Here is a 69,654-nt window from a genome sequence, read left to right as displayed (position 1 = left end):
GCGTGGAGACGCTGACCGGCGCCTCGGCGGTTCAGAAAGCTGTCTCCTCCACCTTCGAACTGGAGACGCCGCCCACGCCCACCATCGTTCACTTCAAAGTGACCAAGCAAGGAATAACCCTGACCGACGTCCAGAGAAAGTAAGGATGGTCCTTTGGGACAGGCCTGCTGAGATGCTGGCATTAGACTTCCTGGGGTGGCGCTTACAACAGCGCTGCTGTGGATTGATCAGGGCTGGCAGAGTGACTAGATTCCAGCGTGAATGGGCACAGGGCTCCATAAAACCTCTTTGTTAGTCCTGAGCTTCCTCTCCTAAAGGGGGGCAAAGTCTCCTCCCTTCTGTCATTGGAGGCGTAACCCCCAGGCTGCATTTGACTATTACATTTAATAGTATAGGACACGATTCCACTTTGAGCACAGCCACTGCAGTGCCCCGGCCCTTTGGTGAGGGGAGTTCGAATTGGGCGCTAAATTCCCACTACTGCTCAGCCGACATGGATTGGAACCCAACTCTTGGGCCCCAAAGGGCTCGCCGGCTCATCAAGAGTGGTTGGATCCAGACGCCGCCTCTTAAAAAGCCTTCTCTTCTTCTTCTTCCCTGCTGCAGGGTGTTTTTCCGACGGCACTATCCCCTCGCTGCCCTCAGCTTCTGTTGCATGGACCCTGAGAACAGAAAGTAAGTGAGACCTGCTGCTCTGCAAGTCGGGGCAGTTAAGTTATCCAGGGAGCAGGCTGGGTGCTGTAGTTTTCATTTGACCCTCGATGGAAAGTAACCGCCGTGTAGGCGCAGGATGGGATCAAGGACTGGCCCTGAGTAGAATGTCAGAATTGAAAGAACTGATCAAAATTCCAGATCTTCAGAAAAGACTAATCTGAAGTTCAGCGTTTTCCCCCAGTAAAAGTAACAGTTTTCTAGCTACACAGTAATTATACGCAGCTAATAAAATTAAATATCTGGGTTTCTCTTGAGAGTTTATTCACCTCTTTTCTTTCAGGTGGCAAAAGTTCTGCAAGTCTTCAAGGTAAGCCTTGGCCAGAGAAACCTCCTGAAAACGCAGGGGCAAAGTGGCTTTAGTTACAGGGCTCTGGGTGTGTTTACAGACACATTTCAAACAGCGGCTTATAATTAAAAATTAAAACCCCAGTGCTCAGAGGAGAAACGAGATTTACAGATTTAGGAGAATTCACCAGTGCTTTGTAACAAACCCTTGTTCTGGAATGGAAGGGGGATACAAGTGCTACCCATAGAGACCTGAGCTTTGTAAGATCTCGGCTGTAGCTGTCACTCTCACAGGGGTGAATTTCCCCCTAAGTGGAAAGAACCCAGCAAATCCTTCAACTCCCTAATCCTCCCGCCAGGTTTTCTCAGCACTCAGGAAGTGAGCTCCTCTATGACTCTACTTTGTGTCCCAGAAATGTTCCGTAGGCAGGAAGGTGACAGCGAGAAGCGCTCCCCCCAGGATGGTTTTTCCTTGGGAATGGGCCAGGTGGGGTTGCTAGTTCGCTCTGTGGCTAGTTTCAGCTGGTTCTCTTCCATTTCTGAGCGCAGGCTAACTGGGCCTCTTTTTGGTTTCTCTCTTTCTCAAAGGATTTTTGGCTTTGTAGCCAAAAGCCAAACGGATGCCGAGAATCTCTGTCATCTCTTTGCCGAGTACGACACCGTGCAGCCGGCTTCTCTTGTCATTGACTTCATCAGCAAACTCCTCCCAGAGCAGTAGCTGATGCAGACCTGCGGAGAAGCTGTTGCTGCCAGTACCTGGATGCCGCTGAGCCGCTTCCTGCCGTTCCGTTGCTGCCTTGTTGCATTTTGGCAACTGCTCCTATTTATAACTTTTGTTACGTACTTTGATGGCTGGTGTTTCAGAGGAAGGTTTTACACTCCCTGCTCAGTCCTGGGAGCCTCTGATGAGGAACCAAATGGAAATGCCGAATGCCTTACCTGTATATATCGCAGCCTGCAGGAAGCCACAGCAGGTCAGATGGTGGATGAGTGTGCGAGAGGTTGGATTTGCCTTGCCAAGTTATTTGCTCACTCATGGGGGGTGAGTAATTTTGTTCTTTAACAGGCAGGGAAAATATTGGGGCCAAGATTTTTGATAGTGATGCCTTGATTTCTGGGTGCCCAATTTGAGACCCTTACAGGGGTCTGACCTCCCACCCTCCAAAAGTCCGGGTTAGCACCACCTGACCTCACAGATGTCTTGTGAGGATAAATGGTGCCCTGCTACAATGGTACCAGGGGCCAGGTGAGGACCTTCTGTAGACCGATGGGCCCTTCTCAGTAGCCTCTGGGTGGATTCTGCAAATCAAGGCACCTACAATCACAAGCTGCTTCTGAAAAATCTTGGCTCCCTACATTTTCGTGACCAAAATGTAGGGCAAAGCAGATTTTTTTGGCCAGGGCTGGTAAATTTTTGTGCCATTTTTGCTGGACTAGCCTGGATCAAAATATCCAGACTGTGACGAGCAGAGAAATAAACATTGACATTTTCATGACAGTAAACGTATTGGCTTTTTGGAGGAGACTGGGCCAGATCCTCAGCTGATGTAAATTGGCGGCGTCTCCTTCCGGGGCATTCCCCGTGCTGAAGGAAGCAGGTGACTCCAGTAGGTAAGAGGCCCAATTGCATAGCTAGGGCATTGGCCTGGGAGCCAGGAGATCTGAGATCTATTCCCCCTCCCCTCCTTCACTCAATGGCCATAATCTGAAGGTCTCGTCTCTTCGGCGCATGAGGAGATGAGGCAGGGAACTGAGCTAAGGAGTCGGGGCCTGGGAAATCAGCTTGACATGAGTGCACAGTAACGCAGTCTGCTTTACCCACTCGATACGCCAAAATCCGGGGCACTCAGCTTGTTCGTGTCTCTTCATCGGCTGACTGCTGTATTTTCCCAACACTTCCTGTGCTAGTTACGTAGGAGTAACATAGTACAAAAGCACCAGATTGGGTAACGTTTCAGCCAGGGCTCAGGTGGGCAGCCAGGTCTAATTAGGGGCAAGGTTGGGGCAGCATGGTCTAGTGATTAAAGCCCTGGACTGGGACTCTGGAGGCTTGGGGTCTACTCCTGGCAGTCAATGATCTGCTGTGTGAATGTAGGCAAGTTCCTCCACCGCTCTGTGCCTCAGTTTCCCCTGCTGCTCTTTGTCTGTCTTTGATAGACTGGCGGTGCCCATTGGGCCTTGGGGCCCTATTGTGCTGTAGTCTCTGTGGGACAGGGCGACCTCTCTCTCTGTACTGCACTCAGCACACGCAGGCCCCAGACGCAGGGCATTAAATTCGTGTCTAGCCAAGTCAGATGCAAACGAGTATAAAACGAGGCAGGAGCCTTACAACTCCAGGGGAAGCCATTCTTGAACCAGCACACTCATTTCTGTGTAACAGCCGGGGCGGGCTGTTCTGAGCTTAGACTTCCAGTGAAGCTATTTAAGAGATGGAATCCGCTAGATCTGTTGTTTTGCAAGAAGAGATTTCAAAGGGCTCCGTTCTGGCCGGGTGAGCCACTGCTCAGGACTTTCCAGTGGCTGAGTGGAGAGGCTATGGGATGGATTCCCTCTAGTTCCGATTCATTGGGAGCTGCAAAACAGGGCATCAAATGCTGGTCTTTGGAGCTCACGCTGAGCACCAGGGCCAATGAGGCAGGGGGGAAGTCAGTACAAATTACCAGGGCCCAGCGGTCTGGGAGGGAGCCCGGGGCCTGACTGCCCCAGCTTCATCAGCTCTGTTTAGCCGGTCCGCCCTTGCTGGGGGGCCCAAAATTTTTTTTTCACTGGGGCCCAAACCCGCTCTCGGTGGCCCTGCTGAGCACCCCTAGCCACTGGCCCCACAGACCTCCAGCCTCACCCGGAACTGGGGCTGCCCTGGTGCCTGGCCCGTCTGTTATTTCTCTGCACAGGCTTGAATTTCACCCTAGGGGAATAACGAGTCAAGGGGCTAATTCCCTACAAAAGCTCCATTGTTGTCTGCTCCCCAAATGAGTCTCTTCTGAGGCCAGGCCACGTGGCCATCCCAACCTGGCCTTTTGGTACAGAGGCATGTTCTGCGGAGTCTATAACACGTACGAGCAATGCCTGCTGGGTCTCCGGCCTCTCCGCTGAGGGATTTACAAGGGAGCCAATTAGCACCAGCTGAAAATTCCTCCAGTTTCTTTTTTGTTGTTGTTGCAAACAAATAAAGAGCCACATGCAGGCCGAGTTTTGCAGCTGGAGTTGAGCGCGGAGGGATGAGCCAGTTTAGAACACCAGGGGGCTCCAGCGAGTCGGCCTTTATCTCCAGCCCCTTTTGCACATCTTCTGGGAGTTATAAGCCGGAGGAACGTCTGTCTGGCAGCTTTGCTGGTTATTGTAATGCTGTTTTGATTAAACAAAATTTAATCACTTCTGCGACTTTCAGTCCTCTGCGCCTGGCCTCCGAGAGCCTGGCCTCCGGGCCTGTGATTTCTGGTATGCAACCTGTGAACAAGCAGTGCTTTAGTTCGCTGCATTTATTACAGTGCGTTCCATGAAAACCTATGTATGATGCGAAGGGACGAGGAGGATTCAGGAGCTCTGGCTTGCCAAATGAGAGCACTAGGAGCACTTGCTGCTTTCCTTTTTCTGTTTAGAAAATCAAATATGCAAAAATTCCCCAAGAAAATCTGATTCCCGCCCCTACCCTCCACTTTTCCTTCCAAGCTGCTGAAAACTAGGCCAGTTTTGCAAAACCCCTCCAAACCCGTCCATGGTGGAGGTGTTTGCTTCTACTTTTCAAACCCAAACCGTTTTGGAGCAGGGAAAAGGGCCAGTTGTCAAGCCAAACCCCTGACATTTTTGCATTTGGAATGTTTGTGTCCGGGAAGAGCCCTTTGCTCAGGAAATCCAGCTGAAGTTTCAGGTCTGACCAATCCAAACGCTCCAAGGGAAGCTCAGCCCAAACCACCTGGATTGAGGAAGAAAGCAGCCAGCAAGTCTCCAAGCGCCTCCTGCTTTCCATAACTTGGCCCAGGCTTCTTGGAAGCTCAGCTCTTGGTTGAGGTTCTTTGCTTTTGTTCCAGCCATTTTGTAACAAGGCCCGATCCTTTATTTTCCTGGTTGTGGTTTTATGACCACAGCTCTCTGCAGCAGCCCTAGCAAATGTCTCATGTCATCACTAGTGCTCGGCTTTGGCGTCCAGCTAGTGACTGATCTTTTAAAGGGCAAACAGTCCGTGCCCCTCAGTGCTGCGAAAAGTCACAGCCCCAGGCTGGGTTACAAACGTATGACGGGATAATGGTGTCGCTCAGGGGTGTGGAAGATCCAAACCCTGAGTGATGTGGTTGTAGTGACCGAATTCCTGCTGTCGCTGGTGCTGTGTCAAGGGGAGAGCTGTAGAGGGGCGGTCGCTGTCTGGGTCAGCACAATGGCGTCTCTGGGGGGTTGGATTTTCCACACGTAGTTACACCGACACATGGGGGTAGCGTAGCCCAGCGCACGGGGAGGCGGAGTCCCTGCGCCCATGGGAGTCGCTCGCCTGTTGGCGTAGGCTGCACCTTCGCTAAGTGCTAGACGGGTGCGGCTACACTGGGGCAGCGCTGCCCGTGCAGACAGAGACCTCTCCACTGAGTGACATTAACCTGGCTGGACAAGAAGGAGCCTGGAGCAACCGGCCCCTAGGAGCTGCAGTGGAAGGTTCTCGTTGGGTGCCTGGACACGACGGGCTGGAGACCCCCCCTGTGCGTTACCCCCGCAGGGGCTCTCAGTGGGAAGCCGCTTAACACGTGAGTCACGAGGGAGTGTTCCTAAGTTGGCAGGTGCTGCACTGAACTAGTGTCACTGGGGGGCACCTCTGGTAGGCACTGAAAAGCCGCCCCCCTGCCCCCGGGCTGAGCGGGTGAGAGCCATGCTGGGAATCTCCTCCCCAGGGTGAGCCGGCCTCAGCTGGACACCTCTCTGCAGATGGTGCTGAAGGCCCAACAGCTGCAAATCTCCCTTCCCTTGTGTGTGAACCAGCTGCCCCTCACCCACACTCAGCACCCCTTCCCCAAAGCCAACAAACAGCCGCCTGGCACGGGCTGAGCTTACAGCTCCGGGGCACAGCTCCTTCCTTCCCCTAGCAGATGCCTCTGCTCCTTCGGCCGTTACACCCCTGCCGATGCTCGCACCCAGGTCGTGGCCTCCCACTGGCCTCGGGCAGAGGCCGTTGGTCTCATGCAGATGTTTCTGGGGCTGATGCTCAAGGGCTGATGCTCAAGGGCTGCTCTAGCTTCACCCTCGTTGCCTCAGGAGGGGGCCAAGGAAAGGAAGTGAGGCAAGTCCCAGCACCACGGATGTAAATTCACTGTCCTCTGCTAGCTGGGAACCAGACCAGCTGCTCTCCTATGCCACGGTGCCCACCGATAACCTGACAGCAGGGAGGCAAGAGATGCGCTTTGACCATTATCCATCTCACGCGCTCCCGTCTGTCTGCAGCCACCTGCTGTCTCTGGGGCAGCAACTATCTGTACGGCACCTCGTGCCATGGGGGCCTGGTCCAGGACTGTCGCCACAATGCCTTTAATAACAGCCCAAGGCCTTGCAGATCTGCAGGAACCATGGGCTCACGATATGCAGCAGGAGCCACGTCTGGGAGTGTCCAGGGTGTGTCTGGCTCATGCCCGTCTCTGCAGAGCAGGTGGGTCTCTCTGCCAGGGGGAGCTAGGAGGGTCAATGCCCGAAATGTTACCTCAGGGGTGCCACCTCTCTGGAGACATCTGAAGGAGGCCTGTGCTGAGAAGCCAAGCTCCAGGCAAGTTGGTAGGTGACCAAAAAAACGACCCATCAACTCAGCTCATTCCCTCCAGGGGAAGGATCCCTTCTGAAATCCCCGCACAAGGCTCCAATGGAAATGCCCATGGTACTTCCTGTTACGTCTTGGGGCCAGAGAGTGGGGAAAGAGCCCCGTCTGAAACAGGGGAGACCGGTGGACATTATTAGGGGCCAGCCTCACTGCGCCACAGCTAAGGGTCAGCTGAAATCCCATACTCACTGCTGTGATGTTACATAGGGACCTCACAAACCTGGGGGCCTGGGCCACAAAATGGCAGGTGAAATCCAGTGTTGATAAGTGAGAAGCAATACACGTTGGAAGACATCGTCACAATTCTGCATCCCAAATGACAGGGTCTCAATTAGCTGCTCCTACTCAAGAACGAGATCTTGGAATCACTGTGGATAGTTCGCTGAAAACAGCCGCTCAATGTGCAGCGTCAGTCAAAACAGTGAACAGCATGTCAGGAATCGTTAGGAAAGGGATAGATAATGAGACAGAAAAGATCATATCGCCTCTGTAGAAATCCATGGTACACCCACAGCTCAAATACTATGTGCAGACGTGGTCATCCTGTCTCAAAAAAGAGAGATTAGAATTGGAAAAAGTACAGAGAAGGGAACAAAAATGATGAAGGTTCTGGAACAGCTTCCTTAGGGGGAGAGATTAAAAAGACTAGGGCTGTTCAGCTTGGAAAAGAGACAATTGAAAGGGGGGGATATCAGAGAGGTCTATAAAGCCATGACTCGTGTGGAGAAAGTGAACAGGGAAGTGCTATTTACCCCTCCACATAACAGAAGAACCAGGGTCACCCAATAAAATTCATAGGCAGCAGGTTTAAATCAAACATAAGGGAGGACTTCTTCACATGATGCACAGTCAACCTGTGGAACTCACTGCCAGGAGATGTTGTGGAGGCCAAAAGTGTAACTGGGTTCCATGAAGAATGGGCTAAGTTCAGGGCGCAGAGGTCAACAGGCGCAGGGAGAGGAGCCACTCAGTGAGTTGCTAAGCTAAGCTAGCAAGGCCAGGCCTTCTGGGGACGTGACCGAGCAGGACCCCAAAGCAGGAGGTGGCTTCTCTCACCCTAACCGATAACGATGGACGCAACAGCAAACCAGGCTGAGATGCCCTTAACAGTTCTGCTTTGAAATGTGGGTGCACACGCATGCACAGACATGGACACATACATGCACCAAATACACAAGCACGGCTGCCCTTCAGCACACACACATGCACACAGAGACACACGGACACACATGCACCTCACTAGTTGCACTGGCTGCGGATGTTTCTACAAAAGCCGAGGGGAAGGGAGTGGAGCAGCAGTGCCAAGAGAGATTTATTTCACAGCAACATCCTCATCCGATGGAAATGGAGACGGGGGGCTCTGTGCCAAGGCTCACTCAAGCGGGGGCTCCTTCATGCTTGGAGTTTAATTTAAAAATGATGACAAAGCCTCGTCAGCTTTTGATTCTTACCAAAAGTCCAAGGGTTCTCGGGCTGGAATGTTTTCTTTCCCCCCTTTAATTGTTTGAAACAAGTTTTTCAGTGCAAGGAAAACAGCTTCAAATGGATTTCGAGCTAGGACTGCTGGCAAAGGGCAGGAGCAGGGAGGTCCCAATCCATTATCGCTCGGCGCAAAAGCTTGCTCTGCAAACAGTCATGAAATGCCCTGAGAGGGGAGATTGCGGCGCTAGCGTATCTGGTTACCCGGCGCTGCTTGCGAGGGCTGTGTTTCCAGTTCAGACGCTCGCTTTTATTGCCCTTTGGGGGGGGTGTTTATTGTTTATTAAAACCTTTTAGAAGCTTACAGAAATATCCCTCATGTCCCCCCCCCCACACACACACACTGGTTTTATCCTTTTCCATTTGGCTAAGCGTCTGGGAAGCCAGATTCGTCCCTGGTGCAATTCTGCGGCTGGGGTTGGATTCTGCTCCCGGCGCAGCTTAGAAGAGAGCCCCGTATTTGCACTTAGCTAGGCAGCCATTTGGGGGAAGGCCTGGCCGTCTGTTGGTGTCTCTGCAGTGCCTGGCCCAGGGTCCATGGCTCAGGCGTGTAGGCACCGCAGTACCGATCGATGATGGATAATAATCCCACTGGAGCCAGCGACATTTCAAAGTGGATCGGAACTGTGGCCAGATACATTTTGCACCAGGGGCTGAGGTGGCTCCAGCCTTTCCCTGGGTGAAATCTACCCTCCAGCGCCGGCCCAGCTCCAGCGTGGGGAGTTGGGGCGGGAGGTAGCGCTCTGCACAGACATCAGCTCCACCCGTGGCTACGTGTCATGGGGGCTGATGAGGGTGGCTGTTTTGGGGCTCACGTCCCTCACCAAATGCTGATGACCCCCCACCCAGCCACGCTGCGTATCCGAGGTCCCAGCAGGGGAAGCCCAGGAGTGCAATGCACTGGGAGTGGGTGGGTGCATGGGTTTTCTGTGGCCAAACGTGTCTTTGGTGAGGTGGGGGGTTGGAAACACTCCCTGGGGGATCCTCTGGAATTCAGGTCAAGCCAGGTCACCCCCTAGCTCTGCCCCCACCACTCTCCCCTGGCAAGAATCCCGGCTAGTCCTGTTACGTGTGCACCCTGCCAGCCTCTGCCCTGCTGCCCCAGTCCCATGCTCCCGCCACCCCCATTCTGCTGGTGCCCCTCAGGCTCCCCACACAGCTCCCCCTGTGCCCAGCTGCTGTTCCCATCCCCCGCATCTCGCAGACAGCTCACTCCTGACCCACTCTCACCCCCCCTCGCTCCAGTCCCGGTAGCTTACGTGATATTATTGTGAAATAACTGCCTGGGCTCAGACTCACTTCAATTTACAAGCTCGGCCTGATTTAATTGCAGGTCTCTTGGAGTGACCGCCCAGGGCAATGAGCCACGGAACAAACTTCCCGGAGCTTTTCCCCCATCCCTGCGCTCCAGTGTGTTCGACTCTAGTGGGGGCCAGACTGGAGGGGTGGGAAACAGGGCAGGGGGCTGGGTTCGGAGCTGCACAGAACTTCCCCTGCTGCCTGCCTTGGGGCGTCTTCTCACACCCTTGTGAACATAGCAATGAAGCGTTTGGGGGGGGGAGGGTGGTGACGATTAACACACTAGAGTCCCTGTGGACGGGGCAGTGAGTGGGGAATGGACACGAGGAGCAAGCCATCTTCAGCGCCGCAGCATTCCTGTGCTGGGCTAGGACTCAGCACACCCCTCCCCAAGGGCTGTTCTTTGGGCAGAGAACCAAAGCCCCTAAAGATGGGGTCACTAGCCATGGGTGGTGCATGCCCGGGGGCCACATGCAGGAGGCAAAAGCTATTGCTCAGTCCCCTGCCTGGTCTCCCCACCTGTGCGTCCCTCTCCCTAGTTCCTGGGCTGCCCAAATCCAGCTGGGCTGTTTTGTTCTCAGTGCTGAGAATCTAGGGCGGGGGAGGAAGGGGGCAGAGGCATGGTCTATGGGGAGCACTCGCTGTCTGTGCTGATGGGGGGCGTAGTGACCGGCCTGGAACTTGGAGGCAGGCGCACAAGTTTCCGGAGGGAAGGGTCTGGAGGGGGCGCCCAGCAGCCAGTCTGTGTGCACATGGCTGGAATGGTGGCTGCAGCAGCCGCGCCTTGGTAACTAGTTCTGTCAATAAAGAGCCAGCAGCCTCCCATGAAACAGAGGAGATTCTGTGGGCATTTCCTCTGCCCATTGTCCACAGAGCAGTGCCCGGCCCATTACCCTGAGAGGAGGCTGCAATCTGATTAACCTCGTAAGGCACCTCCACGTCTCCCTGCCCAGCACCAGGCATTTGGGTACTCACCCAAAGCTCATGGAGATTGGGGCTAAAGCATGTTCGCCACCACAGCATGGTCCAGATCAGCACCAAACAAACCCCAGATTTTAGTTGGGCTGGGGCCAAACTTTGCAGCTGGCCCCTACTGCCCCTTATAATGGGCTGGACCAGAATCCCAGGTCCAACCAGCCGGGTGCTTGGCCCAAAGTGAGCTCGTGACGCTGCTCCAGTGGCTGTGGGAGAGTTTCGTGGTGGGTGAGAGGTGAACAGACCCACTGACCTAGCAGGGTAGCTGGGAGACAAACGCCCACAAGCAACAGGCTCAGGCTGAGGGGCCTCATGTGGCATCAGCCCTCCGCCCCCAGGACGTCACCTACATTTGGAAGCTCCGGTGGTTTCAGCTGCATCCGGAACCTGCAGGGGAGCAGCGGTGGCTCTTGCGGTTCTTGGCTGTGAATCACAAACTGGCTCCTAGGACTGGGCCTCGAGGAGCCGGGGAGGGACGTGTCTGGTTTGTTCTGTGGGTGGGTGTGTTTCTGCTTGGGCTGGCCCAGCTGTCCTGCTCTCCCCACGCCGCTGGCTTGGGGCTGCGTTGGGTTCTTGGCTGCCGAAGGACCAGAAGAGTGAACGCTGCAGCCCAGGACACCTCAAATGTCCGGGGGAGGGGGGGCAGATCTGTGCTTATCTCCCCCTTTCTCTTGCCTTGATAGAGCCCCAGCGGTGGGATTGAGGTAGGATCTGGTCACTGTTAGTGCTGACCACTGAGCAGCTTCCCACCTGCCTCGCTCCCTTCTCGCCTGCCAGGGCTCCGCGTTCCCCCAGCTGATAGGAGCCCCACGGGGTTAACTGACCAAGCTGGTACTGGGGAGATCCTGCCAGGCAGGAAGCCGCACTTCCCTCACCTGGTCTTTTCACCCACTCAGCAGCAAGCGCCTTGTCTGGCTGCCATTGCTATGGGAACTAAGCTGCTGTGGTGTCAGACCCCCAGTCTTTTGTTCCTTCGCTGGGGGATTCGGATCTGGGCCAGATTCCCACCCCCCACCCCCAGCGATGGAAGCTGTGGGGTAGCACGGGAATTGCATACGAGGCAATGCATGCATTCCTCGGCAGGCCTGTGCCAAGCAAGGGCACTCAGGCACCATGGTGCCAAAGGAGATTCCCTGCAGTACAGAGGCTATGGAATACGTTGACGGGTAGTTACGATCTTACCAGTCTCCATGCTCTGTGGTTTTTAAAGCAGCCTCAGGCAATTCCCCAGGCTAGGCACACACGGGTGACGCAGCCTTTGCCAGCAGCTGAGCCCTCCAGGCCAGCTGGGCTGAGCTGTTTGTACAACACCCTCGCCAAAGGGGCCACACGTGGGTGCCTAAAGTCCATTTTTAGGCCCCACGGTGATGCTAGCAATGGGAACACTCCCGGGCTGGCTGACCATGGAGACCCCTTCCCGAAATACCCAGCAGGTGACACAGATACCAAGGGACCCAGCACGTCTCAGGTACTGCGGGTCCCGTGGGCCCAGCCTCCCAGAGGTGCTGCTCATTGCTAGAGTGACTTCCTCAGGTCCTGGAGAGAGTCCGTCCACCGACAACAGTGACCGTCAAGCATCTTGCAATACGAGCCCTCCTGCCACCAAGCAGGTGGGCTGCACACGTTGAGCGGGGGCTGCCTCCCTTCCAGTGCACATGGCACAAGGCGTGTGACTGGCGACCATTTGGGAGACCCCCCCCATTCATTGTCCCTCCCCAGGGACGTCTCTGGGGCATTCGGAGATGAAAACACCATCCCACTAGACTAGATAGTTGTCTTTGCACAGTGGTGCCCAGCAGAGTCCAGCTCAGCGCTGTGCCAGGCCAAGGGTTATGCCAGCTGGCTTGGCACATGGCTTCTCCACAGATCGCCTGCTCAGGGCCCTGGCTGCTGCATGCCTCGAGTAACAGGCTGAGGGAGCTCCAGATGGAAATCAGAGACGTGTGTGTCATTCTGTAACAACAGGGGGGAAAGCGGGCAGTGCAGGGTGGGGAAAATTTCAGAACAAGCCTAACAGCCAGTCCTATGGGCTGAAGGTTACAGTGGGGGTTGGGCTCGGAATTAGGACTCCTGGGTTTTGTCCCTGACTGTGGGAGGAGAGTGAGGTCTAGTGGTTAGAGCAGGGAGGCTGGACGCCAGGACGCCTGGGTTCTATGACTGGTTCAGCAGAGGGCTCACTGTGTGGCCTGAGGCAAGTCTCTTTTTTCCCCTCTGTACCTTAGTTTTCCCCTCTGGGGTCAGTTAATTAATCTCTTTAAAGCACTTGGGGACCTGTCCCTCCGTTGCCTTCTCTGGAATTATTCACCACATTAATCCGTCCCCTGCTGGGCTGTGAAGATTGGCAGGAATCAGCACCGAACCTGTGTAAAACTATTGGCAGCTGCTTTGATTGGAGCTTGGGTTATGGTATTGGAACGTACCAGGCTGCTGCTGATTAGCAGCGTGGCAGTAAAGTCTTTCTTGCATTCCCGTGTGCCGGCCAGGCCAGACAGCACACAGGACACATTCCAGACCAGCATCGCTTTTGGGAGCCCACACTGGTGTCAGCTCACTAGCCCTGCAGCAAAGCACACGGTCCACAACTGCCAGCCCAGCTGGACGACCTTCGCTCGGGCAATTCGTCCCATTCCCGCCTATGGCACGACTCACTTGCCCAAGGGCTGCTCGGGGTGCAGCACACAGGGCCTTGATTTTCCTCACCCGGCTCTGCAAAAACGTGGGTTATTCCTGGCACCCAAACGACACCCCTGAAGCCGATGGATCGTCCAGGGACTAATAGGAAACACCTGGAGGTTCTCTGGGGTTGCCCAAGGAGCGAAGTGAGCTGACTGGTCAGCGAGAGGGATGGGAGGAGCGTTCCAGCAGGGCGGGTTTCTGTCTTTTAACCAAACCAAGTGGAGTGACGTATTGTGGATCAGGGCCAAACGAGCCAACAAGCCCCCAAAACAATGGCACCTGGAACGCCGCAGCGCTGGGCCTGGTCCATTGGCAAGCCCAGCGAAAAGGGAAGCCTGCGACACAAAGGGTCGAGCGGTTTGTTAACAGAGACCGGGATGCCGGCTGGCGGGCCAGACATCACCCCTCCCCGCCCCGTGGCCAGCTGCTCCCAAGACCTTAGCGCGTCGGGGACATGCTGGGTGTGGGGTTGGACGTGATACCACGGAAGCACTGCAGCTGCAGGGGGCTCCACGCAGGAACAGGCCAGAGGCTGGGGTGATGGCCGCTAGCTTGGGGTCAAGCTCCAGGCCTGGGCTGGGCCAAGGGACGCTGTGCTCAGAGTAGCCAATAGCCATGGGGGGAGAAGACCGGGCCGTGCCGTTCCAATCCCCTGGCAGCCTCTCCACCCCGAGCGCTCGGCCTTGTGTAAATAAATTCGCTCTGTTTCTTTTAATAACAACGCCAGAGCAGAGGAATCTAAACCAACGCAGGGGGCTTGATCCGCAGCGTCCACCCGTGGAGTGGAGGCAGAAGTGAAATTTTCCTCAGGCTCAGAGCCAAGGCCTTTCACCCAGTGGCGTCCATGAACCCGGCCCTATCCACAAGATGCCATTGCATTGCCAGCCAGTTAGGCCCCAGCCTTGGGCCATCTCGCAGGGGAAAGTGCCATGCTGGCAAGCCAACACTTCGGACAGCCCTGCCCCACCCCGGTGCATTCTGGGACAGCTGCGCAGCGGCCTCCATATCTGGAGATTGGAGGAGTAACCCCAGGTTGGCCAGTACCCTGTTGGCAAAGCATTCTGGGGGAAGAGGGTTGGACTAGCTACCTCCTGAGGTCCCTGCCAACCCTGCTAGTCTATGATTCTATGATTTAAAAGTGCCATTGTGGGAAGCATCCATTGAGGACCAATTAGCATAAGAGAGCTTGATTTCTCAACCCACAGCAGCAGGGTGAGCAGCGCCTCTGGAAATGAGGCTCAAGCTGCCCCAAATCAGTGATCACTTTAGGAAAAAAGTTGGTGTCCCGCCTCTCCGTGCCTCAGTCTTCCATTCTGTAAAATGGGGGTAATACTGCCGGATTCCTGGAGACATTTGCAGGCCTCCTTCCTGAACATTTGCACAGTATGTTGAGACCCTGTAGCGGGAGGAGGCCTATCTGAGGATTGGTTTTGACCAAGTTGTGTTGCAAGATCTTTGGGGCAAGGGACCTGGCCTATTGGATGTTTTGCAGACCCATGTGTACACGCGCAGCCCACGAGAGATGATGTGGCAAACTGCTCTTCCGATGACCTCCAGGGTCTCCTGAAATGGGAGCAGCGAAGCTGCCCGTGCCTAGAGCTTAAGGGAGCCCATGCCATTCAATCTGGGAGCTGGCCACTCGCATCTGAAGGTGCAGATTCTTCCCTGGACAGCCATGTCCATGAATGCACCAACAGGCTGCAAATTCCCATCAGCTCCCAAGCAGCATTTCCCTTCCCAGGCCTCCCCAGCAGAGCCGCTGGCGTGTGCAGCATGTGGCCCATCGGTGGCTACAGCTTCACAGTGGCACAGTTCGCTGTTGTGCACGTCTGGGCCACAGGTGCTCTGACTTTGGCCATCCAGCTGGTGAGATGTGTGGGGTACAGACAAGGGAAGTCGCCTGCAACTGTTGCACTCCGGGAGCCGCTTGACTCACTCGGCAAGGATCTGGACTCATCAAAGGGGGAGAGACCTCCTGGCTTGGCAGATTGTTGTCTAGGCGGTTCTGGAGGTTAGCGCTGACTCCGTGGCTCCCCAGCCATAAGCTATCCATTGGCAAAACTATCCTGAGAGTTGCCAGTTTCCCCGACTGAGAGAAATGCCTGACTGTCTAAGCACAAGATGCTGCTATGTCCCTATAGGGCCATTTCCAGAACTCCGCATTGAGTAATGGTTGCTAGTTAGACAGGAAGGATGGCATGGTGCCATGGTTTGGGGGCTAATCTAGGACTGGGGAGACCTGGGTAACATTTCTTGCTCTGTCACAGGCTTCCTGAGTCCCCGTGGGCAAATCTATGAGCCCCTCTGGGCCTCAGACGCCGATCTGTAAAATGGGACCAATAGCATGGCCCTAGTGCCAGATGGGTCAGGAGGAGACATTCAGCAAAGACAGTGAGGTGCTCAGATACTCTGGTAACGGAGCCATCTAAGACGGAGAGAGAATTGGGGAGTCATTGTATTTCTTTGGCATTGGTGATTTGCGGACGCCTGGATAAAGACAGTTTCCTTTTGCAAAGAAGTTACAGTCTACGAAGCAGCAACAGGGGAGGAAGGACCTCCCTAGAACCTAGCAGCGGAGGAACGTCAGGGCCTGTCTTCTTTAATCAAATGCTAATTCATCTCCACACATGTTAATTGCCCAGAGCGATGAGAATGAGAAACGGAAGGCGGAAGCCAGAATGGTCCCCCAGTGATAATAACTGACCTTTGTTTGACCCCTTTAATCAATGTGTCATCTATAGTCTGAGATGCAGCTTTCACCGGGATCTCTGTAGCCCCCAGGGAAATGCAGCCATCTCTGAGGTGAAGCACAGCAGCTGTTGACAGCCTCATAGCAATGCTACACAGCTGGGCAGGCCAGGACGGGAACACCCCAACTCTCTCGCTCGTGAGGTCAGGACCATCTCTCACCCAAAAAGTGGCACCAGTAGCAGAATGATGCCCCCTAGTGTCACTGTGGGGTATTATTTCTCCAGTGGCTCATGGGAAGATCCTGTCACCTGGGCTAGCTCCATGCAGAATGCGGGTCCCCAGTTTACCCATAGCAAAGAAGTGGGCTGCATGAAAAGCCATGAACAGACAATTCATTGAAATGGCCCATGCAGAAACCTGTGCCTGATCGTACCATATAGGGAGGCACAACCCCTGCCCGCAGGACTTTACATTCAAAAAAAGACAAAGCCGTAAGGAATGAAACCTAGAAGCCAAGTCAGACAGAACGACTCTGGCCTCCTCTGCTCAAGGATCTCAAAGCACATCCAAGCCATTAGCCAGTTCACACCTTCTCAGGCTGGAAGGGATCTAGCCTGACCTTGAGCAAAGCAGCAACCCAAACACTGGCCTTCCGAATCCTAGCTTAGTGCCCTAACCCCTGCACCTGGCTTCCTCCTTGCATTTGACAGCCCCAGAGCCAGGATGTACTCTGACTGAGTTGTCATTACTCTCGGCAAAGCTGGGGGGCAGTTCCTCGCACTAGCAGCTCCTCTGGGTCTTTTCCCCTCTGATGTGTGGCCAGTACAGTGTAACCGAGCTCAGAGCAGCTCACCATCAGCCCCTCTTCTCAAAAGTGGATGCTTCAAAAACATCTTTTCTGGCCCCAAATCCAGCCTGACACTCTCCCGGGGTGGGGGAAGTGTGCACACGCTCACACATACGCATGACATGCTCCTATGAGCCGCAGAACAGCCCTCTGGCCGGCCCTGAATAATTTACCTTGGCTACTGCTTCACACCTCCCTCTGTCTGTCCTCACCTGAACTTCTGAAGCCTGTCTCGGTGTCTTTTCCCAGCTTGGAACCGTCTCCGTTCAGAAGTTCGCATTTCACATCCTGTTGCTGTGTCAGTGTTTTGGGTCACATGCTTCGTTTGAAATGATGTGGCATTACGTGAAGCTAGGACAGAAACTTGCCAAACCCATTTCTAAATGGTTCTCAAAGCTCCCCACTTCCTTTCTCTGTCCAGTGCTGTCTCTTTCCCCTTGACGAACATGGGGTTTGCTTCCTGGACTCAAACGATCATGGCTTTGGTATGATCCAAAGCCCTGGAAGTTCAATGGGCTTTGGAACGTGTCCCTGGTCAATGACATCATTGGTTACGTCATAGAATCATAGAATATCAGGGTTGGAAGGGACCTCGGGAGGTATCTAGTCCAACCCCCTGCTCAAAGCAGGACCAATTCCCAACTAAATCATCCCAGTCAGGCCTTTGTCAAGCCTGACTTTAAAAACCTCTAAGGAAGGAGATTCCACCACCTCCCTAGGTAACCCATTCCAGTGCTTCACCACCCTCCTAGTGAAAAAGTTTTTCCTAATATCCAACCTAAACCTCCACCACTGCAACTTGAGACCATTACTCCTTATTCTGTCATCAGGTACCACTGAGAACAGTCTAGATCCATCGTCTTTGGAACCCCCTTCAGGTAGTTGAATGCAGCTATCAAATCCCCCCCATTCTTCTCTTCTGCAGACATCATCAGTGTAAAAAGTGTTCAGGGCTCAGGTCAAGGAGGAGAGGTACGTCAGTTAAGTTGCGCGCTCTCTGCTGGTGGCCCAGTACCAGAGCAGAACACTTTGCAGCTATTGGGCAAAGATGTTTAACCCTTCGTCCCTCTCCCTTCGAATTCCTCCAGGCCGGAGTTTAATGGGAGTTGCAAATGCTCCGCAGATCTCTGAAAACCAGGTCACGGAGGGTCAACTTCAGTGGCACTGCACCAGCTGAGCAGTTGGGCTCAGGGCCTGTCTTAGTCAGTCCAATTCAGGGGGCCAAGCCAATGACCCCAGTGCATGCCCGCCAAGTCTGGCGGTTGTTGGCACGTCTGAGCCCCGTTGTTGCTAATGAGAATGGCATGGCCTGAGAGACGTGCACAGATTCCCTCCGTAGCCAGGTAGCCAGGAGAGCAAGCGATAGTTCTTGCTAGTATGGCCACAATACCTCGTCTGGCTTCATCTTCGTATCAAAACAGAGCAAAGCCCAAGAGCTCGGAGCTCCTGACTGTGATTCCTGCGTCACTCATGTGGGGTTGAATGTCTCTGTAACTAACGAATCCGCAGGTAGGTACAAAAGCGGCAAAGCCTGAGACCCAGGAGCAATGGGCCTGCCTCTGCAGAGCTCCCAGGAGCTCCGAGTGCTCCAATTCAAATGCAGCCAGCCCTGGGTAAACTCTTCTGCAAACAACATCTGCAGGAAATCTACAGTTACTCATGTCTCTTTGACTCTAATCTCCCAGGCTGGAGGGACAGGATTTTTGTCTGTGCGGGTTTTATTGTTAGTTTTTCTTTCCCTGCCCCCATCACCCTTCCCATTTCTTTCTTGGCTTTGGGCCGCTCTAAGTTCAAAGGTCCGGGCTGCAGGTTGGCAACAGTTCGCTGGGGCTTTAACGTTCCTGCCATCCTGGCTGGGTGGTTTATTTTAACTTTGTTGTGCTTTTCCGTTCTGCCCCCGTCTGTATCACCCTCTTCTCACTGCTGCAGGAACTCGAATGGGCATAAAGCCAGCGTCAGTCAGCGAATGCCCCTTTTGCCTCCACATCCCCCTTTACATTGACCTGGTAACCTCGCAGCAGAACGACCCGTTTCTGGAGATCTCAGTCAAGGCCATGCAAGGTCAGAGCAGAGAGTGGGGACACATTGGTTCTGTTCCCAGCACTGCGAAGGGATTGTGAGCCGGTGGGTGGGTGTGTGCGGGCTGGGCGTCAGGACTCCTGGGTTCTATTCCCTGGGATGGCAGTGTGCTCTAGCAGTCAGCGCAGGGCTCTTGGAGTCAGGATCCTAAGCCTGGCTTTGTACCTGACTCACTGTGGGACCTGAGGTGAGTCGTGTCTCTGCCTCCACTTTCCCAGCTGTGGCAATGTTTGCCAAGTGCCGGGGCCCGGGAAGTTCTCTGTCAGCACACAGCACTCTTGTTCTGGGCTGGGGGATCTCTCTCCACCTCAGCAACCATAGCTAAAGCTAACAGGCCCCTTGACTCAGCCTGACCACGAGACACTAGAGATGGCAAGGCCCATCTCCCTCCTCGTGTCCGTGTAGCTCCGTGCTCAGTGCGTGCGACATGCCCCCAGCTGCAGAGGAGGAGAGGGGCTGGCAGAGCCGCGGTTATGCAGCCTGGGGCTGCAGCTCACACGGTGGAGACTCATACTTTTAACTCAGTCCTTGGTGTTGGCCAAGAGAGCAACGTCCCCTCCAGCCAGGCCTGGCTGGATATTCACTAGTTCTCTATTCTCTGGCAAGAAGGCCCCTCACGCACTTTCCTGGTGGCCATTCTGCTCTGGGATTGACTCTGTTTGCAAGGCTGGCTCGGGATGGAATCTGTAGCCCCGGCTGATGTATCGTCCTCTTACTCCCCATGTGTATGGATGGAAATAGACCCCGAAGCTGACTCTCCTCTGGCTCACCCCCAGGTGAACTGGGCGTCACTCAGACTTCTGAAAGCCTTTGCCAGGGTCCCTCACAGAAGGCTCCTAAGCAAAATGAGCTGTCACGGGCAAAGAGGGCAGGTCCTCTGCTGGATCAGAGACTGTTTGAAATATAGGAAACAGGGTAGGAATACAGCAATATGAACTGACTCAAGACAAGTGGACTGCAACAAGTTACAAAGGGATCCCACGAACCTGGGGGACTGGGCGACAACAGGGCAGGCGAAATTCAGTGTTGATAAGTGTCAAGCAATGCACAAATAATCCCAGCTGTACACACCAAATGATGGGTCTACATTAGCTGTTAGCACTCAAGAGCGAGATCTTGGAGTCGTTGCGGAGCGTTCTCTGAAAATATCCACTCCAAGTGACACAGCAGTTGAAAAGGCGAACAGAACGTTAGGCCCCATTAGGAAAGGGATCGATAACCAGAAAGTATCCCAACGCCACTACGTAAATCCATGCTACGCCCACAGCTGGAATCCTGCGTGCAAGCCTGGTCGTTCCCGTCTCAGAAGAGAGAGATTCAGATTGGAAACGGTGCAGAGAAGGGCAAGAGAAATGACTGAGGGTCTAGAACAGCTTCCAGATGAGGAGAGATTAAAATGCCTGGGACTGCTCAGCTTAGAGAACACACAGCTCAGGGGGGATATGAGAGAGGTCTATAAAACCATGTATGATGTGAGGGCAGTGACTAGGGCAATGTTATTTACCCCTTCACATAACAGAAGAATCAGGGGTCACCCAATGAAATCAACAGGCAGCAAATTTAAAACAAACAAAAGGGAAACAACCTGTGGAACTCACTGCCAGGGGGACGTTGTGAAGGCCAAAAATATAACAGGGCTCAAAAAGGAAGGGGATAAGTTCACCTTGTAGAAGCTGGGACTAGATGATGGGATGGATCATCCAGTAACTGCCCTGCACTGGTCATTCACTCTGAAGCATCTGGCACCAGCCGGTGGAGGAAGCCAGGACCCAGGCTGGCTGGACCATCGGTCTGACCCAGGCTGGCCGTTCGCATGTAACGGAGTCGTGCTGGCTGCAGGGAGAGGAGACTGGCTTGTTGAACAGCGAGGGAGGGAGCCTGTGCCACAACCGTGACTGAAGGGGGGGGCAACGCCCCAGTGGTTGATCCAACTCCTGCCCGCAGTGTGGGTTCTGCTGGTGCAGGCCGACCCGCAGCATTTCAGACACCGGCCTGTGCGCAGACAAAGGCCGGCCCGGGGCCAGCTCCCTGCAGCCCAGTCCAGGATCTACACACCAGACAATTTTTCATTTCAAGCATTTTTTCCACTCCTAAGCTGCCTTGAGCCGGCTCCCCTCTGTCATCACTTATCCCTCACCCCGGCCGAGCCCTGCCTGCCACGGTGCTGTGATGTGGGCCCAGTGGCTGGGAGCTTGCAGTGTGCAAGGGACAGAGAACATGCGCCCACCCCAGCCTTGCCCATCCACAGGGCTCGCCTGCCTCCCACTCCCCGGTGGCCCCACATGTTCCCCCCAGGGGCAAGAGCAGCATCGGCAAGTAGCAGCACCCAGGAGGCCGGCGGGCAGCCCACGGGACCCCCTGTTTTCTCTGCAGTGAGAGCAGGCAGAGGCCTAGGGTAGCGCAAGGCTCCAGCCGCAGCTTCTGGTAGCAGGGGCCAGCCAGAGGTTCCCCATCACTGAGCAGGACAGCCTGTTACTTGGACCCCAGGGGAGCTCCTCTGGGTCCACAAATCCCCCAGTCTGGGAGGGGCTGACGCAGGCTCATCTGGGTCTCAGCTCCCTTCAGGGCACTGTAGGTTTAACCCTTTGCTCTCTGGGAGGCCCTAACCCCTGACACGCCCCATTCCATGTCCGGGTGAGACTTTAAAGAAGGCTGGAGGGGGGCTCTAAAACCGCCCTAGCTTCAGTGCTGCCCCTGCATGAGTTCCAGGACCCTCTCTATGGGCGGGATGGGGGAAGCGGGTAGGATCAGTGCTTGCAAGTGTCGGGGGGGACAAAGGAATTCCTTGGGGTGCTGTGTGGGGTGCGGGGCTGGAGGAAATGAACAAAGGGGACATTGAGGCTGGGTGTTGGAGGAGCTCTGGGGCAGGGAGAGGTATCAGGCTCTTGCATAGTGACCTCAGGAACGGGGTCAGAGCCTTGCCCCAGGGGATTATTCCAAACACATCCGGTAAAACCTCTGCGAACAAAGCGTGACGAGCCAGGCCAGCTCTGAGGAGAGACGAGATGTGGCTGAACAGGGCTGCAGGTCTCTGGACCAGGTCTACATGCAAAAGTCACGTCAACCCAGCTAGGTGGCTCAGCGGGGTGAAAAATACACACACACACCCCCAAGCAGTGCAGGTAAGCCAACCTGACCCCGGTGTAGACAGCGCTAGGTCGAGGGATGGATTCTTCCTTCATCCTGGCTCCTGCCTCTCAGGGAGGTGGAGTAACCAGCCCAACGGAGACCCTCTCGCAGCGCCGTTGTGAGTGTCTACACCAATGGAAGTGAAGAAGGATCGCTGGTGCCATGGGATTTCTTCAGGGATTGTTTGAATAACTCCTTGTCAGCATTAGCCCCTGAAAAGGAAGTGGCTGGAGTCTAATGGTTAGAACCTACTTCGCTTCCTATCTCTGCCACAGACTTGCCACTTGGCCTTGGACAATTCCTTTGTCCACTCAATGCCTCAGTTTCCCCACCATTAAAACAGGGCTCAGGATGCTGACTCTTCTCCTGGAGGATACCTGTGTGGCTTCGTTAATTAACCCTCGTCCAGGCGCTTGGAGACACTGACGGGCAAAAAACAGGGGCACTGCTTTGCTTTCGGTTTTGCAAAGCATTCCTGCCATCTGCTCTCAACGTCTGGGGCCAGGCCCCTTGCTGCGGGGGGTTTCGGAGGTATCTGGCCCATTCGCACATGGAGATGTTGAGACAAAAGTTGCGACCCAAATCGGAGCGGCAAAGCTGAGACGCTGACCTGGGTTCCTGGGCGGAGCTGGGGCCTGCTGGATCTGTCGGTTGGGCCCCAGCCTGTCCCCTGCATCAATGAAGCCCTGGCCCCAAACTTCTGAGAGCAACAGGCGGCAAATCTTGTATGGAAGAGAACAAGCCCTATGGAAGATGTCCCTCCCCTCCCCCACGCAGCGCCGCTCCATCTGCAGGATATTACAGCCCCTGATTGCATGCACATGTGCAGGACTCCTCTGCGGGCTGCAGCTCTCGCCAGCACAGATAGTCATCAAATGGAAATAAATCGTAAAATATTTGTGCTGGCGTCTCCAGCAACCAAGCCAGCTGCAGCTTCTCAGCTGCCAGCCCCCTGGAACTAGAGCAAACAGGCCCCCAGTGAGGCTTGCCAGATGAAACACCTTGATCCACCTTGAGATAAAAGGTTTATCCATCGGGACCAGCTTAGCTAGACCTCCCCGTGCATCCCCCACAGAGCCAACATGTGCGTGGGCCCGGTTTCTCATCCGTATGCCATTGTGCGGGTCGGGGGGTTGTCTGGTGCAGGAGATTTGGGGGGCAGTTGAGCCGATGGGGGTTGTAATAGGGATCCATTTGGCCTGGAGTCTCCAGTGCCAGGAAACTGAAGGTCACTAAATGTGACAGTGTGGTCCAGTGCTCAGAGCCCAGGACTGGGTGACCAGAGGGCTGCTTAGGGTCTGGCATAGTTGTCCCCGGAAAGGGGTGGCAGCCTCATCCCATGGGCTGACAACCGGGCTGGGTAAAGCCTTGGAGACGAGACAGCAAGAGGTGGAGCTAGTGTTGTGGAGAGATAAACCGCAGCCTAATACGCTAAGGATCTCGGGCTCTGCCGCAATCCCCCCTGTAGAGAGCACTGGCCTCAGGCCTATGCACCCTGTAAATCCTGCTTAATTGACCTACTCAGTGCCTGGTCCTGCTCTGGCCACAGGCTCCGTCCCAAAGCCAGCACTGGCCAGGGGCACATGTGCCAAGTTCAGCAATGCCACTGGCGCTCAGCACGGGCTGAATTCCCAGCTGGTGCATCCGGCTCCTTTAGCCCAACGGAGCTGGACCAGTTCACACCGATTTCTGCTCAAATCTTGGCCCCTTCAGCAAAAGCCATGGTGCATTCCCAGAAGGGTGGCCTGCCCACTGGAGTTACTTCTTCTCTTCTGTGGGGCAGGGGGCATGGCCCCTGCTATTCCTCTGCCCCACGCCCTGCAGTGCAAGTCCCTGTCGGCTGGAGGCCATCCCTGGCCCACCTCCAAGGAGGGGAACGGCTGCTGCAGCCCCTTTTGCTCAGGACCCCCTTGGCCCAGGCTGTTTCCCTGACTTGTCGGCCCTCTTCACAGACCCCGGGAATCGGCCCATTGCAAACTCCACCCTGCCACGAAGCAGCTCCCGATGCCATCGCCGCGCGTGGCTGGGTTCACCCGTCCCACCTGGCATCGGCAGAGGAAGCCTGGCTTTCTGCCCCGAACCCTGCGGAGAGGCCGGTTGGCCTGTGTGGTTGATGGGCGTATCCAGCTTGATGCTGCGGGGATTTGCAGGGCGAGCTCACCCTGGGAAACGAGTTAGGGGCTCTTTGCACGCTGTAACTGGGGTGGCCGTGAGAGTCAGGGCAGGGACAGATCTCCAGCCGCAGCTGCCTGGAGACGATAGACAGAAATCGACGGGCATGTCCATTGTGCCACGTGCCCCAGTGACGGCTGCTGTTTCTGACCTAGAGAGGTCGTTGGCCTTCCTCGACTGCCCCTTAGCTTGGCAGTAGGGAGCCACAGTCAGCACGCTGCTTTGGATGTGGGCTGAGGGAAGAAGCCCTATTGTATGTGGCCTTGAAAGGGGCAGGATGTTCTCACCCGCTTGACTTCTCTGGTTGAGAACAAAGCAGCAGTTGAACCCCTCCTCGGGGTGTGGAGTCCTCCCCTGCCTCCTGTGAACACAACCCACGAATTCTCCTGGTCTGGCCACGTCACCAACTCCTCCACTTGTTCATCCAGGCGTTTCCCTGTAGCCCCATCCCGTCACACTCAGACCTGTGGTCGCTTTGCCCAGCAGGTGTGTGTCCGTGTCCTCATCTTCTCCAGCGAGATGCCTGACACTCATCATCCTTCCCGCCAGCTCATTAGCCCAGGCACAGCGAGAGGCAGGGACGGGGCTGGGCATTTGAATGAAAGCAAAAGGACCCACTGCTTAGCAGCTCCTGGGGAGTCCCATCTGGCTCCTGGGGCTCTGCACACACTGTAGAGCTCCTCCTCCCGAAATAAAGGAGACGAGATTTACGGGCGGCCTCTACGGGGCTGCCTCTGCTGCCGCCCATCACCTCAGTCACCCTCAGTGCCCCTGCCCCCGAGCCTCTCTTGCCCATTGCTGGCCTCAGGGCAGAATTGCAGCTGGAGGGACGAGCACTGGGGAAGGAGACGAGTGCGAGATTTGCCACATTCCCCCTCCACTCGCAGGACCCCGGCCGTGCTGCATGCGGGATAGAACTAGTCCTGCCAGAGCTCCTAAAGGAAGCTGAGTCCTTGCTCAGAGGGGAGCCTGCCGAGGGGCTGCAGGAAAGGAAGTGGGTCGTTCAGGGGGGTGCTCTTCCCTGAGGCGTCAGTACCATGCGTGGTGCCCCAGCCTGTTTGAAAGCCCAGGCCGGGCAGCTCGTGGTCCCTAGCGATCCCTGGCTCTCTGTGCATCAACACGCTGCCTCCCTACAATCCCGTTCACCTTCGCAGCGCGGCCTGAACTGCCGGGTGGTTAAACAGCTGCGGTGCAACCGTCCAGAGGAGACTGAGCTTCAATGGTGGGCGGGTGGCGATAGGAGAAGCCTGGCTGTTGTGGGGAGGGGGATTTGAGAGGCCTTCAAGGGGCCAGGAGCAGGGGGAGGGGCTGCCTTTCAGAAAGTGCTGGGCACCCACCCTGGGACAGTCAGGCCCTTTTGGAAGAGTCTCTCCTTGGGCCCCCAAAAATCACTAGCCACTTTTGGCCATGGAAGCCTCAGTGCTAGATGCCAGCAGGGAAAGCTGCCCCTTGGTGCTCAGTGCGAAAGCCACGCCTGGCTGGCCAGGGCTCTGGGGGTGGCTTTTCTGAATGCCTCCTAGTTGCACAGCCAGGCACTGGAGCGGTTCGCTGCAGACGTTCTTGGCATTAGTTTTAGTCACAGGAAATTTTGTTTAAAAAAAAAAATCGGAGCTAAAAGAAATCAAAGGAGGAAACAGTCCCCTCCCCCACCCCCAAGACAAGCTGTTGCCCAGATTGGGGCTGGGGAGGGGAATTAGTCGTCCTGTTTCCATGTTCTCTCCCCTGTCCCTGGAGCTGGATTTGCCATCCTGAGCTCACACGCTGTCAGCTCCGCTCTGGGCCAGGGCCAAGTGTCTCAGCCCTGGATCGACTTCCAACAGACCAAACGGTTCATGTCAGAAATGGGGCAGGTAGGTCGCTTCATGCCCATGAGCTGCAGGCAGGCAGCCGGGTGGGTTATGGCCCAGCCAAATCCTTCTCTTCGGCAAGCTGAGCCCCACAGAGCAGGTCAGATGAGGGCTCCGCGCTGCGTTTTTACAGCTCACGGGAGGAGTATGGAATTGCTTTGGCTGCCTGTCTGAACTCTGCAAAACCTTCTGCGGTTTGAGCCTCTGGAAAACAAGAGCATACCGTAATTTCTCAAAGAGATGCCCCTTTGGACACTCCAGTCGTTTGAGGTGGGCACACTTCCCTAGAAAGACCATCCAGGAGCGTGTTACCCTATTATCAGGAGGCTATGCTCCCCCCGTGGCAAACATGGCACCTTCTTTGTCACACATCAATTTCAACTTCCCCATGAAGTGTTTCATTTGGATGGAAAGGGCTGGTTTTGTTAGGGATGAACTGACCCGGGAAGGCTACAGGCATGTTTTCTGACGGTTGGCAGTGGGACCACTTACCCCTGCATCAGTGGTAAGCCTGGCAGCAAAATATGCTTCTAATAATCAGCCAGCGTTTAGCTCGTTTAGAATGACTTGATTAGATCATGTTCTCCTAGCGAGGCCATCAGGGTGGGATCTTTTCTACGGTTAATAAATCTCAGATAATAAATTCTTAATAATCGAGTGTCATGTTATTTTCAACGCTATTTTTGTAGACGAGTTTGGAAATGAAGGGCTGCAGCCAGCTGTCACCACAGGATCAGGGCTTTTGCACGTTTCCATTTGGGTGAACATTTGACATGCCTGTCAGGGAGCCTGGGGCCGGACCTGGGCGTCCTTGGCCGTGCTGGTAGCTCCGGTAGCTCCATGTGTCACACGTCCCATGGCACTGCAGACACACCCTTAGAGAGCTCAGCGCGCTTTACAAAGCAGCTGTAAGTAGCATCAGATTTACCAATGTTCAAACACCGGGTGTTCAAAACTCATGGGTCGGCCCCTCCCAAAATAATCGTGAGATTGTCTTAAAAAATCTTGTGATGTTTCCAAAGGGCTAACAAACGGCAGGTTCTGTTTGTTTGCCTTCTGGGCCTAAGCCTTCACGGGTCACATTTTCCAGCTTTTGTCTGCGACCAGGAGGACTAGAAACTTGCCTCTGAGACGAAAGCTGAGATTGTCCCATAACCCAGAGCTCTGGCTCTTAGTACAACCCCAAGACAATCAAATCATGCGAGTTGGCGGCGCTGTTATGTGGCGCATGCGGCACGCCCAGGTTAAGTGGCTTATCCAGTTTCAGAGCACGGACAGGAAATAATACATGTCCGGAGATACTTTTGAAGTGCGTAAGAACTTATTAAACTCCAAAGCGGCCCGTTGCCCTTATCCCGACATAGTCTTTACTCCATTTCCTGCTTCCACACGCAGCGGTTTAACGGCTCCGCCAAATTCCTCTGTCTTTGGGGTTTACACAATAAGCACAAAGAGACCGGCACAATAAATGAGATCTCCCCATTCTCCTCCGCCCCATCTGAGCCCTCGTCTTTTCTCCTCCCCAGCAGGCGGGCTGCAGCTCATTTCGTATGTCAATGACTCGGGGTTTGGCAGGGGAAAGCGATTCTCCTCTCAGGAAGGCTCTGCTTCATTGCCAGGGCTGATTTCCTCTCTGCCCGCGTCACTGGGGTACCATGTAAAAGGTAACATTGCCAACGGACACATGAGATGTTAATGTCGGTCTCTCCTTATGGTGCGACTGCTCAAACCACTGGTCTTGTAGCCTGGTGATGCTCCCTACCCGGTGTTGGGACACAGAAGGTGCAGGAGACGCCCACTGGAATGAACAGGAGCGTGTCTGCCAAGGGGCAGAATCTGGCCCTTCGTTTCCCAGACCCATAATGACTGAACGTTTGTTCCTAAGAGCAGCTCCTGACGAGAAGAGCAGCCTGGCAGCTAAGGCTCAGAGTCCTGCTGTGGCCTGGCAGAAATTGGTTTGAAGTGGGGACGGAAGCGTGTTGAAAGTCTTTTTAAACTGGGCAATTGTCACTGGTTTTAGGCAACAAACCGTGTGAACACACTTGTCCCAACTGACCGCATACACACACGCGCACACACACACTCAGGTATCAGACAAGTGTTTACTGTTAGCACAGGACACTGCATAATCTTGTGATTTCTAAACACACACACACACACACACACACACACACACACACACACACACACACACACACCTCTCTCTACAGCTATATTTGGTAGATCGCTGTTCACGCTGGGCTCCTGGAGACCTTTGCCTCACCAGCAGAAACTGGAGACACTCAGGGGGCATTATCGGATCTGGTTTTAATCTTGGGGGAGAGGACGCACCAATCCTCTAGGTGGGAGTGGACCTTTGTGATCCTCTCCCCACACCTTCAGGGTCAGTACTGTCAGTTGGGAGACTTTGCTGCTGCTATTTTCCTTTGTATCGAAACCTGAAATAGGGTTGAAGGTACCGTGTGTGTCAGAGCCGGGCTGGAGTGCAGCAAACCTGAGCAGTCTGAGCACAGAGCCAGTGGCGCAGGTCTGCGTATGGCCCCAGAGACCATCGGCAACAGGAAGAAAGCTCATTGCTAACCGTAGCCAGCCAGCAAAGCCGAGGTTGTGTTGCACCTGGATTCAATTGCTTTGCACTGAATTTGGTTCAGCCCTGCATTTATTCTCTGATTTTGGATTCGTTCGGTTGCAGGCAGCGTGTCCATGATGCCGTTTGGAAAGAGCATCTGCCGGTCTGCGTATGTCTCCTGTGCCGATTGCTAAGTGCTGGATGCTGTGACTGGAGTCAGATTTCGCCCCTGCGAGGAGGCCTTGGCCAGCATTTGGGCACAAGCCCTTTCGTGCACCAAGCAAGAGTCGTTTTCTGAGACTACGGCACTGCCACACTTGCCTTTATACACAGTCCTGTTAGGACGGCTGGGATGGCTCTGACATGAACTCCTGGGTCTGCATATCCTCTAAGGCCGATCAGGTCTGGATTCAAACGTCCTGGCTCAGGCCTCATATGACCAATTAGCCCCCAGGCGGTGGCAGCGATAGCCCTGAAATTGAAGGGGTGGACTAGAAATCCCATTGGACTTTGCCTTTGTGGGTTGCATTCCTTCTGACAATGAGCTGCTAGATCCCCTCTGAGGGCAGGCCAGCTGGGCCGCAGGAGACCTGTGCTCAGTTCCCAACTGTGCCCCGGATTCCTTATGCAAGCCAAGCCCCTGTTCCCCATCTGCCCTTCGCTCCCCTCCAGGCATGTTGTGAAGCTAAAATCCCTCCTGAGAGCCAGCTCGGGGCCTAGAGAGAAGGGGGAGACGCTCTGAGATGGTTTCCCTCTTTGGGGGGGATAATCCACTTGCTGACATTTCAACACAACATGGCAGAGAAGAGGTGAAGTCACATGTGGTTTTTGTTTTAATTCGGCTGGTTGAGAAAGCATATAGGTTTTCATATAATGTACAAAATCATATCATAGAAAATCACAGCTTAGAGGCCCCAGCTGACACCCCAGCATCCGCAGGATTAGTTGTGTAGGGTTCATTTGTCATTTAGTTTTTGCTTTTTGAAGTGATGTCAAGATAAAGTACATTTAAGAGAAACACATTAAATAGCTGTGACAATTAAATAGAGCAATTACTGCTTGTCTTTTTGACAATATAAAGCTTCAGGTTTACTGTGTAAAGAAGCAATGGCCTCTCCACGGAGAGGGGCTCAGAGCGAGGCGCTGAAGAAGCCGTCAGAAGAGCAAACAAGAAATCACATGGGTGCAGAACCCGAGGAGGAGATTAGCTGGCCTTATCCTTGTATAATGAGCATGTGTAAATACAGCATGAAACTAAAGAGAGATGTGATACAAGGGTCGAGTCCTTCATGCCAGGGTGCTTTATAATGAACCAAAAACGTAATGCCCTCACAAGATGCCAGGCTCCCTTTTTTCCAAAGAGACCAGTTTTTAGGCCAGGCTACCATTAAATGGGAAAGCCTGTTGCTTTTATAAGGTGCTTTCCCTCTGCTCAGGAAACCAGCTAGGAGAGTCTTTTCTTATTCTGGGTCTGGAAAGTGTCCTGAGTGTATCCAGAGAGAATACATGCGGCCAGGCATGGCAGGTCCATCTCGGCTGCGCTACTGAGTATACTAAACACATCTAGCAATGATGCACCTGCTATGAAGCTAACTGTACCAGGTGTGTCCAGGCAGAAGACACCTGCTATGGTGCTAAATGCAGCAGGTAGGATTTACCAGGTGTGAAGCTAACTGTACCAGGTGTGTCCAGGCAGAAGACACCTGCTATGGTGCTAAATGCAGCAGGTAGGATTTACCAGGTGTGAAGCTAACTGTACCAGGTGTGTCCAGGCAGAAGACACCTGCTATGATGCTAAATGCAGCAGGTAGGATTTACCAGGTGTGAAGCTAACTGTACCAGGTGTGTCCAGGCAGAAGACACCTGCTATGATGCTAAATGCAGCAGGTAGGATTTACCTGCTATGAAGCTAACTGTACCAGGTGTGTCCAGGCAGAAGACACCTGCTATGATGCTAAATGTATCAGCTAAGTCCACGGAGCAGTCACCTGCTGTGCTGCTGAGCGTGCTGTCCCATAGAAGGCTCCTAAATGTACTGCAGCCCAGTAGGTCACTCAGAGGATCACCAGGAAAGCAGGGAAAGGAAAGGATGGCAGGAGAAACCCAGCAGAATCTCCCCACATGCCAGAAGTGGAAAAGAGAGAGATTTAGCCCTTGTGCAATTGAGTGGGTCCTGTGACACCCAGAGGGTGGCCTCCCCCCAGCGCAGAAGGCCCAAGCTCTAAGCAGCACGTAAGTCCCACTGGAGACCTGCGTGGTACAGAGGCCTGGTGCTGGCCCTCTGCCCAAGGCTGAATTTCAAGGCTAGCAATAATGCAGCGGGCGAAGGTAGCTCCCTACCCTTGTGATCTCAGCAGCACAGAGCCATTTGGGTCTGGAGCCGAGGGACATCCAGGCGGAGCCAATGGGGAACTCTGGAGTGTGATGGGAAACGAGGGCCCAGTGTTATGGGGAGACAGGATCTGGGTTGAGTTACAGGAACCTCCTGGAAAATACACCCTCCCCCGCCTCCCCTCCAAAGGCAGCCTGATTCTGTCCTCATTTCAGTGGTGGTTTCATGGTGTGCTGGCAAGACCAGGTCACCCCACAGTGGCTGGCCCCGGGGATCGGCTACACCCCACAGTCCACTGTATGCTGCTGATCAGAATTCTCCAGGGCCGGGGCTCACTGTTCACCTGGGTTTGCTCGAGGGAGCCCTGAGCGAGGGGGTGGCTGAGGGGCCATGGGGGCCCCTGCGCGTCCCACTTGAGGGCTACGTGAGCAAAGTGGCTCAGTTTAGAATTCAAGGCTGCCAGCACCACAGACTCCTGCAGGCTCTGCAAGTCCAGCCTCTTCTGTGGCCACCAGCAGTGAGGGCTCAGATGCCAACGAACCAGGCATAATAGATGCTTTCCCAGAGCCCCTGGAAGGCTGCAGGAGCACAAGCCTCCGGGCAGCAGCCTGACCTCAGAAACGCTGCCCGCGGCAGGGCCCTTCCTGCATCGCTGTTCTGACCAGAGCCAACAAGCGAACTAAGCCAGTGATGCCTCCTGGCCTGAACTTGCCCCTGATCTCCGGCGCTAGGCGGGAGGGCTGGGGATGTGTTTGGAATCAGGTGCAGCCTGAAGGGGGTGATGGGGAAAAGCCATAGGCTGGCTGAAGGGAGAGACTCATTCCGCTCTGGAATGGGGGGCGAGGGAGCATGTTTACCTAATGACCTGCGCCCCACATACCCAATAACACACACTCAGCCAGCCCGGCTCCATTCACAAATACACACCTGCACACACATTCCTGAGGTGCCGCCCGGCAGCCCTCTCCTTTCCTGGGGTGCAAAGGACGGTCTCTCGCTCCAGTTAGGTGGGAAAACAACCCCCCCAGGCTGAGCTAATCGTTATGGGAAGGTGGGTGGGCAGATAGGTGAGAGCTGACAAAGAAACAGAATAACAAACTCTGAGTCTGATACCCTCCCACCCCCACCACACACACACTGCACCTCATCTATAACCCATGCAAAATGAGCGTGAAACATGCCCGCTCTGGGGAACATTTCACACGCCTGTCAATGCCTCCACAATGAGGGAGGCGGGGGCGGGTCAGGGCGTGGGGTTTGGCTTCTGCCTCCTTAGAGCTCTTTGTAAATGCTTCTTTGCCCCACCCTGGAAGCTGACCAAATTCAAACCCCACCACCTGAAGGGTGTGTGCAGTGGGGGTGCAATGGGGAGGGTGTGTGTGTGCACGTTGTTTACACTGCAAGTCATTGTTACACAAACAGGGAAAGCCAAACAACAAACTGAAATACAGAGCCCAGTTCAAGGTCCTTGCCTGATACTCCAAGCTTTGCGTGGGGTTGGTCCTGGCTACCTGAGAGATCCCCCCACCCCGACCCTGAACTTCCCCAGCAGCTGTATTCCACGGGAACAATGTAACTTCCAGCGAAGAGCTGGAAGCTCTAAGCCAGGACCTGAGCTGCTGCTTTGACTCCGGAACTCACTGCCACAGGATATAAGATACTGCACCTCGTCACACTCACAGCTAAACCCAGTGCCCTCTCCTCCCCCCACCCACATTCTGTAATAGATCCCCATTCACAGCAGCACTTGTGCTTTCCTACAGATAATCTTCACTTTTTAAAAACCGAGGTCATTTCTCGCTAGTAGGCAAGGCAGAAAAATCTCTCTGTTATTCAGAGCTGGGCAAGGCCTGGATTTTCCATTTCATGGAAAATTCCATGACTCTGGCATTTTTGCTGTTCTGCAATAGAACCAACCAAAAATTAAATGTCCCGTGCAGCAAAATTCTGAAAAAAATTTAATTCTGGGTTGATCAAAATGTTTCGTTTTGATAAATTTGAAAGAGTTCGTTCTGCTTTCACCCATTTCAGCTCGTTTTTAAATAGAATCCCCCCGGAATTGGCCCCAGTTGGCCCCAAAGTCTCTCGCCCTCAGTCCTCGTCTGCTCTTCCTAACGAGCTCGCTGTGCTGAGGAGACGCTAACACGGCCACAGCTGGCCGAGAGCAGAGCCCCGTGCCCAGGGGGCCAGTTTCCGCCCCCTGAGGGTCTGAGGCAAAAAGCTACATGGAGGCCGCAAACCTTGGCTTCAGTGGGGGCCTTTTCTGCTCATTCTTCACTCACCCTCTGACCCGGGCGCGGGAACAGCAATGACTGGCCCTGGCCAGCTGCAGTGTCTGGCTTAAATGGCGAAAGGAGCAAGAGGGAAAAATAGAGACTAAGAAAAACTATCGCTCCCCCCGCAAGACAAATCGGCTGCTGCTCCTGCTTTCCAGCTCTTCCTGAGCAGGGACTGGGGCCTCCACGCCAGAGAGCTCAGCTCAGCTCAATTGGGAGGGGGCTGGGGCTGGGCATGTGGGGATCAGGGCTGGCGGGGGCGCTGCTTCGGGGCCCGGCTCTCCAGCTGGCGAATCTGGGCTTGGACGAGCTCTCGCCAAGGGATCTCAAGCAGCCGTTGCCTTGTGGGCAAGTCTCCCTAGCCACTTCCTAGCTCTCAGGGGAGCTCAGCACGCGCCCTGGTGAACATCTGCCAGGCTTGTAAGAGCAGGTTGGACAAACCCCTGGGAGGGACGGTCTCGGCTCAGAGCGGGGGAGTGGGGGGGGCTACATGACCTCTCGAGGCCCCTTCCAGCCCCACATTCCCACAGTGCAGCTTTACGAGCCCAGGTGGAGACGTCACAGTTACCGGCCAAGGAGCCGCATGTCATGGAAATGGGGCCTTCTTGTGACAGTGTGACCGGGACTCCTGGCCAGAGACACAGCGGATCTGTAGCGACACCCGGGGTGACCAGGTGTCCGGTTGTCGACCAGAACGCCGGGTGGAAAAGGGACCCTGGCAGCTCAGGCCGTTAAAAGTCCGGTCGGCGGTGCTGCCCGGCTAAGGCATGCTAGTCCCCACCTGTCCTGGCACCACACTGCGCCCTGGAAGCGGCCAGCAGCAGGCCCAGCTCCTAGGCAGGGGGGTCACAGAGCTTCGCGCGCTGCCCCCGCCCCGAGCACCGGCTCCGCATTCCCATTGGCCAGTTCCCGGCCAATGGGAGCTGGGCGGGGGTGCCTGCGGGGGACAGTGGCGCATGGAGCCTCCTGGCCCCCATGCCTAGGAGCCGGACCTGCTGCTGCTTTCGGGCCATGCACAGCGCAGTGCCAGGACAGGCAGGCAGCCTGCCTTAGCCCCCCGGCTGCGCCGCCTGAGGTAAGCCTGCGCTCCAACCCCCTGCCCCAGTCCTAATCCCCCCCAAACCCGGAGCCCTCTCCTGCTCTCCAAACCCCTCATCCTTGGCCCCACCCCAGAGCCCTCACCCCCCCACACCCCAGCTCCTTGCCCCAGCCCAGAGCTCCCTCCCTCATTTCTGGACCCACCCCAGAGCCCATACCCTCATTTAGATTTAGAGCCCTCACCCCCTCCCACACCCCAACCTCCTGCCCCAGCCCAATGAAAGTCACTCAGAGTGAGGGAGAGCGAGCCACCAAGGGAGGGGGAATGTAGTGAGTGGGGGGGGCCTCGGGGAAGGGGCAGGGCCTATGGGGAAGGGGCAGGGCTAGGGTGTTCAGTTTTGTGCGACTAGAAAATCGGCAACCCTAGACACAACACGTGTCCACCTGGCCATTAGAGGGGAGGGAGAGCTCCGAGGTGGCCAATCCCCACCACCCACTGTCCGTCTGCTCCCGCAGACCAGGGCTTTGCCGGGGAAACGTTGCCTTAGCTCTGAATAAGAAGGAAGGTCCCATTGTGGGGTGGCAACCGCGTTCCTGGGCTGTGCTGAGAAATAAGCCTGCGACTCCCCCCACCCCACACGTTCTCATGGCTGAGCGCGGGGGCCTCGCTGCATGCAGTCCAACACAAGGCAGCTGGCCTCAAAACTCCACGAGGCTGGCTTTAAAAAAGGGTGATCTAAAAGCGATCGGTTTGGGTCTCGTTTTATTTGTCTTCTGGGTTTGCAGCCTTTTGGGTGCCCCTGGGTCACGCGTTCAGGCTGGTCCCTGCAGCCAGCAGGGCGAGAAATGTCCCACTTGGTAACAGCACGGAAAAGTTTTCCCCGAATCGCGTGACTGCAGGGAGTCTGAGAGGCAGATCTTGTGGGGGTCACAGTAAGTGCGAGCGACGAGTCAGGAAACGCTGGAGAGAGAGATCTTGTGTCCATTGCTACCTGCCTCCCTGAGACCTTCTCAGATGTCTCCTGCTCCCACCCACACATATGTCACTGACACAGATACATGCTGCCCTGTGTGTCAACAGGCCATATCAATGCAATTCAGGATCCCAGGCACATTGCAACAAGGGGCCTCCCCTGGCTCGCCCCTCCAATCACCCACACATGAACTGTCTGGTGGGCAGCCCATTAGTTCTCCTCTTGGGGAGGGCTGGGGCTCCCCTTCTCCCTTGACAGGCAGGCATGGCAGCAATCCTCCCCCCTTCCCCCCAGTACTTACCTGACCTGTTGGGGTGTATCTGTTTGGGGGAACCAGCCCACTGCACGCGTCTCTTCCTGCCATACATAGTCCTCTGCTGGGGAGGGGTTGGCAGAGCCTGGAGTTAACACCCCATTGAAATGAGCAGAGCAGGACCCCCACTCTCTTGTTTCAGGCTCTCTGAAGACTCAGGAAGATCTCACTGCAGCCGTAAGTGGCACTTGGGTCATATCATTGCACGTTTCTTTGCCATCACGAGGGTAGCAACTCACTTCTTCTTTTGGTAAATGAGAGCAGAGATTCGGATGCAATGACATGGATCCCAGTGCTGGGGCCCTAGATACAAGCCTGTAGCCCCACGCAGGCGCGGGAGAAAGGGCATGGAACTGCAGGGAAATCCTAGCACACCTTATGGTGAAACCATATGGAAAAAACGGGGGCAGTGGGGGGCAGGGCTGCAACTCCAACAGTCCTGCAGCCACCCTGAGCGGGGCCAGGACTAGGCGTCTTTTATAAGGCAAATACTCGGTGGCAGCACTGAGGCGACCCTGGGGGCCTGTGTCTGTTGCTCTCTGTCATGGGACTTTGGCAAAGTGATCTCAAACGAGCCCCTGCTTCCCTCTGGCCGCTGCAGCGCATCCCCACGCCTGCCCCGGAGACAGCCCTCTAGGGAGCCCCCGCTGGCCGGGGCGAGAGAGAGCAAAGTGGGGAGTTGGGGGAGGGGGTCACACTGGGAGGCTGGCCAGGGGCCGGGGCCGGAGAGGCTGGGAGGTAACGTACCCCTGAGTGTGACGTCCCTAGAGTTACTCGTTGCTAGTGGTCATGCTGGCCTGGAGGCTTAACCCCACCCCCCTTTCAGCCAGGGCGTGCCCCCGTCCGTGCACAGACCCCAGGGTAGAATTGCAATGTCCGAATCAAGGGGTGCAAGGTAGAGCGGCTCTAGGTACAGGGGGTGCGACAGCAGTTCCCCGAGGGCATTAGCACATCTTGGCATCCCCCGAACCCAGCGAGGTTTGTTTGTGGTCGTGTCCCCTTCCTTTCCACTCAGAAACAGCACCAATGGGTTGGCTCAGCCCCGGCCGGTCGCCAAGGAAATCTCCCTGTCCCCCGTTTACCACCGAGTCACTCTCGAACGCCGTCCACAGACTGGTGGCAATCCAAGTCGCCCTTCAGCTCCAGGCTTCCCGACAGCTTGATGCCAGTTTTCCGGTCCACACACCAACACTTCCCACGCTGCCCATCCAGGGCTGGGTGACACTGTGCATGGGACAGGAGGCTCTGGTTAGTCCTTGCTGCACCGGCAGTGGGGCACGCCCAGCCCTGGGCTGGCAGAGAGACACACCCGGCCCTGGGCTGACAGAGAGACACGTCCGGCCCTGGGCTGGCAGAGAGACACACCCGGCCCTGGGCTGGCAGAGAGACAGACCTGGCCCTGGGCTGACAGAGAGACATGTCCGGCCCTGGGCTGGCAGAGAGACACACCCGGCCCTGGGCTGGCAGAGAGACACGTCCAACCCTGGGCTGGCAGAGAGGCACGTCCGGCCCTGGGCTGGCAGAGAGACACATCCGGCCCTGGGCTGGCAGAGAGACACGTCCGGCCCTGGGCTGGCAGAGAAACACGTCCGGCCCTGGGCTGGCTACAGCCTTAGCTGTACAGTGGGTGTGTGCCCCTCTCCGCCTGTCCCTGTCCCCGACCCCTAGGCCAGGGCTGCTGCTGGCAATGGGGGCACAGGCCGTACCTGTTTGGGGTGGAAGTTTCCATTGCGATCGCAGTTCGGGATGGGGATGATGTACAAGTCCTCGTGGGTGCGGGTCTGGGATGCGGCCAGCCTCTCCAGTGCTCGGTGCAGCTCGCTCTGGCACGACCCCTGGGCCTGCACAGAAAGCATTGATCGGAGCCCAGCTCGGGGGAGGAAGAAGACCCTCTCCCTCCTTCCACCCAGACAGGCTGGAGTCCCCCTCTCCTATCAATTGCCAGATACCCACCACATGGCAGCCACCACATAATACCTGGCACCTTGAGCTTCCTCCCAAGGGTTCCCTGGGGGAGGGGATGGCTGTAACCCCCCCCACCCAGGCATGAGGGTACAATACCCCCTGGGTGTTTGGAGAGCCCTACTCCCTGCTTTAGCCCCTGCAATGCCTGGGGACCAGGGGGGATGTTGCTCATTTCCCCTTTGTCGGTGTCGGTGGTTGCACTGCCCGCCCCCAGTGGGGAATTTCCTTCTCTGGGGCGCAGGGAGGGTGAAGAGCGAGGACACTGGGTAACAGGACAGCGTACCCTTGGCAAACCAAAGCTACCCCATGCTGGCTGCTTGCACGAGAGACCCGCCCGCTGGGGCCGCCTCTGCAGCCCCAAACACCAGTCACTTGCTGGGCACTGAGAGGCGCCAGGGCATTAGGAGTGAAGGGAGTTGATCACAGGCCCGGGCAGCAGCAGCCCCCAAGCCACAGGGAGTGAAAGTGGCATCTCACTATCTGCCTCGTCTCCTCCCGATGATGCGAGTTCCCGTTGCTCCTCATCTTCACGCCGCTGTTCACCCGGTCGCGGGTTTTTGCCTGCTGCTTCAGGAGACATTTCCGGTCCTGGATGCTACATGGGCTGAAGCTGTTGTTGGGGTGGTCGATCTCCTCCTTATCTGTAAAATCGGAAGGTCAGGGAGAGAGGGGAGCAGTCAGCGGGGAGCAGTGTTTCGGGCGGGCTGGAGCAGGAGCCTTGCAGAGCGAGATCCAGGAACTGTAGCCAGTGCTGCCCCGGCCTGCTCCCCCTCCCTGCCCTCCACTGCGCGAACATGTCGGGTAAGCTGCAGATGGCCCTGGTGCAAAGCCGCAGGGAGTTTGTTACAGGATTGACTCAGCCCGGGGCTCCGACGTGCACATCATATGCGTTTAGCTAGCTAGGGCAGGGCTGCTGTTCACTCTCCTAGAATGCACCAGCCGTGCAGCATGGGAGACCAGTGGCGCTGAGCTGCACCTGACGCAGAGCTGCAGGGGCCATGTAACCGCCAGGGAAGCCTGGGCCAAGCCTGGTTCAGTGGAGCTTGCTCCGGTCTGCGGCTGTGTGCTGGTAGCTACTGGTGACCCGTGTGAAACGAAGCCTCAGGCCAGCGCCAAGCGACGCCTTTGCTACAGACACTCCCATTTGCACGTTGGTCCCACAGCTAGTTCCCACATGACGGACGCCCCCCTCGAAAACCCCACCCCGGGAAGTGCCCCAGGTTGGACGAGTCCCGGGAATCCAGCCAAGCACGGATGTACAGGGATCACTTTAAGCAGGTGCTACTGTCATGGATGTCAGCGCCTGGCTGGACCAACCTTCCCACCTCCTTTTGATGGCCGAGATGCGGCCAGACTGGAAGATTGCTCCAGACAGCCTGGGGCGCTGCCTCCACCAGCTCACACGCAGTGTCAAAGCAGGACAGAATAACATGAGATTTTAACTCAGATCGTTACCTGGGGCTGTGGCTGGCGATTCCCTCTTCCCCCGGGGTGAGGGCCCAGCCCACGAAACCAAGCCCTAATACGGCGCATTAAGGGGGAAAGAGAAGCTGGCAACGTGAGCTGCTCTCTTGGCCGCCTACAGACCCTAGAGCGGCACTGCGCTGGGTCCTCAGTCACCAGCCAAAACAAGGGATTTGCCCAGTTCCACCAAACCACTGTTTCTTGCCTAAATGTCACCCAGCCGCTTAATAAGTCCAGAAACCTCAGTTGCTTTTCATGGCACTTCAGGCATTTCCTCCTCACCTTTCTGACAAGTCTCACTGATCTGTATTAAATTCGGGCCAGGTGCGGACAGACGAAGGCTGAAGTCTAAACAGACAAAGAGGCAGGAGAAAGCCAGGCTCCTTCTCCCCACTTCATAGATGGGGGAACTGAAGCACAGTGAGATTAAGGCCACACCCAAGGCCATACAATGAAACAGCTGTAGAGCTGGGACTAGAACTGAGGTCTCTTGAGGTCTCATGCAGGGCCACAGCTCTCGATGGCACATAGCCAGGGTGTGTCGGCCCGTCCGGCTGGGCGTGTCTCTGTCCCCCCATCACCGTGGTAGACACACAACTCACAATCCTGGATGGCAACTCGGTGCCCATATCCCCATTGTTACTGCAGCAGCCGCCGGATGAATATGCAGAGCTGGGAACTGATACACCAGTGAGTGCCAGGCTAGTGCCCCGGGCATTGGCCTTTCTCCCTCTCCGTAACTCTGAGGCCTCCTCCTCTTCCTTCTTCTAGCCATTGACTAGGAGGGAAATTCACCAGGATGGCAGCAGCCACAGATGGACGCAGGAAATGTCTTTTTCCCTCCTGCCTAGTTTTCGTTGTGGCCCCTGCGGGGAACTTGGCGCCAGTGAGTTTGTTTGCATGCAAATCTTTCTAGTGCTGCTCATCACCACTGGATTTTCCCAAGCTGCCCGCCATGGTGCCCAGCGGCTGCCTGGCCTGTCTCTCCAGAACGACCCCTCCGCCCAGCGCAGGGGCACCTCCCCAGCAATCCCGGCTGCAGCCCCAAGAGACAGGTCCATAGGCAGCAGCCAGCTTTGGCCCCTAGCCCGACTCCAAACTGGCCCATTGACCGCTCCCTTCTGGGCGAGTTCCCGGCTCCTCTCCTGTGCCCAGTTCACTCCCTCCCCCCGGGACTCCAAAACGCTTTTGCTCCTGAGCCCTTTTCCAAATGGGTTGAATAAAAGTTTCCATCTGTTATGTAAAAGTTGGCCTCGGTCCCAGGAACGTACATAGGATACAAATGGGTTCGCACATCAGCCCCTCTCCGGAGCAGCCTCAGCAGTTCAGCGTAACCTGCCCCGTCCCACCCGAGGCCACCGCTGTGTGGCCATGCGGGGGGGGGGGGGGGGCAGTTAACTGTTGCACCTGGCTTAAAAATGTCTTCTCCCCCAATCTGCACCCCTCCTCCGGCTCCCCACACCTCCACCCCCACACTTCGTCACCGGGTCCCTCTCACTTCCTGGCCCAGCAGCTTTTCAGCGTTGATTGTTGTTTTTAAATGACAACCGATGAAGACACAGTGCTTTACAGCCCGGCTGGTTACTGTAGGGGGGCGCATGACGAGTGGTTTGTTGTTGCAGGGCTGCACACCGGTGCTGGTTTCATTAGAGAGGAGTTGCTCGGGTATGCTAGGCTGTGTACCTTGGTTTGTTACTGTAGGGTCTCCAAGGACGCATGCTGTGCTGCACTCCTGGCTCTATTATGATTGGCTGATGATAGCCGAGCTGCACACGTTCAACTAGCCCCCGAACAGGGGCTGTCCCAGTGACCCCACCCCTGTCCTCCCACGCACCCCGCCTCTCCCTCCTGCCCTCTAGGGACGAGGACCCAGAGCACGTGTTGGGGTCACCTGTGCGACATCCCGCAGCAGCGCTGACATCCTGCATGTGGCTCCCTCCTCCCGGCCCCGCTCCAGAGGGCTCACGGGCCAGGCGATGTGGCCGCAGCTACGGACCAGCGGCTCCCTTTGCTAATGGAGGCTGGGGCCCGTGGCACAGCACCGTCTGACAGGAAAGGCACGGCAGCTCTGTGCATCCCCAGGACCCCTTCCCCACAGGCCGGCTGGGCCCCAGAGCTCTGTGACAGTCCCTCCGGCTGGCGTTTCCCCAGGAGATCTGTCGCTACCCGGGATGGTAACCACAACAAATGCCTCCCCTCCCTGGCCCCCCACTTCTATTTATACCCGCTAGGCCCGAGCAGGCAGCAGGCCAAGGAGACAGCTGCACCTTCCTCACCTTCCTCTGGGTGCATCCAGCAAGATGGCCGGGGAGCCAAAGAGCGGTCTGCTCAGTGGCCCCGTCTCATAGCATAACCCTCGCCCAGGGTGTCTCGGTGGGCCCAGACCTGCCAGCCCCAGCTGGGGGCAAGAACAGCAGGGCCAGAGCTCAAAGGGAGGCTGATCCGCGTGGGAAAAAGGTTTAATGTCAGCTCGTCCTGTCCCTGCATCCCTGGTCCGAATCCGGATGGGCCAGATCGCGGGGCGCTTCCCCCTTGCCTAGGTAACCCCCCTGACTAGTGGAGTCCCGCCTGCTGCCACCCTGCGCTGAATGCTGGCACGGTCGGCGCACGGCATGCGGGTTGCGCTGGACAAGCTCTGCGGGCAGGCTTGTTGGCGGGCGCACGGCCTGGTCTGGCCCGAGATTGGCTGGAGCTTGGTGGAGAGAGCGGTGCGACTACTGCTAACGCTGAACGCTGCTCCTCCTTCAGCTCACGCGGGGGCTGCTTCCCGAACCAGAGCTCGTGGGTTCAAGTCCCAGATAGGGACCGACTCCTAGGAGAAAAGACACGCAGCCCAGAGCTCTTCCGCCAGGTTCCCAAATCCTGCAGAGCTGGAAGTTTTAGAAACCCCCAAGTTTCCCCAAATGAGGGGCCACCTCTGAAAAGTGAGGTCCGAAGGGCCATGAGACCCTCCGGCTCGGCTGCACTAAGGAGGCAGGAGGTGGCAAATCACCCACCTTCCCAGCCACAGGCGGCATTCGGCGGACCCAAGACCGTGCCCATCCATGCCAGGGCGGGTGCCTGGAGCGATGTTTCTGTGCCATTCGCACCCGGGATAAAACGAGGACACCAACCGGAGGCCTAACGGGCATCGTTACACAGTAATGAGCTCCGGCCCCCTGCTTGCCTAGACAGCTCTCGGTGACGGGCTGATTCAGACTCCCCCCCTCCCCCACTTGTTTCCCCTTTCGTTCTAGCACTTTATCCCCGCGGCATGGAAAGCTGGCGCTGGGCTCTGCCAGGCTCTGCACATCAGCTCCTTTCGCTCTGGAAATGCGCCGTGTCCAACAAGCTCAAGTTTCATTGTCTGAGCTCCAGAGGCACCGACGGGCTGGCCGGCCGAGCACTCGCACCCACGGCCTTGGGCTCAGGGGCTGCTGCTGCGCCCCGTGGGGCCCTCTGCTGGGGGAGCGCAGTGGGGCTGCCCTTCCCCACTGATGTCCTGCAGCGGCACAGAGGGCAAAGGGCAGCTCCAGCGCACCAACCAACCAGCCCACAAACTGGCCCCGAACTTTCATCAACACTTTTGGGAGGGTCACAAAAGTTCAGCTAAACTACCCCCCTCGCCAACCTCACCTTCCCTGCTCTGGGATTCCAGATACAGTGGAGTCAGATTCACTAATGTTTCCCCTTAAAAAATACAGCCTGGCTGGTCAGTGTAGGATCTCCAGGGGCTTCCCTTCTGATCCCAGGAGATCGGAGCCATCGCAGTACTGGCCGCCCTGGCTCAGGCAGGACACTGCAGCGTTCGAGGGGGTTTGGGGAAGAGGAATGAGAATCATCAGGGCCGGAAAAGACTCCTAGAAACATGATTGAAAACATTGGGATCATTTGCCTTAGGGAGGGCACAGAGGGGACCGGGCAGTAAGTCTAGAGAAGGGAGGTCTGGAGCGTCTGCTCTCCCGGTCTCACCACACAGGAAGAAGGAACCGTCCGATGAACCGGAAAGGTCGGCCTTTCCAAACCAATGCAAGGAAATTCTTCACAGACTGCATAGTTAGACGGTGGAACTCATTGCCACAAGATGTTATTGAAGCCAAGATCTTAGCAAGATTTGACGAGGGACTAGACCCGTACCTAGCTAATGAGAGTGATTGTAGTAAATCCCGTAAGAGCTTTAGAAAGGCTATTAAACCTGCTCCAGGGTGTGCGCTACTCTCTAACTACAGGGGTTAGAAACAGAGGCTGCTGACCGCAGGTCTCTGGCACCTTCCTCTGACACACGTGGTACTGCCAGCTGGGATCCTGCACAGGACGGGCCTCGGGCCTGAGCCAGGGCAGCGAACATATGGCCCTATCAGATGGGATGGGAAGTTTAGATTCTCTTGCGCCGCTGTGCGTGACAGTGGACAGGCCTCTTCTAAGCCCTCCAGCCCCCGGGGCTCAGACCCTCACTGAGCTCCAGCTGCAGGTTCTCAATTATCTCTGGATATTGTTTTGTGTGTCTGTTTACAATGCACGCACACACACACGGATACACACGTGTGCACACACACATACATGCACAGGCCTTTGGAAACCAAGGCCATCAGAAGTCACTCGCCCTTGGGGGAAATGCCCCTAAACCGTTTGCTGTTCACTCAGCGTCCTCCAGACTCAGTGAACATTGGCTGGGGTGGGAGTCTGACCTCAGCGCCGTTCCCGCTGGCCCTCCCCACTTTCCTGCCAGACGGTCCAGGCGGCAGCGGGGCAGCCTCAGTCAGACACCCCGAAACCCCTCCCCGCACAGCCCAGGCCCAGCGGCTTTGCAAGGGGGCAGGCGCCGGCCTGGAGGGCAAAGGTTTCTGCTCCTTTGCGACAGGACAGCATGTCCCAGCTGAGCGGGGCACATTGTGGGAAGCAGGATTTTCCCAGGATGCTCTCTGCTGTTCCCAGTGTGTTTTGTTTGATGTTCGTTTACGAGCTCTCACTTGCAAAAGGAACTTGAGGCTTTCCCTGGGACTCCAGGGAAGGAACTGGGCACAGAAGGCTGCAGCCAGGGCCAGTGACGCAGCACGCCTTGGAAATGGGGTTGAGGCTGCAGACCTTCCCGTGCTTGTGTGGCCGGGCCCAAGCAGGAGAGCTGAGCCCTCTGCCCGGGCAGTCAGCACCCACCAGTCACTCACAGACACCGAAGGGGAAAGCAGGAAACAATTCTAGGAATAAAAAAGTTAATCTCAAGCAGAGTCCAGTTCCGCAAGCCAGAGCGTCTGGGCGAAGCGCGGCTCCAGGACTGCAAGACCAGGCATGGGCAGCTGGGAGTCACTGTCATGGGACCAGCGCTGGTTAGCTCAGCATTTGTTAAAAGCTGCAGGTTCCTTTGATTTCAGGATCCTTAAAGCTCCATGTTTGGTTCAAACAACATTTTTCCACTGCGTGTGCCCGGCATTTTGTTTTCTGTCTTTGCCGTGCAAACCTTTTCCACAGCCGCAGGGCCGAGCTGCCATGTCACCAGCGAGGTCTCCTGCTTGTTGTAGCCGCGGCCTGGGCTCAGGCTGTCAGCAAAGGGGAACAGCACAGCTGCAGCCACATACGCTTTGAAGATGTGCCGGTGAAATAAGAAAGCACACACACTACACTCACACAGACCCTCACAGGCACACAGACACAGAGCGACACAACCTCATGCACACCCATACACCCTCACACACACACATCCACATACACACTCACACACACCCAACCTCACATGCACATGCACACACACACCCTCACACACATCCCCTCACACACAGAGACACATCCACACCACACACCTTCACATACACACACACACACACATCCACGTACACACATACACACACATCCCCTCTCTCTCTCACACACACACATATCCTCACACGCACACACACATGCACATATACACACATCCTCACACGCACACACAAGTTCTGCCTGGTTTTGGAACCCAGCTCTGCGGAGGTTTCCAACTATTCCGAAGTGGATTTTATCCTGACTGATTTGGGCTATAACAGGCCCTGTTCTCTCCTGGACATTGTTAGCCCAGTTTCGGAGAGCGAAAGGATACAGAAACCCACACTGCTTGTAACAGGCTATAGCATGGTCCGTTTCCAAGTGCAGTTACAGCTTAAACTAATCAATAGTGCAGAGGAAGAAGCATTTGCCCAAAGAAACGTGGTGAAATGCTGGCGCTGCACAATACGCTAGAAAGCCCCCTTGATTTTTAAGAAAGGCAGCAGAACTGCAGTTTTTTCTCTCTATTGCCTGTGACCTGTCACAGGAGTCAGATTTACAAGTCCAGCTCCCCCAGGTCCTTTGGAAAAGCTCCAGGTGGAAGTGGTAACATGAAATGAGGTAAGATTTGGTTTTAATCAGAACACCAAATCTAACCTGCCCAGGGAGATTTTTGTACCAAACACCTCAGTTTCAGCACAAGCAAACATGAGCTGTGCTGACTTAACTGAAAGCCCTTTATACACAGAGACGGCTCCTGGCACTAGCAGGTGAGAAATTCTGCTGATTTGCCAAACTCTAGCAGAGCTTTACAGGTAACTTGGCCTTGAGCTCTGCCTAAGCCAGCCTGGTAATTGGAGCTGGCGGTGCTCAGTGCCTGGATGCTCCCCGCGAAGGTTATCTCCTCCTGCCCTTCGCCAGAGCGGGCTGACTCCTCACCACCTGCCAAGACGCAAAGTACAACAAGGGGACACGAAACAGACCAGTCAAGTGGCAAACTGCAAATGCCCTTCCTGTGCTGTGACGCCCTCCCTCTGTAGCCTCCACTGCAGGAATCCAGCCAGCTCTGAACTTCACCCAGCCATGCTGGGAGGAGCGTTTTCAAGGCAAGGGCAAGCAACGACCTTGCTCTCCTCTTCAGAGGAGCCAGGGTGGGACATAGGGGCAGTTCCCTTCACAAGCAGGGGAGGAGAGAGCTTTCAGGCTTCATCATCACTGCCCCAGAGGAGGGGTCTCACCAGAGACGGGGGCACGTTGAGCTCAGAATGCCAGCGCCTCGTCTCCACCGGGGGGAACTGGCTTGATGTAAGAACGCACTTTTTTTGCAATGAAAACAGCCTCGGGAACCCAGCCCTGGATTCGATGCTCCTCTGTGATGACAGGGTGGGTGCAGGGCCCAGGGGACACAGTGACAACGCAGAGGGATGGGGGGTGCCTGAGCTGTGTGAGAACCCTGCCAGCATTGACACGGCCTGAGAGCAGACAGGAGGGGTCATGTGCCACCGCCCGACTTCCTGCTAGTCACAGCCCCTGCAGGCTCTGATCCGGCCTCCACTTTGGAGACTCAGGCCACAGGCGTTGCTCCCCCCATGTGACTCCCTGCCTGTGCCTCACAAGGCCCGGGGGGCAGGGAGCCGCTTTCCCCGCGGAGGATCCTACAGGGAACTCTTTAAACCACACTGCAGGGATGCCAACAGCTGCAGAGAGCACCTGGCTATTCCGCCTGCTTCACCAGAGACGGGTGGGGTGGACCAGAGCTCGGATTCTGTGGACGCTGTGCCCGTGGGAGAGAGCTGGATGCAAGGAGACAGTCCCTGCTACCCAGGCTATGCAACAATATTGGGCAACATTTGCTCCAGGTCTGGAACCCACGGCGGAGCCTTTGCCACCCCAGCCTTGGGAAGCCCTCTGCAGACACTGGTAAGCCACATACTTGCCAGCCCCAGCCCTCCCTGCTAGGAGTCAGTATCATTAACCTCTGTTACAGATGGGGAAACTGAGGCACTTAGCGGGGCAATGGCTCAAGTCACTTGACCCCAAGATCACAGAGGGTGTCAGGGCAGAGAAAGGTTTTAAACACAAGAACCTGCTGCCCTGAACTTCTAACAGAGGAACAAGCCGAAGCTAAAGTGAAGAACTCTTTTCCCAGCAAATGTCGATTGATAGGAGTAAATCACCTGGATTGGAAGGAAGGTGGCTTCAGATAGTGGCCAAAACTCTCAAGAGCATGAGACACGGGGTTCCCGTCTATCTGCCCCACCTCTGCCAACAGCGGCTCTCCCACCCAAGGCTGGGTGGGAGCTACAGACTGCATGCGTGCTGCTCCCACTCCCCCAGTGATCAGAGTGAATACCAACAAAACCCGCTGGGCCGGCTGCAGGGAAGTGGCTGTTGCCCATGGCTGGTATTCTATTTATTACGCTAGCCCCTCAAGGCCACGGCAAGGATCATTGGCTCTGCTGTGCTAGGAGCTGCACACACAGCCGACAGTGCAGTCGGACAAGCCAAAGGGAACACGCGAGCCCAGAGAGGGGAAGAGACCAGTGCCCTGCCACAAGGCCCATCTGTGGCAGGACCCCGGGGGCATGCGCTTACCAGCAGAATCCTGCCGTACTGGCCCAGGGAGGTATTTATGGACTCGCTGCCAGGCACCAGGTCAACGTTCGCAGTGCGGACACTTCTCCATTTTGATGTTTGTTGTTTGCTTTCCATGTAATCTGTCCTTTTCCAGGAAACTGCACAAGTCCTTGTAATGTAAAACGTGAACCCAAAGGTGGCAGCGGCTGGAGACCCTGTACCAGGGCGGTGCCGGTGCTGACGGGACGTGACGAGGCTCCGTGCTGGCCACTGATTGCTCCATGGCATGGCCATGCCACGTGCTGTGAGCTGGCAGCCAGTCCTGCAGTGGTTGTCCCGGCTGGGATCTCACTATGTGTCTGGGAGGGCGGGGTGGTATATGGGTCGCCTGCCGTGCCAGCTGGACTGTTTGCCCAGTTGGGGCACACTCAGTGGTGGCGCAGGCAGATCTGAGGTCACTGCCCCTTGCAAGACCCTGTCATTCCTGGGGAGAGGCATTTGGGGAGAAGCAGAGCGAAATGTTTTACCAGGGGACTTCAAGCCCCGTCTACCCCCCACCACACACACACACTGCATAGAGGTGTTGAATCTAAATGGGCCCGATAAAAGTGATTTAAACAAAGCAAAGACCCTTTGGTCAGATCAGCTGAAACAGGAAGTGCTTTGAACAGTTTGGAGGAGCAGGTTCCATCATCCAACCTGAGGCTGCGACACACACGATTGTTGGGAAATGCCCAGGCTGGTTTTCCTGGCTGCAGGTCAGGGTCCCAGGGCTGGAGGCAGGAGCTATTGCTGCTGGGCTGACTTTTACAGGTTCCTGAGCAGGTCCACATACAATGGCCCCAAGCCTGTTGCTCTCACGCTGATCTCGGCATTTTTGCATGCGCCGGGCTGGGACCTAGGAAGTTCTTCCCCGCTCCTCCAAGCATATGGGGAAAATAAAGTGTCTTCCATGAATCTGGAGCCCCCATTGACCAGCCTCATCCAGCCACCGCCCGGTTGGCACAGCAGCACCCGACACACGGGAAGGTTTAAGGTCCCCACTATTCAGTTTCAGTGTCTCCAGGTCTGAGAACTTCCACGTGGCCTGAGGAGTTTCGCTGACTCAAATCAGCCAACACTGGGCCTGAGTCCAGAGCTGGGCAAACTCTGTCCTGAAGGGCTGCAATAGCCGGGCCGCACTGCTCCGTTTCTGCAGGGACAGGGGCCCCCAGTGCAGCTGAAGGAGGGTGCAGGCCAGCTTTCAGGAGGCTTTGGGCTTCGTCTCAAGGGCTGCACTTTGATCTCTCCTTAGCTACTTTGGCCCTGCTCCCTTCCCATCTGGAATCACGCTTGGAGAGCACCCGCCTGATCCCTCGGCCTGAGCTGGGCCGCGTTCTCAGCCCTGCTTAGAAATGACCTTCCCCATTTCTTTCTCAGGCCAGCTAATAATGTTGCCTAATGCAAAAATCTTGTGTCGCTCCCCAGCATGGCTGCACTTGGCTGGTGGCCACTGGGAAAAGGGAGAAAGGCCTTGACCTTTGACTGCTTAGGGGGCAGCAGAACAATGGGGCTAGAGCCAGTTTTGGTGCTGGCAGAGCGGTGAGGCTGAACGCGCCTGGGGGAGGGCTAATGGAGAGTTCACGATAACAAGCCGGCAGGCTGAGGTCTGTGCAGAACACAAACAGGAAAGGGATGTCCGCCTGGCCTGAAGGAATGCAGCCAGCGCTCTCCACAACCAGCACTGCCACCTGCGGGGGCCTCAGCCAGGGTGCCCCCCCTCTCCCCAGACTGCAGGGGAGTGCATCTCGCACACTCAGTTTGAAGACCCTGGAGCCCTTGGGGTGCATTTGAGGCCTGGCTACTTAGCTCCCAGGTCGCCCTCGACTCAGCAGTGAAGTGAAATCCAGGGCCACAGGCATAGATTTGGATCCCAGGCCCAGGGGATACATCCAGATGAGTGGCTCTGGATTCACACCGCCATGCCTGGGGTCAGCACCAGATGCAGGCCCAGTACACGTGCCACCGCTGGCTCCAGTCAGCCTTGCAACAGGTCCAGGTCTGTGCACAGAGCAAGGCAAACCCACAGTGCGTCCTGCCAGCCCCTCTGCTGGGCTTTGCATGGGACGCAGGCTGCCTTCTCCCTCGGCCGACCCCTCCTTTAACCAGGCAGACTCGGCCTCAGCAATGGGCTGCTGCTGCACCGACGGCTAATCTCCTTCCGGGGTGCGGGTGTAACAGACGGACGGTGATTGCAGGACCGGCGCCAGTGTTTTTGGCGCCCTAGGCGCACGGCCATTTCACCGCCCCGCGCGCTGCTCCCATGGCTTTGGTGGAGCCACGGGATCAGCGGACCATCCGCAGGAGCCACGGGACCAGCGGACCGTCCGCAGGAATGCCTGCGGCAGGTCAACCGGAGCCGCCTGCTGCCCCCCCCCGGCAAAATGCCGCCCCCCAATAATCCTGGCTCCCTAGGCGATTGCCTAGGCCGCCTAAATGGAAGCGCCGGCCCTGGGTGATTGTCCCCCTCTGGAAGGCACAGAGGACACCCCCGCTGGAGTCCCGTTCTGGGCACCGCACTTGGGGAAAGATGGGAACAAATGGGAGCGGGACTTGCTGACTTCTCAGGGTCCCTTCCAGCCCCACTTTTCTGTGACTCCATGGAAGGGCCACTTGCCATGGTAACCCGGCACCATGCAAAAGATTCCCAAGGTGCAGCAAACCAGCCTCCCCCCCCAGCCCAGCTGTGGCTTGAGCATCGGCCTTTCTGTTCCCCCTCGGAGGGGAGTGGGAAAAGCTGCGTTGGGAAGGGGAGGCAGCAGAGCGCAGCGTGACCCAGAAGACGGAAAAGCTGAAGGAGGAAGGAACGAGGCCGGGCAGAGCCAAGAATCAGCTGGATTCTTGGAGCAGAATCTGCCACAATGAGAAATCGCTTAGAGTTTACTAGCTTGTTTTGTCTAAGTCATGTATTGGGACTGGTCCCTCAATATCTTTATTAGCCACCCAGCCGGTACATGACGCTGCAGTGAGCGTGCGGGGAGCCCGCGGCCTCCGGCCAGCTCACCAGCAGAAGTGCAGTAGCCCTGCGAGAGGCTGACAAGTTTGCAGAGCCCTCGAAATGACCGCGGGCTTAGCCCGAGAACGGTACCAGCCCCATCGCCCTGCGTGTGCAAATCCTTCTAACCATCCCCTCACACGCCAGCGGCGGTGTGAGCTGCCTGCTAACCCCTCCCCGCCCCCCGGCCCCACCAACATGCCCCGTCCGGCGGAAGAGGGGAGCTCCGGCTCCAGGGCTCATTCGGCTGGGGGGACTGCCTAGCTGCCACTAGCCCACTCCTGTCTTCGTAAACCCGTGGTGGCAGCCCTGGGAGCTCGGTGCTGGGAAGATCTGCCTCCTCTGCTAGGCTGGCACAAAATATTGGTCCTACATAAACTGTGGGTTTCGAGCCATCCTGGAGAGGTCCACCTGCTGCAGCAACATGGGCCATGCTGCCGCCATTGTTAACGGATGGGATAGTCGAGGACACCCTGACGGTTCAGCACAAGAGCAGGTGCTTTGAAGCTGGACATAAACAGCTCCTGCTTGTACGCACCTGCTGCAGGCCCAGCCCACGCTAGACCCCAGGGCTGTCTCAGTGTGGAGCTGGGTCCGGACACACCAGCTCTCGCCCAGTCTGCTGGGTCCTGACCCGCCTGCCCACTCGGCTCCGGAGAAGGGTCAGTGTGGGAGGACGGTTGTATTAGCTGGAGGGTGATCACAGCTGAGACCGGCTGCACCCGGCTCCTCCCAGCAGAGGGCCCATGAAATTCACATTTCCCGTCCCCCGTGGGTGCCCCTAGAAGGCAAGATCCCCCCTTATTCCTGCTGAATCCCCCGCCCCACCTTTTCCTTGCAGTCCCACAGCACGGAGCAGCTCCCCACCAGCCCTGCAGCCCCCCAACACCAGGGACCAGTGATGCGCTGGGAACGGGTCCTTCTGCCCCTCTGTGGCTGGCCCCTCCCAGCCAAGCACTTTCCCTGGGACCTTTTCTCCTTGTGCTCTTGGCCTTCCCGGCAGAATTTGTTTGGGTTTTGGTACCTTGTCACATGCTGGGGTTTGGGGGGGTCGCGCTGAGACACCTGGTCCCAGCATCTCAGCCCCAGGGAGAGACTCAAACCCAGCGTGAACCTGTTGGGAGACTCCCATGACTCTGTAGGCCGGGGTGCAGCCAGGGAGCAGACTGGGGGGGCTGGGCCAGGGCTGAGGCAGGGAGGGAATGAAACCCCCCAGTTAACCCCTGCCCTGCTGCCATGCTGAGCTCCCTCCTTTCTCACGTTCTCTGTCCTTAACCCCTTCCTGGCCAGGACCCGTGGGCACCCCCTGCACTGGGTGCCGAGCGCTGATGGGCGCGCGATCACAGCCTGGGCAGCACAGCGGCCCTGCCAGCGGACTGCAGCCCCGAGCACTGGGTCATGCCGAGGAAGGAAGAAAGCCCCCTGCTGAATCACCCACACTCTCTCCAAGCCAGGGAAGTGTGTGTGTGTGTGTGTGTGTGTGTGTGTGATGGGGGCGGGCAATATACACCCACAAACACAGCCAAGGCTATAGAGTGTGTGTGTATGTCCCCGCCCTGGAGCATTAGTCCCTATACCAGCCCCCCGCCACTCACCCCTGCCCCGCGGCACAGTTCTGGTCCCCCTGCCCCAGAGAAAAGGCCCGGCTGTCTCTGGGTTTCACCTGCTTCTTCGCCCGGTGGTTGCGAATGCGGGGGAAGCGGGAGGGAGGTGGGGGGGGGGTTTGCGGAGATGAGACCAGTAGGGCCAGGTTTGGGGAGCAGGCACCGAGTACCATGCATGAGAGCCCAGCCCCCCAGGCCAAAGAGGTGCAGGCCGGAGCCTAGCACCCAGGGTAACCGACTGCGGGTGGTCCTGGCACCGGTGCAGCCGAGCGGGAGGAGTAAAACACCCTTTCTGGCTGCTGAGCCCCTCTTGCTTGCCAGGGGCCGGCCTGGGGAAGGCAGCGCTGGCCCTGGAGCAGGGCTGGGTCAGGCGGGGAGGGGGAGCGGGTCAGGCAGGAGGCGAAAGGAAGGGCCCAGGGCTGGAGCTGGCTGCAGGGAGCTGGAGGGGGGACCCAGGGCTGCTTCCTCATCTGTTTGTTATTGGAACCTCTGCAGGGAGGGAAACCACTTCCTCTCCTGGCTGGAGCCTGTGCCAGCCAAGCCATGGCACACCGGAGCGTGAATGGGCCCCAGCGGTGGGGAGGAAGAAGGGGGTTGCTGGGCCACCTGCATGGCTAGATGCACATCTGCGTACCTGGATGTACACCTGCGTGTGCACAGCCCCCCCCTCTTGTGTCTGCACTCAGGACACCGCGTGTCCCAGGGCGTGACGCCCACCTGGATGCTGCAGGCCAGGCCAGCTGAGTCTGAAAGCCCTGGGGGAGGAGGTGTGGGGGCTGGGCCCTGGAGAAACAGAGAGTGTCTGGTCTGTCTTCCCCAACCGTGCGTTCCTCGCCCGTCCCTCCCACCCGACCAGAGGGCACAAACTGGATTCACACACCCCCTGCCAGACCTCCTGCCAAGCTGCTCCTCCCTGGGGTCTGAGGCACAGTCGGCAGCACAAGGCCACACCCCACAAACTCTGGCCACAATTTGGGGTGGGCGTGGCAGTGGCAGAGTTACCTGTGCTGCTACCAGGGTGACGTGTGTGATGGAAAACCACAGATAGGGACAGATCCACCTGGAGCCAGAGGCGGCCAGAGGGAGGGAGCTCGAAAATGCATGGAGTACCCTGGGAAGCGCTGCTCTGTTTTCTGATGCTGGTTGATCTGGGTTTTCCGTTCCCATAACCCCGCTGGCTCTCTCCTCCTCCCTGGAAAGGCAGAGCATCTCCCTGCAATCATGTGTCGGTGCTGCTAAGCCTGGTGACAAACGGGGCCCAGAATTACATTGCTCTAGAGCAGAGAGACGTCATTAGTCCCCAGGCGCGGCGGATGCTGCTTCGCTCTCTTGAGACTCCAGAAAGGCTCGGGGAGCTGCGGGTCGGTGCCAGGCAATGCTGGGTAACGGCTGCTCCCTGCACCATCGCCAGCTACAACATAATGATTCTAGAACAAGCTGGGAAGTTGCCGGAGCAGAGCAGGTGCTGAGCCATTACCCCACCACCCCTCCTCTCAGCAGCCACTACCCCTGGCAGCGGGGTCCAGACGGTCGCATCACCCCCAGGCCAGCCCCATTTTCCTGAAGCCCCGGTACTCGGGAACCAGCCCGGCGTTTCTGCCGCTCCCTGGGCCCAGCGGAGGAGAGGGCCCCTCGGCTGGACACACAGGCCAAGTCGACCCTGGGGATCAAAGGAAAGAAATCGCCTCATGGGTCCCCAAAGCGTATCCGACGGGACTAGCGCAAAGCCAGCACAGAACAATTATGCCCAGAGCCTCGGCTGCTGGAGAGCTTCAGATTTCAGACTTGGGATGCCCCCGACGCGAGAAGAGCAGGAAGCAGGATCCACGCTGCACATCCCCGGCAGAAACGACCAGACCAAGCTGGGCTGGTCCTGTGCCCTTTGTCAGGCTCACCCAGCTGGCTGCTATCTCCATTCTGCCTAGCTGCTATTTTTAGCCTGTCCCATAAACAAACTTAAAACCAGCCGCACATGGCCCGTCGCCAGCATGATCCCGGCTCCCCCGCCACACCATGGGGGGCGGGGGCTCTGCCAGCGTGGAGACAAGCTAGATTTAAATTAAAGCAGCTGGAAAAACCGAAAGACACAGCGGGGAGCAAGGTGCCATGGGAACCATATGCAGATCAGGCGGCTACCAAGGGGCTGGCATGTTCATTGGTGCCCACGTGGCCCTGTGGAGCGGGGGGAAAGAGGTTCCATCCCCCACCATGTCCGTAGCAGCCACACAACATATATGGAGCTCCCACAGGGTCAGATTTCCCCCGACAGATTTATCCAACACTAAATCATTACTAACTAGTGGCCAAGAGTTGGGGGGGGCACCTCCTTTGCCGTTTCCTGAATGCCACACACACGCTCAAGAGCAGCAACTGCTGCTGGATGCTACGAGACAGAAACCCACAGAATTAGACAGTGGAACTCATTGCCACAGGAAGTCGCAGGGGCCAAGAATTTTGCACGATTCAAGGAGCTAGACATCTGGATAACAAGAACACCCAGACTTCTCTTTAATGACAACCCATTTGGGAAGGGAGATTTAGCCTTCTACTGCAAGGTTTAAACTTCTCTCTATTAGAGATCAGGATGACAGCTAACGTGGCAGAAGTAGATTAGCCCACCTATGCTGACCATGGGGTTCTGACACCTTCCTCTGAGACATCTGGTGGTGCCCACTGGCAGAGAGATGGGACACTGGACTGGATGGAGCTCGGATCTGGTGCAGTCCAGCAGTTCCTGTGCTCTGACAAACCAAACGTTCTTTGGCTCCATACGGACTTTGCACCGCTAGCTTAATGCAGCCATGTTGCAAACTCTCAGGCTTATGGCAAGTGTCATGATATTCCCAGCTCCTGGAGCCCTGTGATCAGAGGAGAATCTTGGCTGTCGTTAAAGAAACCCAGTAAGTTGCTAGCTCTTGTGACTGTGGAGAAACGATTAAAGCCACTAACCCTAAAGGCTCACAACCCAGACAGCGAATAAAAGAACCCGACTTTTATTTATTTATGTTTCAATGTCATGATTTCTGAAGCCTGCCTGGTAATTGGGGGTAGCAGCAGAAATAGGGTTAATTACCTGCACTTCCTGAAAACGGCTCAGGAGTCCCTGGGGTGCCATGGCCTGGCCTTGCAGCTGGGTTTAATCATTCTCATGCCGGCAGCTGAGCAAACCCAGCCAGGGGCTGCTTTTGGAGAAGCCCCGGCTGTTGGTTGAAAGAAGCCAAATTTGAGATTTTAGCTGCCTGGTGCATCTTTTCAAATCCAAACCTGACTGGATTTTTATTTCCCAAGTGCCTCCAGCACAGACAGGGATCCTCCTCCGTCACCAAATTAAGCCAATCCAGAACCCTAAACACACATCCCATGGGCCCGCCCCAAGCCATGGCCCTCCCCCAAGTTGTCACCCTTCTCCTTTCTGGAGAGGCAACAGGTTTCTGAGTTAAGTGGAATGGGATCGCACTCCTTTGAGCTCTTGTTCCAGGCCCTCAGGCAGACACCAGTTACGCTCTGGTCATATTTTCAAGCTTTTCTGTCATCCATGAGAGCCAGGAGCATTTGTTTTTCATTTGGTTTTTAAAAGCTGATATTCCAATCTCATGATATAAGGCGAGAAGCCAGGGCCCATAGGCCTGTTGTGCCTCTCTTAATCCAGTTCCGCTCCTCCCCAGAAGAGTTTGCAATGTCGTTTTCATGGGATGGAACAGTGAATTTGTGGGGTTCCCAGGGACACTGAACCCTGCAGCCAGCTGATTCCTCTTGGTTTCCCTTCCTCTTTGCCCCAGTTCCAGCCAGGCTCCCGTCGGGGTCCGGGTGGGTGGGCGTATGTTCTCCCAGCCCATCCCGCGTCCCCAGGGCTCTGTTGGGCAGGCACACACCCGCCTGGCTACATCTCTGTATTTGTTTTGCTGGGAGCCACCTGGTTATCAGCCACCAATCTCGTCCGCAAACACAGCCCCGAGAGCGGGAGGACAATCGCGAGCCAGGCCCAGCCCCACACAGGGCCTCATCATGTGGCACCCGTTCACAGCCCCCTCCTGCCCCACTGACCCCTGGAGCCTTCCGGAGGGAGTCTAGGGGGGCCAGTGAGCTCCCCCTGGGGCAGCCCAAGTGGAGGTACCAGTCAAAGCAAGTGTCCCACTGGCTTTTCTCCCCCTCCCAGGCTGGGCTGAGCGATTCCACCAGAGATGAGCCACTCCCTTGGGGAGCTGTGCCTGGCTTCCCTTTACCAGGCCTGAACCTCCAACTCGGGGGCCCGGATCCTGAAGTGCAGCAAAGCCCAGGGGAGTCGGGACCTGAGGGGGAGGGCAGCGTGGGTGGGAAGGGTCATGTGCCCCCCGCTGCATTTCCTTCCTTGCCCATTGGCTGGTGCTCAGCCGCCCAGCTGCAAGAGCTGCCTCTCAACACTGCTCCATTGACAGCTGGGGTGGTGCTACTGTGGGGCAGGGCTGGGGGCTCCCTCAGCCCCACTGATGAGCTGTCAAGCCCGGGGCAGGCAGCCGTGTTTCCCACCCCCGACTCAGAACGGCAGGGCCTCCTCTGCACATCAGGGCGGGGACAGGGCAGCGGAGGAGCCGTCTGCTCCCCTAGCAAGGGGTGCAGCTCCAGCAGGCGCCGGCCCGTCACACCGCAGGCCCTGTGGTCAAGGGCAAAGATTGCCAGGCCTGGGCTACCATCTCAAAAGCAATCCAACCCCCCTCCCTCCGCCCCTGCCAGGGATTTCAGGGGAAAAACCTGTTCCTGGGATGCGCAATTCCTGGTACTAGGGACCCATGTTTACTGTCCTAGCTACACATTAACATCTCCCCGGTCACGTCTGCCTGAGGACACAAGCAGCGGCTCAGCGGGACGCTCTGCAGAGCCAGGCTGAGCACTTCAACCTCCCTCGCCATGGCCCTCAATTTCCCTGAACCCACCCAGGCCACCCGTCTCCCCAGCCACCCGCCATCCCCCCTTCCGGGGTGCCACCAGCTGCCCCGGTGCCCCCCCTCCCAGCCTGCAGCCTCAACAGGGGGCTTTGCCCCTGGGATCTCAGTCGAGCGGTGCTGACACCTGCTATTGACTACAGCTTGTGGGCTGCTCAGTTCTCACAGAAAGTCCAGGGGTCCCCAGTGCAGGCAGGAAACGTCACCAAATTCCCAGAGATCCCCCTGGCAATAAAGCACAGGGGGAGTAACGTACGCTCATCTCATCCAGCTCCAACGGCACCCGCTCCCTGCCACATAACAACCTTCCTTCCACCCACTGCCTTCTTCCTGCTGCACGTGCTTCCCCGGCGCCCGCCCTGTGGCTGGCTCATCTAGTCCCATAACATTGGCTCACACCCTGGGACTCCCCCATTGGTCTGGCTGTAGCCAGCTGGTTTCTCTTTCCGGAGCTTGTCAGCTCTTTGGACTATGCTTGTACAGCCCCTAGCGCAGAGGGGTTGTGGTCTGTGCCTAGGGCCCATAGGCACGGCAGTAATACGGATAATGAATAACAACCACGCTTGCTGTCGGTACTGGGCATGTGACACACAGGTGAGCAGTTCTTACTCTAGCCAGTAGAGGCCACTGGTGACACAAGCCCAGTCTAGCGCCTGCTACACCCATGTTACAGGTTGGGACCTGGGGCACAGGGAGAATCAGGAACTTGCCACAGTTCTTCCGAGTCAGTAACAGAACCTAAGAGCCCCTCTACTGCCCCTCAGCCCTGAGCTCTACACAATGGGCAGGGTTGCCACCTCTGAGGCACACAAGAACCAGCCAGTCTGTGGGCAGGTCCAGATTCCAGGCCGGGCCAATTTGAGGCCAGGTCCAGGAAGGGTCTCAGCTCTCAGAAAGTTACATGGGACATTTGGAGGTGGGATGAGGGCACCGCTTCCCCATTGGCTGGCATCCGTCCTGGCACCCATGCCGCATGCATGTGGCCAGGTGGCCTCTGCACACTCCCAGCCATGACGGGCATGGCCAGTAGTTAAGATCACTATGCACATGGCCACACGTGGGCACAGCAAACGGCTTCAGAGTGGCGACCAGCAGGGCACTAGAAAAGCTGGCCAGACCAGTCACAAGCTGGCCAGGGGCCACCTACCAGTGGCCCAGGTTGCCTCGGGGATGCCGACCAGAGGGTGTGAGCTCACTGGGAGAGAGAAGGGAAGCTGGTGGCAAAGGCAATATGACCGGGAGAAGGTTGGGCTTAGAGGAGGGCAGCGGAAGGATCCCAACTGTCCCGTGACCTGCACTGTGCTGATGGGGCTGCCCTGAGCCCAGGCGGGTCCAGCTTCGGCGCGCTCCCCGGGGAACAGTGCACCTGCTCTCCATGCCCAGACTCATCCGGAGACCCGCGGAGCTGGCTGGAGATCCCCGGTCCCACGTCCTGGCCTCTCCCCACAGCCAGAGCCTGCGATGCTGGAGGAGACGGGGGACAGTGCAAGGCTGTTTTCTAAAGACTTGGTGGGGGGGGATTCTGAATTATGCAGGGCAAAGCCTGGCCCCAGGGCGGGGGCTGGACAGATGACAACAGCTGAACACGCCATCGGCCCTGCAGGCTTCCTAGCAACCATCACTCCCGCGCCCCTGCACCCGACTCCCACCCTCCAGCAGCCAGGCAGGGCAGAGGCCAGGGGCTCGCTGGGCAGGGAGTGCCAATGCCATGGTGTCGGAGGAGGAGCGGGGGGCTGGAACAGGCAGGGCAGAGTCGTGGGAAAGAGCTGGCTGTCACGGAGGCCCCAGGCGATGCTCTGGAACTGCTTCCCACCAAGCCAGGCAGTACTTTGGGGAGCCTCCTCTCCCTTGGAGCAGACTTGTTCAGGGCAAGAAGCTCCCACGTCTTCACCTCCTGGGTCTCTCCTTGGAGCATTCAGCATCCTCTGCCCCTCCGTGCGCTTCCCACAGCGAGTCCACCCCAGCGGGGTCCTGGGGAAACCACCGGGTCCTGCACCCCCACTTTGCAGTCAGACGTGACTCTCAGCCAGCCAGTAACACAGAGGTTTATTAGATGGCAGGATCATGGTCTAAAACAGAATTTGTAGGTACCGCAAACCGGACCCCTCAGCCGGGTCCATTCTGGGGGGCAGTGAGCCAGACCCCACGTCTGCCCTCACTCCTCGTCCCCAGCCAGCTCCAGACTAACAACCCCTCCCGCCCCTCCTCTATGCTCAGCCCTTTCCCGGGCCAGGAGGTCACCTGATCCCTTTGTCTCCAACACCTTCAGCTGGCACCTTTGCAGAGGAGGGGCCCAGGCCATCAGTTGCTAGGAGACAGAGTGCCAGGCATTTAGGTGCACTGGCCCTTTGCTCTGCAGCAATCACACACCCTTATCCCACCACCCAGATACTTAAGAACTGCCATGGGGACACTGAGGCACCAACACAGTATTCAGAGCAACCATTAAGAACATTCCCAGTTGGTCACACTGGCATTGGAGTCCAGGTCACCAGTGGGACAAGCATCAAGGGAGGGATTTTCCAAAGATGCATAAGAGGGTTTGGTGCCTGGGTGCAATGGGAACTGGGCACCTGCCGAGCTCTCGCGGGTCCCTTCGGGAAATCCTCCCAAGGCCTCTGCAGCCTGGCCCAGCCAGAGCCGCATGCAGCAGGGTAAGGCCTGGGGATCGTTCCCAGCCCAGCCTCCAGTAGGATGCCCCAGGGCACCACTGCCCCGACATAGCCGGCCCCCCGAGGGACCCCGGTGTCCCCAGCCCAAGTCCACTGGAGCGGAAGAGAGAGGGGACAGTACAGGAGGGGGAGGAGGCAGCAGAGACAGAATGCCTGGAGGAGCAGCCCATGGACGGACGGACAGGTGGATGGATGGACGAATGGATGGATAGACGGGTGGAGAGATGGATGGGTGGATGGATGGACGGAAGGGTGGGTGGATGGACAGATGGGTGGATGGATAGACGGGTGGACGGACGGCCGGATGGGTGGGTGGACAGACAGGTGGACGGACAGACAGGTGGATGGATGGACGGATGGGTGGGTGGATGGACAGATGGGTGGATGGATAGACGGGTGGACGGATGGATGGGTGGATGGATAGACGGGTGGACGGCCGGCCAGATGGGTGGGTGGACAGACAGGTGGACGGACAGACGGGTGGATGGATAGACGGGTGGACGGACAGACGGGTGGATGGACGGACGGATGCGTGGATGGACGGACAGACGAACGGGTTGATAGACAGACGGGTGGATGGATGGACAGACGGACGGGTGGATGGACAGACGAATGGATGGATAGACGGGTGGACAGATGGATGGGTGGATGGATGGCTGGATGGGTGGGTGGATGGACAGATGGGTGGATGGATAGACGGGTGGACGGATGGATGGGTGCATGGATAGACGGGTGGACGGACGGCCAGATGGGTGGGTGGACAGACGGGTGGATGGACAGACGGGTGGATGGACGGACGGATGCGTGCATGGACGGACAGACAAACGGGTTGATAGACAGACGGGTGGATGGATGGACAGACGGACGGGTGGATGGACAGACGAATGGATGGATAGACGGGTGGACAGATGGATGGGTGGATGGATGGCTGGATGGGTGGGTGGATGGACAGATGGGTGGATGGATAGACGGGTGGACGGATGGATGGGTGCATGGATAGACGGGTGGACGGACGGCCAGATGGGTGGGTGGACAGACGGGTGGATGGACAGACGGGTGGATGGACGGACGGATGCGTGGATGGACGGACAGACGAACGGGTTGATAGACAGACGGGTGGATGGACGGACGGACGGAAGGGTGGATGGACAGACGAATGGATGGATAGACGGGTGGACAGATGGATGGGTGGATGGATGGCTGGATGGGTGGGTGGATGGACAGATGGGTGGATGGATAGACGGGTGGACGGATGGATGGTGGATGGATAGACGGGTGGATGGCAGGCCGGATGGGTGGGTGGACAGACAGGTGGACGGACAGACAGGTGGATGGACGGACGGATGGGTGGGTGGATGGACAGACGAATGGATGGATAGACGGGTGGACAGATGGATGGGTGGATGGATGGCCGGATGGGTGGGTGGACGGATGGACGAACGGGTTGACAGACAGACGGGTGAATGGACGGACGGACGGAAGGGTGGATGGACAGACGAATGGATGGATAGACGGGTGGACAGATGGATGGGTGGATGGATGGCTGGATGGGTGGGTGGATGGACAGATGGGTGGATGGATAGACGGGTGGACGGATGGATGGGTGGATGGATAGACGGGTGGACGGACGGCCAGATGAGTGGGTGGACAGAGAGGTTGACGGACAGACGGGTGGATGGATAGACAGGTGGATGGACAGACGGGTGGATGGACGGACAGACGAAAGGGTTGATAGACAGACGGGTGGATGGACGGACGGACGGAAGGGTGGATGGACAGACGAATGGATGGATAGACAGGTGGACAGATGGATGGGTGGATGGATGGCCGGATGGGTGGGTGGATGGACAGGTGGGTGGATGGATAGACGGGTGGACGGATGGATGGGTGGATGGACAAATGGGTGGATGGATAGACGGGTGGACGGATGGATGGGTGGATGGACAGATGGGTGGATGGATAGACGGGTGGACGGATGGATGGGTGGATGGACAGATGGGTGGATGGATAGACGGGTGGATGGACAGACGGACGGAAGGGTGGATGGACAGACGAATGGATGGATAGACGGGTGGACAGATGGATGGGTGGATGGATGGCCGGATGGGTGGGTGGATGCCCGATATTTCTATTCCACTCACCCTGGGTGCCACCCTGCAGCTGTCCCTAGCCCGAGCTGCCGGGGTCCGTCCTTCACTCCCAGGCTCTTGGCTGGGGTGGGGACCAGGTGTCAGCCCCTCCCTGACTCCCAGCCCCAGGGCCAAGGCCAGACCCGGGTTCCAGAGGGCAGCCTGTGCCTGGAGGCTCTTTGTGCCCGAGCTGCTGGGTGGTGCTGGGTGGCCCAGCAGAGGAAGGGGGCACAGGGGTGGGGGCGCCAGGGAACCAGAGGAGGGAGCGTGTCCGTCTGAGTAAGGGGAACGAACTTAATGGGCTCCTCTGATCTGTAACCCCCAGCCGACCTGCCGAGCGCCTGCCCTGGGGAGAGGGGTATGAGAACACGGGGTGCCCCGAGGAACAGGGTCTCGGCCAGCTGCATGACACAGCCCCCGTCTCTTACACCCCCCCCCCCGGTGTGTCGCTGGGGAAGGAGGTGGAGTCTGAGGGGCCGTGGCAGGGCCAGAGGATGCAAATCTGACCCTGTGGCGATGGATGGGGAAAGCTAAGGCAGCCTGGGGCTGTCTCGTTCCTGGAGCACCCCCGGCTCAAGGCACAGGGCTGGCTCAGAGCCCTGGAGCCCCCACAGCCCGTAGCCCAGGCTGCACTCGGCCGGTGCTGGGCCAGTTAATTCGCTCCGCCTCTTGGCCGGACTCTGGCACCGTGGGGAGGGCAAGGACAGGCAAGGGAATCAGTGGGTTTCCTCACCTGGCAAGGAACCGGCCACGGCTGGCACTGGGGGAAATGCGGGCACCTGGCATGGGCTGGGCAAGCTGGACATTAGGTGCCGGGATCCTCATGCCGGTTGTTGCAGGGAACCAGCCCAGCTCTGCCCCCCTGGGATGGCGCAGGGGATCTGCCGGGCTCCTCTGAGTCCCCCTTTGTGCCCAGCGTACCCAGAGAACTGCCCCCTCCTGAGCACCGGCCACTGGCATTAACCCCTTCCCTCCCAAACCATCCCGCTTTGCCTTTCAGCTGAGTCTGGCCATTAGCATAGTCCCACAGTGGCCCCTTCCGGCTGCCATGCCCCCATCGCTGGTGCAGTTGGGGGGGCACCTCTGCACAGGTGGGTGTTAAAGGACCAGCCTTAGGTACAGCTCCCCTCCCTGCAGCACCCCTGGGCAGTGATGCCAGAGAGCGAGTTCCTGCCACGGCGATGCCCAGGCGCAGACCAGCCAACCTCTCCCCTCCCACACATACCTGCCCCTCGGTGCCAGCCTGTGGGGCTTTGACCCATCAGGGGTTCCCTTCCCATGCTCCCCCCCACTCCCTCACAGGCCCAGCCCCCTTACCTGCTGGCTGGAGGCTCTCTTGCAGGGCCTCGATCTCAGCCAGTTCAGTGCAGACACCCTGTCCGTGCATCAGCGTGTGCAGGGGTTTCTCCACCCCCCGGGGCGGGTAGCAGCGCAGCCCGGAGCCGCAGCGAGCAGTGTAAACCCCGCAGGGCGTCCCCTTGCTCAGGGCACAGGTGGCACAGCACCCACAGCCCGGCTCTCGCACCAGCTCCTCGCAGCCCACCGGCGCCTTGCAGCGGCTCAACTTCTCCTCCGAGCAGGGCGGGCAGTGGATGGCTTCGTCGCTGACACACAGGCCCATGGTGGCCAGCAGCAGCACCGCGGACAGGCCGCCTGAGGACATGGCGGGCGGGCGTATGGACTGGGCACTATGGCAAATAATGGACCAGCCAGCCCAGGGCAGGAGGGAGAGGAAGCGCGCAGGCCAAGGAAGGCAGCAGGGTCCCAGCCGGGTGGCCTCCTGGACTTGCGGAGAGGAGAGGGCTTCACAGCCCGCCCTCAGCCTGGCCAGCAGCCATCCAGACTCGCACTGCCTGTGCAAGCCGGGAGGCTCTGGACTTTATACCGGCCCCTAGCCACTCCCCCGGCTCCCCGCCTGCCGGAGCTGTCACCAGGCCAGTCCCTCCCCACCGGGCCAGCCCAGTGCCCGGGGCAGAGAACACCCAGGGCTGGAAGCAGCCCAGAGACAGCGGCAAGGGGCTGCTCTGAGCCCCCAGGGAGGGGCTGGGAGGGGCCCAGGCTCCAGAGAGAAGCTGCAGCTCTGATCCCCAGCTCCTGCCATTCCCGTCCTGAGCTCCCCACCCCCAGCTCTGCCGGTGCCCCTCACTCCCGACTCACAGCCCCCTGCTAGCCCAGCCCTGGGCTCCCCCCACCCCACAGCTCTGCTGGTGACCCTCACTCCCGACTCGCAGCCCCCTGCTAGCCCAGCCCTGGGCTACCCACCCCCAACTCTGCTGGTGCCCCTCACTCCGGACTCACAGCCCCCTGCTGTCCCAGCCCTGGACTCCCCGCCCCCCACAGCTCTGCCGGTGACCCTCACTCCCGACTCGCAGCCCCCTGCTAGCCCAGCCCTGGGCTCCGACTCCCTCCAGCTCTGCCAGTGCCCCTCGCTCCCGACTCACAGCCCCCTGCTAGCCCAGCCCTGGGCTCCCCGCCCCCCACAGCTCTGCTGGTGACCCTCACTCCCGAGTCGCAGCCCGCTGCTGTCCTAGCCTGGGCTCCACCCAGCTCTGCCAGAGCCCCTCACTCCCGACTCGCAGCCCCTGCTAGCCCAGCCCTGGGCTCCGACTCCCTCCAGCTCTGCCGGTGCCCCTCGCTCCCGACTCACAGCCCCCTGCTAGCCCAGCCCTGGGCTCCCCCCCTCCCCACAGCTCTGCTGGTGACCCTCACTCCCGACCCGCAGCCCCTGCTAGCCCAGCTCTGGGCTCCCCCCAGTCCTGCTGGTGCCTCTCACTCCTGACCCGCAGCCCCCTGCTAGCCCAGCCTGGGCTCCCCCTAGCCTTTCCAGTGCCCCTCACTCCTGACCTGCAACCCCCCGCTATCCCAGCACTGACCTCCCCCCTGCAACTCTGCTAGTGCCCCTCACTCCCAACTCGCAGCCCCCTGCTATCAGCCCTGAGCTCCCCCCACAGCTCTGCTGGTGACCCTCACTCCCAACCCGCAGCCCCCTGCTAGTCCAGCCGTGGGCTCCCCCCAGTCCTGCCAGTGCCTCTCACTCCCGACCCATAGCCCCCTGCTAGCCCAGCCTGGGCTCCCCCTAGCCTTTCCAGTGCCCCTCACTCCCGACCTGCAACCCCCTGCTATCCCAGCACTGACCTCCCCCCTGCAACTCTGCTGGTGCCCCTCACTCCCAACTCGCAGCCCCCTGCTATCAGCCCTGAGCTCTGCACCCAGGTCTGCCGGTGCCCCTCACTCCTGACTCGCAGCCCCCTGCCCCCTCTCTTCAAGTGGAGTCAGGAATCAGGAAGGGTTTTGCAAAGTGTCTGAGGTGACTCAGTAAAACAGAGCTCCACCAGTGTCGCTTTGCCTGTGACCAGAGCGGGGACCTGCTCTCTGGGGTCCAGAGGCGAGTCACTGCCTGCTGTGCCCCCAGACACATGCACACGCCCCCCTGCTCTGCTTGCCCCTGGCCACGGAGCCATGGCCCACTCCCAGGCAGAGCTTCAAATCCAGGTGCTCAGCCTGGAGACTAGCTCCCATAACCCAGCCCAGGATAACGATATATCGTTACGGCAGGGATCACCAGGTGGTGCTGTTACACATAGTCTTTCAAGTTCTTTTTCTCGGTGTGCGAGCAAGTTTTTAGCCATTGAAGAAATGCAGTGTTGCTGGTAGCATTGTTTGGTTCTTGTGGGTTCTTTGTTGGGGGAGCTGTGGTGAGTAGCAGGAGAGTTTGCTCTTTGCCCTCATCTTGCTAATAACAGTCAATACTGGAGGCAGAGACGCTCCTTGGGAATCAGACACTGGCGTTGGGCTGAGATTCCTGGAGGACAGGAATTCCCTGCATGCTGTTTGTAACCACCTCTGTTCAGAGATGGGTGCATATCTGTAAACAAAACCAGTGACACTAAGCATATCCCAGCCTCTGCATCACTGATTTCTCCTCCAACAAACCCCAGGTCACAGGGCCCCAACATCTGCTCCTGTCCAGCAGCTGGGCAGGGCTAAAGATAAACCAAATTCCCCTCATCTCTAAATTGAGTCTGAGCTCGGAGCAGACACTGGGCCAAGACTGACTTCATTCTTGGCCTATACAGGGCGAGAGGTTCCCTGTGAGAGCAGAGCAGGGATACCGGGCCAAGGGCTGTCTCCTGATGCCGGGTGCTGTCCCTCCCCGCTCCCTCTGGAAGCGGTGCCCCCGGGGATTAGGCCAGCTGCTCCTGTTTATTCCGGTGGAATGAAGCTTCCTGAGAAGCAAAATGAAGCTTCTCTGGCCCAATCTGGCCGGAGTGCTGCATGGACCCATTTCAGGGAGGGAGGCGGGACCTGGCAGCCAGTCTGGGGCAGGCTCAGCCCAGCTCTGGGTTTCTTCGCAGTCAGGAGAGTCGGAAACTATCAGCATTTTCAACAGCCCTGTGATTGTGCCAGTGCTGACGGAGATCACAGAGCACAGCCGCCCCCTTTGTGCCCCCCAGCCCTCTGCAGCCCCACGTCCCATTCCAATTGCTGGGGGAAGCTTAGAGCAACAGAACAGGCCTGCATGAGGGGTGGGGGCTGCCCAGGAACGAGGGGTGAGGCACCTGTGGGTGGCACAGATGGCGAGGGAGCCCCTACCTTCCCCACCCGCTGAGAACCCCCACCCCGAGCACCCTGCAGTCTGGTCATTCCTCATCTTGGCATCTGGCCCATCTTCCACGCCCCGGTTCCCAGGCCTCCCCCCACAAGCAGGGGGAGCGCTAGGAGCAGCAAAGCGAGCTGCCCCCAGGGGACCGATGGCAGATAGGCCCCATCTCTGGGCTCAGAGAGGCCTGTCCGTGTCCAGCAGCCGGGCCTGGGCCCCGCTCCCTGCCCAGCCCAGCATGGTGCCAACGACCCGGGTGTGGCCTGCTGAGTAGCCCAGGGAGCTGCCCCGTGGACGGAGCAGGGAGCAGGCGGATTTGACCTGGGAATGTCGCAGGGGAGTTACACGGGGGATGGGGGACTTCCCTTGAAGGAAGCTCCCTGAGCTGTAACCTGAGCGTGACACCTGCCTAGAGACTGAACAAAGGGGAGCAGGAGCTGGGGGAGTGGGGGGAGAGATGCTGGGGGAGGGTTTGTTTTCAGTCTTGGGCTGGGGGGTGCAAAGCAGGGAACCTCAGGCTGGGGTCTAAGCTCCCTGAACCCCCAGAAGGACCTGACTGAGGGGTCCTGGCTGTGCCTGCCCGCTCCGCGTGGGCCTGTGTTCCTGTCATCTAATGAACATTGTGGTTTGCTGGCTGGATGAGAGTCACGGTGACTCACAGGAAGAGGGGTGCAGGGCCCTGACTCCCCCACTCTCCGTGTCCATCGTGCCCCAGGGCACTGGGCACCTGCCAGGCAGAGGATTCCCTGCATTCCTGGGCGCTCAGCAGGGCGGAGGTGGCACACCAGGGGCCTGGCTCTGTGTCCCTCCCCCAGATCAGCGCAGGCTACAGGGGCTTGGAGCTGCTTGCTGGGGGAAGCTGGCAGCCAGACTGAGATCACAGGGACCCCCCTTCCGCTGCAGCCATTTGGGACAGAAAGTGAAGGAGAATCCCAACCAGTACTGACTGTGCAGGGGCAAGAAGATGCCCGCACTGGGGTTTGGTCAGGTCACGTGAGCTAACAGCCTCCCTCTGCCAACCCACCCAGCACTCTACAGCTCTGCCAACCAATGCCCAGCTAGCAGCAGAGCGTCCCCAGTGCCCACCGGCTTGGGACAGCGTCTGCCAGCACAGACCCTCCCTTCTCCGTGCGGGGGAAGCGCCCGGCCCAGGGAAATCCTGATGCAGGGCCTGGGGGTCAGCACTGACTTGGGGAACAGTGCCCCCAGGAACCTACACCTCAGGGCCTGCAGCGCCAGGGAACGTCTCCCATCTCAGCACTGGAGGAACGGGCCACTGGCCAGTGTCTCTTTCCCAAGCACCATCGCTCCCAGCCTGGGCCTGGGCAATGGAAGAAACGAACACTCAGCTGGCGCCCGGAGGCCAAGAGCCAGGGTCAGCCCAGGTGCGAATCCCAGGCTTGTGCTCCCCTCCCTGCTGGGAGCTGCAGCACCGGCTCTGTGCCCCCCGGCTCTGCACTCCAGGCCATATCTCCACTATGGCCCCATGCCCGCCGCCCCTTGGTGCTATGTGCAGGGTGACGGAGAAGCAGGAGGCAGGATGATAAGTTGAAAGCTGCTGGCACCTAGTGGCTAGTTAAGAAACTGGAGCAGAAACTGGCCAGATTTGTAGGTGGAGACCCAGGCCCCTCTTAGCTCAGGGTTGTTTAATCCAGCATCCAGGGCCGTAGCAACAAAGAACTTGGCCCCCTCCGAACATGTGTCCGGGGCCCCTTACAATGCAGAAACTGGAATGCGGTATTTATTTTATACAATATACAGGGTTCATATTATGTATACACAGGCCTACAGTGTACATGTATTCCGTATTTACGCAAAGCGCTTCTTTCAAGCCTTGTTCTCTGCAAATTGGTTAATCAATGCGTCATAGTCCAGAGATCTGGCAAGCTTGTTTTCGATTGAGATAACTGCAAGCGCAGAAAGCCTGTCATCTGTCATGGTTGAGCACAGGATATTCTTGATCAGTTTCATTCTGCTGAAGCTCCTTTCAGCACCAGCGACAGTAACTGGTGTGGTCAGAAGAATTCTGATGCAAATGCAAAGATTCGGATATATCTCCTGAAGGCTGTTCTTGTATATGTACGTTAAAAAATTGTTTGCCGTGACAAGTCCTCTCTCTTTCTCAATGACATAAATAAAACGATTCAATTCCATTATGAGTTCGTAGGCATCAATGTCTCCCATTTTTCTTTCAACATTTTTGCTGTGATTCTCCAGTTCATTTTCTCTGTGACACTGCTTCAGGCTCTTAGCGTTGTACAGAAATCCAGACAACTTACACCACTCCACGAGTTGGTCAAATCGCGACGAAACAGAAGATATGGCCTGATCAGGGAGAACAAGAAAGAACTGCGATTTGAATTTTTCTTCGGTAGAGACGACTCGAATCATCAGCACATTTGTAATCAAACATTCTCTTCTTACGTCGCACCCTGGTTTCTGGAAACACCTGCTCAATACCCATATGCTCTGCTATTTCACGTGCATTTGTGACCACAGAGTTATATCCTGTATTTCGATAGTCTTCCAAAAACTTCATTGTAGCACCGACTTCTGCCTGCAGTACGTCAATTGACACATCTGGTGACTGAATTAATTTGCTGGTATTATTGACGTGAAATAGTATATCGTACCACATGTACAGAGTCAGAACAAAAGGCCACGTAGTAACATGGTCTAAAAGCGCACCGGCTTCTGTTGCTGTATTGCCATTTTTCTTTTCGAGCGCATATTCTCGCAAAGGTGACAAAGCATTGCATAATTCTTCAAGGTGATAACGCAATGGCTTCACAGCATCAATTCTCGACTCCCAACGAGTGTCCGATAACCCTTTAACAGATATTGGCATATGTTCTTGAAGTATATCCCAACGTGAAGGTGAAGAAGAAAAGATAACGTATATTCTGTTAATCAGACCGAAAAAGTCAACGGCATATTTCGATGACTTTGCCACCTCTGAGATCACAAGATTCCAAGTGTGAGCTCCACATGGTACATACAAGGCACGGTCATTTATTTCTAGCATGCGGGCTTGAACTCCTTTATTCTTTCCTCTCATATTTGCGCCATTATATAAGCTTGGCCTCTCATGTCAGCAATGTCTATTCCTAAGTTGTTTGCCTTTTCAAGAAACGCTTCCAATAAGCCCTCGCCAGTTGTATCATGAACATTAAGAAAACCAACAAACGCTTCACGAATATCGACACCATCTTCACCGTTGCATTCAACAAAGCGTAACACCACAGACATCTGTTCTTCATGTGACACGTCGGGAGTACAGTCCAAAATAACTGAATAATATTTTGCTTTTTTAAGCTGCGCTATGTTGGCCTCTTGAATGTTACTGGCAACAAGTTGAATCAGCTCGTTTGGGATCTGTGGACTGAGGTACTGAACATGTGTCTCTGCCTTCTTAATCCTCTGTAAAAGTTCGCTGAGGACAGTATCATACTTTGCAAGCAATTCAAACAGTCCCCAAAAGTTGCCATTCGAAGG

At 57.1% G+C, this 69,654-nt stretch overlaps 2 protein-coding genes across 3 annotated transcripts in view; one reads left to right on the top strand and one right to left on the bottom strand.

Moving 5' to 3' along the window:
• The window catches only part of TNS4 (tensin 4), a 14,284-nt gene extending 12,195 nt beyond the window's left edge, over nucleotides 1–2,089 (top strand). Inside the window, exons 9-12 of the mRNA XM_050934772.1 lie at nucleotides 1–139; nucleotides 607–675; nucleotides 995–1,021; nucleotides 1,588–2,089. The exon at nucleotides 1–139 is cut by the window's left edge and continues 30 nt beyond it. Of these exons, the coding sequence (XP_050790729.1) occupies nucleotides 1–139; nucleotides 607–675; nucleotides 995–1,021; nucleotides 1,588–1,717 (365 nt within the window). The 3' untranslated portion in view covers nucleotides 1,718–2,089. The remainder of the gene's footprint in view (nucleotides 140–606; nucleotides 676–994; nucleotides 1,022–1,587) is intronic.
• Nucleotides 2,090–34,550: 32,461 nt separating this feature from the next.
• Nucleotides 34,551–63,397, bottom strand: IGFBP4 (insulin like growth factor binding protein 4). 2 transcript variants are annotated; one of them, XM_050934799.1, is made up of 5 exons: nucleotides 62,877–63,397; nucleotides 37,926–38,089; nucleotides 37,190–37,324; nucleotides 36,566–36,707; nucleotides 34,551–35,157 (listed from the first exon to the last, which is right to left on the bottom strand). In XM_050934799.1, the coding sequence occupies exons 1-4, from the start codon at nucleotides 63,220–63,222 to the stop codon at nucleotides 36,573–36,575; spliced, it is 780 nt and encodes a 259-aa protein (XP_050790756.1). In that variant the 5' UTR covers nucleotides 63,223–63,397; the 3' UTR covers nucleotides 34,551–35,157; nucleotides 36,566–36,572. The 2 variants fall into 2 exon arrangements, with proteins under 2 accessions (XP_050790756.1, XP_050790755.1); XM_050934798.1 differs by having other exon boundaries at nucleotides 34,551–36,707.
• Nucleotides 63,398–69,654: the final 6,257 nt, after the last annotated feature.

The sequence above is a fragment of the Gopherus flavomarginatus genome, chromosome 25 (assembly GCF_025201925.1).
Source record: "Gopherus flavomarginatus isolate rGopFla2 chromosome 25, rGopFla2.mat.asm, whole genome shotgun sequence".
NCBI classification, from domain to species: Eukaryota; Metazoa; Chordata; order Testudines; family Testudinidae; genus Gopherus; species Gopherus flavomarginatus.
This window is presented reverse-complemented; position numbering and strand designations above follow the sequence as displayed.

Coding starts and splice junctions, on each gene's coding strand:
- IGFBP4 (XM_050934798.1), bottom strand. CDS start 63,222: ATGTCCTCAGGCGGCCTGTCCGCGGTGCTGCTGCTGGCCACCATGGGC. Junction 38,090..62,876: donor AGAGAGCCTCCAGCCAGCAG/GTAAGGGGGCTG, acceptor CCGATTTTACAG/ATAAGGAGGAGATCGACCAC. Junction 37,325..37,925: donor GGGAGGAGACGAGGCAGATA/GTGAGATGCCAC, acceptor CTTTCTGTGCAG/GCCCAGGGGTCGTGCCAGAG.